Below are 60,948 nucleotides of genomic sequence, written 5' to 3'. Positions count from 1 at the left end.
TCGTTTGGCAACATCGGCAAATGAACGGATCTTTCCCCGATATGCCATTGAGCTTGAAACGTCGTTGCTGTTTGTTTGTCCTGAAATAAGCCCTTTTGGAATAAAGGGCTGCTGTTTGTTTGTCCTGAAATAAGCCCTTTTGGAATAAAGGCCTTTTAAGAATCTACTTCAAGTGTGGTGCTGTCTGTTCATCGAATTGGTTTACAGAACGGGTGGAAGTGGCCACCTCAGACCTGTACCTGCATCCAATATACCCTATGGGTGAGTGCTGACTTCTAATCTCCATTCCCGATATGCCATTAACAAGCATGGCTATATCGGGGGTAATCTGATTGTTCGGCCGTATGGCTGAAGGATCCAATTGCGATGTGCCATGGGCTCCGGCAGGATCGGTCAAACCTGACCAAACGACCGATCTCCGCCGGACGAAAGATGTCGGCACACGCCACACACAATCCGAAAATCGTACGAATCCTCTATTCGTACGATAGGATCTGTGTGTCTATGGCCACCTTAAGTACTGCTGATTCCTGGTCTGTCTCCATGCTTTTTAGGGTGGGTCACTATGATCAGCTTGAATCCAGGAAAATAACCTCCTACAACAGGCAATATACATGGAGATATATATATATATATATATATATATATATATATATATATATATATATATATATATATATATACACACACCCCCATTTCACAAACCAATTTTCCATTTTTATTGGGATTCCCTCAGAGAAAGGTTATGGCCGTATCAAGATATCCATGTAAAATACTAATTCAACATTCACATGACTTAGAACAGATTTATTTATTCAACAGACTTGTAAGAAATCATGTTTACACAGCATGCACTTTTTACAACGCTCATTTTTCGATTTTTCACGGCTCTGTAACCATTCTACCCATTACAACTACCGTCTGCGTCAGGGTTGCCAGGTTTACATTTCAAAACCAGCCAAAGCCTGTCAAAAAACTAGCCAAAAGCCATTTTCAGAATAACCCAAAACTAGCCCAATTCATACACTGCCAATTCTATTTCCCATACCACTTGTTGACTAAATTAGCAGCACTTCAATCTCCCCCCCCCCCCCCTCTCCCAGCTGCTTCTTGAGCTGAGCCTTTCCCTTATGCAAAGCAGATGGCCTTACCGACCCCAGCAGTGTGTGTGTACAGGCTACTTGCCTGAGACTGGCAACCTTCTTCCCTCTGTAGCTCACTCTGACAGCCAGAGAGAGAAGACAGTTATGGAGGAGTGTGCTGTGTGAGCTCAGAAGAAGAGAAGACGGCACAGCTGTCCTGACGTCCACACTCTTTCTCCCCACCCACCCAGTCTCTTCACAGGCCAACCAGAGAAGCGGGGGGCGGGGCGTGCTGGCACAGGAGCAGCAGCAGTCTCCTCTCCAGGAGCTGCACTGCAATTTGCATAAAAAAAAATTGGGCGGGTTTTAAAAGTCAAACCCAATTGATTGGTCAGGAAACCTACCCCCACTATACATTAGATCACGTGAGAAGCGAGGCTGTGCTCATGTGACATTTTCCAGGTCTCCATTATTGTTGTGACGTGAGCTTGTGCCACCGGGAGCTGCTGACATTCAGATGCCGAACAGTGCTGCCAACATGACTTCCTTCTCAGAGCTGTACTTCAACGTAGACAGCGGGTATCTGGAAGGACTGGTACGGGGATTCAAGGCCGGCATTTTGTCTCAAGGAGATTACCTTAATCTGGTGCAATGTGAAACCCTTGAGGGTGAGTAAGGGCCTAGAGCAGGGATTACACATCCCCCCCCTTATATCTGTCCAGCTGATATTGTGCACTTGCTTTGTGAACCTTCTTATCTCATCATATAGGAATGTTTGGGAAACGATACAAATGCAGGGACAGTCACAGGCCTGCCACAGCAGTTTCAGTCTTGACTCAGGCGACAGACGTTGGTCACTCAGACTGTTTAATGAAAGAATGGTCATTTGTGCTTATAGGAAGGGTTTTGGAGTTGGTAACCCCCCCCAGCTATTTTTGACGTACATTCCTTAGGCACCCAGTGACTACTGGGATTTGTAGTCCAACAAGTTTCGACTGCTTGACGTCTTCAGGTTACCACATATTGTAAAAATGTAGCCTCTAGGAATTCCAGCTTTAAGGGTTCCATTCTGCAGCCATGCTTTTCCATTGCTCTAGTAACCGTGTTATATTTTGATTTTTAGTAATGCCATTTCTGATAAGCAGACATGCAGTAACGCTCAGGGTGGCAGAGAACATAGCTATCCTAAACATTTGGACAGCCCTAACATCTACTGCAAGGCTAGGGGTCACAGGACAGCAGTGTGCTATAGTTTAGGGTAGGGATGCACCGAATCCAGGATTCGGCCTTTTTCAGCAGGATTCGGCCAAATCCTTTTGCCTGGCTGAACCCAATCCTAATTTGCATATGCAAATTAGGGGTGGGGATAGAAATCGTGTAATTTTTTTCACAAAACAAGGAAGTAAATGTTTTCCCCTTCCCACCCTTAATTTGCATATGCAAATTAGGATTTGGTTCGGTATTTGGCCAAATCTTTTGCGGAATATTCGGGGGTTCGGCCAAATCCAAAATAATGGATTCCGTACATCCTTAGTTTAGGGTAATGACATGTTCTAGATGTTGTTACATGGGTGCTTTTCAGCTCAATGGGCAGACCAACAACACAACATTTGTCATTGCGCCTCATACATTCAAGGCCGGATTTACATAGTGGCCACCCCTAGACCCTTTGCCGTTTGTCGCCCGCATTGTCGGCCTGGCAGGACACCGGGAAAAAACCCTGTGGGCCCCAACCCTTAATGGGCCTCCGCTGGGCCAGTCCCCTCTCCTGATCGGCAAAAATTTTTTTTGTTTTTTTTAAGGTGCTGCGCAGCGCCATCTGCGCATTCGCGCACCTATTCATTCAGGAGTGACAACTGGCGCGCTGAACGGCGCCTTAATGCATGGTTGCTCGGTGCATCCTTGTAGGGGGGCGGGGGTCGGAGGGGGCCCTGGACACTAGTCTCAGTGGGCCCAGGCCCCCAGTCCGACCCTGGTCGCCCGGTCCCCTCCCCTTAATTTGGGCAAATTTTCGTCATCTGGATCGGAGCAATGGGGATTGGTGCACGGGAAATTTAAAAAGATATTGTTTCTCCTGTGCATCCCCAGTGTTTCAGAACTAATATGGGTGTGGTTGGGCAGCATGCCGCCTCCGAACATTCTGCTGCCCTAGGCCCGGGCCTTATGACCTCTCCACAAATCCAGGCCTGCATACGTTTCTCTAATAATCCTACCAACAACCACAATCAGAATTTCACTTTGACTACTGCCTGACCCACGAGTCTAGACGATAGAAATTGAAATGAAGGGGAATGGCAAACCACCCAGTATTGCCCCCTGTGCCAGTCTCTGTATGTGCTCTTCTGTGCTGTGTTGCCAATCTGTCACAAGGCAAACTATCTGGTCAGTGCCTGTAACTGTTTCCCATTGATACTGGTTTGTGAAATACACTACCAGCATTGGGCACAGACCACACTGCTGCTGATTTCTCCACAATGCTTGTGTTGCAAGCAATTGATGCATATATACATATCTGTATATTATTATATATGAAAATGGTTTATTTACATGAAGCAGGATTTTACATATGAGCTGTTTTATGCAATATCTTTTTATAGAGATCTACATTGTTTGGGGGGTATAGTTTTCCTTTAATGGGGTGGTTCACCTTTAATTTTAGTATGTTATAAAATGGCTAATTCCAAACAACATTCCAATTGGCCTTCATTTTTTCTTTTTTATAGTTTTTGAATTGTTTGCCTTTTTCTGACTCTTTCAAGCTTGCAAATGGGGGTCACTGACCCCATCTAAAAACAAATGCTCTGTACAGCTACACATGTATTGTTATTGCTACTTTTAATTGCTCATCATTCTATTCAATGCCTCATCTATTCATATTCCAGTCTTATTCATATCATTACAATGTCGCTAGGGTAATTTGGGTCCTAGCAACCAGGTTGCTAAAATTGCAAACTGGACAGCTGTTGAATAAATGGCTAAATAACTCAAAAGCCACAAATAATGAAAAAAATTAAAAACAACTGCAAATTGTCTGTCAGCCCTCAGCCCTCAGTCCTCATTCTCAGGGCTGATGGCTGAGGGTGGAGTTTGCATGACTGATAGCTTAGAAGGGAGGGTAGAGGACGGAGGTGTGATTGCAGATTTGGATAATGAGTGACCGTAAAAGCACCCGATGCGCCATTCAGAAGGCATAGGACATCGCACAAAGGAAGGGTATTTCGCCACAGGATGTCCTAAAATGCGTTCCGTAATGTTATATGTACTACTTGCCTAAAGCTGGCCATAGATGCAAAGATGCAAAGGACTTTCCCATCTCCCGACCCGCCACTAACCATTCAGATCAAAGTCTTACCAGTCAGATTAGTTAAAGAACAGATCAGCAATGTTCTGCCCCTGACAGCAATCGTACGATAGTTATGTCTGACAAAGCTAGTGACAGTCTCCCACTGAAAATCGTACGATCGACAATACACGCAGAGATATTATCGGCAGCCAACAGAAATTTTCTAACCTGTCCGATCGGACAAAAAATGTCGGGACTCTCCACACACGTTTCGAAAATCGTACGAATCCTCGATTCGTACGATCAGATCTTTGCGTCTATGGCCAGCTTAAGGGTGTTGCTCCTCCAGCATGGACACCAAAACATCAGAAAATACTGATTGGTATTGGTGTTTTCTCTGCTGATAAAACATTGAAATCTTGTAAGTGCTGAAATTTGCCTTCTCCTGCATTTCCCAACTATTTTGTGATTGGAGCCTTTTACCACCAATGATTTACATTTCATTGTTGAACTAAGGTGTTTTCCAATGATACAGTACATTTTGTCACCTGTGCTGGAGGAGACGAAGAGCAGGCAGCAAACATACTGTGTGCTATTGCCTTTAAGCAGCAGAAGAAATTAGAATATTTTATTTTGGCTGCCCACATCAGCTCGGTCATGGAATTATATCGGTAAAATTTGTTTGTATAGAACGGGGAAAAAAAAAACACCAAGACATTTGTAATCTCAAAGTCTTTATTAAAAAAATAACTTACTGGAACTCCGCGTGCGCTCCTCTTCAGTTGACACGGCAACGATCCATCGTGCGGCGCTCCTCACTGCCTTCTATAGGAGATAGCCAGGGAGGAGAAATTGATGGAGACTTTTTTGGATACAGCTGAGAGACTGTGTGAGGATCAGCAGGAGAAAGTTAAAAGACAATTTTTTTTCCTCCAGGGGTCTCTTTTTTTTTTTTTTTTTTTTTTTTTCCTTGTCATTTTTTGTTTTATGTCTACCTAGGCCTAGGGTACTTTGTCATTTTGTCCAGTGGAAAACGGCAATGGTCAATTTTTACTGCCTTATGAGCAGACACATAAGTGAGCTTTTCTGAGTGACAATTGCCTGACACATAAGGGTCTAAACAATTACCATTCAAATCAATGGCCAGCAAATTCCGAGGGGCCACAAGCTTAAAATTGCTTGGGCGGCACATAACATTGCCTATGAGCCATTGCCTTTATTGCTAAATACAATTCATTCACATGCAATGAGCACAGACTTTACCTTTTCTGGTTGCTGTTGGAATTTATGCAATATGAATATTGTAAGGAGATTATTTATCAAAGGTCGAATGTTAGAGGTTTTTTTTTTATACCTCGATTGAATACAAAGGAACTCACAACTGTAATGATTTCTTATTTAACAAAAAACTAAAATGGTAAAGTTCAGCGAGTTGCGGGTTAACAACCCGAAAACTCAAATGAATTGAGTTCTCGGCGATAAAAACTTGGATTCTCAAATTAATTAGTTTTTTTTTTTTTTGGGCAAAACCCTCCGAAAAAAACCTTGAACATCATGAAGGCTATTAACATTTTCAGATGATTCAAGGGACCCCCTACATGACTTTGACAGTTTTTAGATGGTGTATTTTCGGATTCAAGCTATTTCCAGGGTCGGGGTATAATATTTTTTTTTTCTCGAAAAATTTATTGAAAACTTGATTTTTGGGGGGGGGGGAATTTTCAGTCCTTACGAAATCTCCCCCTAAGTGTTACTTTGCACCCTAAAATAAATGATCCTTATTCATAAAGCAGTTTTTTTGTCAGCTTTTCATTTAGTTTGCAAGATCCAGTCAAACAGACACTAACGGACTAATGCATCTCTTTGCGGTCATGTGGTTAGCATATGAACATGAAATTTTCATGTGACTTCTCAGATGCAATTTTCCATTACATTTTTTTTATGTTGTCCTCTGCTTTGTATATGGAGAGAATCGCAAATTAAAGAATCTAATAATAAATAAAAAACACACAAATTACCAAATGCATAAATAATTATATTTAAAGAACAAGGAGAGGCGGATTTCCTGGAGGTGCTAATATGTTAGGTGCCACCTAGTAATACCAATTGCAAGGCTTCTTCCTCGGGCAGGTGCAAACCAACCCAGGAAAAAAATAACATTGCCACGCCATCACTTTATTTAACTTTCCCAAGCTGTCCTAAAGAACAGTAGAGTGAAATCAGAGGTATTTACTTTACTCTGTGTGTGTGTGTGTGTGTGTGTGTGTGTGTGTGTTTTTGTCTTAAAAGGTGCACTGTCTCAATATTGTGAGGCTGCCTAATATATTTGCACCCCCCAATCAAAGGAACTCTCCCCAAATAAGATACATTCATTAGTATTCGTTATATCTGTCATTAAAAGTAGGGCCATCTAAATGTGGAGTTGTCACAAATAGCAGGATGTGTATTGGAGTGTTGAAATCCATTATCTTTAGAGGTTGTGCAAGCTTCTGGGAACAACTGTGTCTCTGTTGAAAAAAGACAGAGGACGGTCTGAAACGTTGCCAAGTGTTTGGGGTCAGAGCCCATGTCCCAATAAAGGCATTTTAAGAAAAGAAACTGCTGATTGGTGCAGTCAATAATTGATGTAGTCTGCTGAACTATCTGTCATGTGATTTGTCACCACTAGAGGTTGTTGAAATGTCAGGTTGAGGCTGCAGTGTTAGAGACCATTGGTTTTGTTCTTGTATTGTGCATTTTGTAGCTTAGTAAATAAAGTTGAAATACTGGTATGGGATATCTATAGAAATAAGTCAAATCAACTGGACTTGCTGTGTTTTTTTTCCTTGAAAATGTTTCACCAGTTATTCAACCCATTATCCAGAAAGCTCCAAATTACGGAAGGACCATCTCCCATTGACTTAATTTTATACAAATAATCCAAATTTTTAAAAATGACTTCCCTTTTCCTCTGTAATAATAAAACTTGGACCAAACTAAGATATAATAAATCCTTATTGGAGGCAAAACCAACCTATTGGGTGTTTAATGTTTACATTATTTTCAAGTAGACTTAAGGTATGAAGATCCAAATTACGGAAAGATCCTTTATCCAAAAAAACCCAGATCCCTAGCATGCTGGATAACAGGTCCCGTACCTATACAAACCATCTCTGGTTTGAAAATGCTTTGCACTAGATGCTAGTTCTATGATCACATGGGTGTGTAACTTTTTCACTTCCAGGTTCTGCTTATATTTATACGTTGTTTGGAAATTCTGGTTTCTACATTTTGCAATCTTTTGCCTTACAATCATGTCCTGGGGAGTTTTTTCATAATACATCTCCTATTAACTAAAATTGTAATTCTGCTTTTGTAAGTAAAATGAAACCGATAAATTAGCGAAGATTCACTGGAGAAATTTTGCCTGGAGAAAACCATGTGAATTTTCACCATAAATTTGCCAATACTTTATTAAATTGCCAATGAAATCGTGAATTTATATTTTTGTTGCTGAAATTTCAAGTTTTGCCCTTTAGTAAATATCCCCTATGGCATGATGGCTTTGTAACCCTTTCTAGACTGTATATTTCAATCTGCTCCATCTAATTACCAACTACATCTGCTCCTTCCAGACTGAATTGGCAGCTTATTGGTCCATGTTTGGTAGTAGCCAACTTGCCTGCCCAAAAAACTAAATTGGCCAGCTTTCAATGGGGAGGTTTGATTTTGCTATAGTGTCAAGGACCACATCTGCAGGTTAATGCAGTCCTCGTCTCGACTGCCTACATAGCGGTAATTATATAGTGAATAAAGTACCCCCTCTTGTAAAATATAAGGAATTATAAGTTACCGAGGAGTTTCATGACCATATAAAAACAGGAGGCCGAAGGCCGAGTCTTTTTATATAGGTCATGGAACTCCGAGGTAACTTCTAATATCCTCATATTTTAGAACTGGGGGTACTTTATTTATTATAATACACAAATTTCAGTGAGTCATGTGACAGAAATGACATCAGAACTCACCGTTTTATAAGGATATAATTTCTAGGATATGCATGGCTTTTGTGTATTACAATCAGATCATTGGCCTGAGGGCCAAACAATCGGCTCAGCTCATGATATTGTCCACCTCATGGTAAGATCTATTGTTGAAAGATCCACTTGTTAGGTGACTTTGCCAAACAAGCTTCTTTTTACAGGTATAGCTAGTGTTAGGCAAATACGAGTCCAAATATGTTTAATAGCTTTATTACTTAAATAAATGCAGTGATAACTGTTATGTGTTTCTTATTGCATTTTCTTTAAATATTAGGGTAAATATACAGTATTTTGTGTTCGATCTGATCTTGACATCCAACAGCACAAGATTTGTAGGATCCTAGGAAATCTGATCCTTTATAGTTAGAATGTAAAGTGTGATCAGATAATGTCGGTTGGTGTAATTTGTCTACATTCACAGTCAGTGTATTTCGATAGGAAAAAAAAATTGGTCAGACCCCATCAGATTTTATGTTGGCTGAGACCTGTTATCCAGAATGCTTCGGACTTGGGGTTTTCTGGGTAATGGATCTTTCTATAATTTGGATCTTCATAAGTTAGGGGGCAGACGTATCAAGGGTCGAATTTGAAAAACTTCAAAATTCAAAAAGACCAATCGAGAGATTTTTTTTCGGTGGAATAGGTCCATTTTCGATCATACGAATCGAAGTAATCGTGCATTCGATCAAATTTCGATTCAAAGTTTTTCCAAAAAAAAAAAACGGTTCTAGGAGGTCCCCCATAGGCTAAAACAGCAATTCGGCAGGTTTTAGATTGCCGAAGTCGAATTTTTAAAGAGACAGTACATTCGAATTTTCTAACTTTTTTTCAAATTCTAATCAAATTTGAACTATTCCCTAGTCAAGGTACACAAAAATTGGCTCGAAATTAGTATTTTTTAAATTCGAATTTTCACGTTGACCTTTGATAAATCTGCCCCTAAGTCTACTAGAAAATCATGCAATCATTAAATAAACACAATAATCTGTATTTGCTTACAATAAGGATTAATTATATCTTAGCTTGGATCAAGTACAACGTATTGCTTTATTATTACAGGTATGGGACCTGTTATCCAGAATGCTAGGATCCTGGTGTTTTCCGGATAACGGATCTTTCCGTAATTTAGGTCTTCATGCCTTAAATCTACTAGAGATTAATTTAAACATTAAATAAACTCAATAGGCTGGTTTTGCTTCCAATAAGCATTAATGATATCTTAGTTTGGATCAAGTACAAGCTACTGTTTTATTATTACGGAGAAAAGGGAAATCATTTTTAAAAATCTGGATTATTTGGATAAAAATCATAAAATGGAGTCTATGGGAGGCAGCCATTCCATAATTCGGAGATTTCTGGATATCGGTTTTCCGGATAAGGTATCCTATATCTGTACAGAGAAAAAGGAAATCATCTTTAAAATTTTGGATTATTTGGATAAAATGGAATCTATGGGAGATGGCATTTTCGTTCTGGATAAGGGGTTTCCGAATAACAGCTCCCGTACCTGTAGGATGTGTTTTGCAAATCCGACACCATCAGACAAAATCTCCCGTGTCTGTTAGTGTTGGAAATAACGGGACAAATGTTTTACATTACTGTATCTCTTTTTTTGTATAACATATGAAATAAAAATCAAGAAATTCAAATCACTGAAATAAATGTCACCAACCTGTAAGATGCACAAATACAGTGCTGCCTAATGTAAAGTAGTTCTATGTTTTGCTCTAAGCTATATACTGTACGTGAGACTGTGAAGTCTTAAAGGGGTGATTCACCTTTTAAGTTAAAGGAAAACTATACCCCCCAAACAATGTAGGTCTCTATAAAAAGATATTGCATAAAACAGCTCATATGTAAAATCCTGCTTCATGTAAATAAACCATTTTCATAATAATATACTTTTCTAGTAGTATGTGCCATTGGGTAATCATAAATAGAAAATTGCCATTTTAAAAAATAAGGGCCGCCCCCTGGGATCGTAGGATTCACTATACTCACAAACATTCCAACAAATCATACATGTTAGGTCACATGAGCCAATTAACAGACAGAGTTCTATCTTTTGCTTCCACACTTCTTCCTGTTACAGTTAGAGTTGTAGTATTTCTGGTCAGGTGATCTCTGAGACAGCACACAGACCATCACAAAATGGTGGCTCAAGGCAAGAGGTGTAAAAGGGCAATATTTACTTAAATATATATTCCAGTTTGGGAAGATTCTTTAATATGCCACTTAATATGATATGAGCTATCTGTTGCTTAAGTGTTCATTTTGGGGGTATAGTTTTCCTTTAACTTTTACTATGGTACAGTATGGACGATTCTAAGCAACTGTTCAATAGGTCACACATTATTTTTTATAGGGTTTTAATTATTTGCCTTTTACTTCTGACTGTTTCCAGGTTTCAAATAAGGGTCACTGACCCCATCTGAAACATAAGCTCTGTAAGGCTACACATTTATTGGTATTTCTAATTTTTATTGCTCATCTTTCTGTTCAGGCCCTCTCTGATCCATACTCCATTCTCTTCAAATCAGTGCATAGTTGTTATGGTATGCTGGACCCTAGCAACCAGGTTACTGAAATTGCAAGCTGGAGAGCTGCTGAAAAAAACTACAAATTACAAAAAAATTGCAAATTGTCTCAGAAAATCACTCCCTACATCATACTAAGTTAAGTCAAAGATGAACATCTCCTTTAAACCTTCTTTGCAGTGTTGCCAACTTTATATTAATGTGAGTCACAGTGTGTATGAAATTGCCGTTACAGCAGAAATCACGGGAAGTGTAGTGTGGCATACAGAATTGTAAAGTAATCAATGCAGTTGCCAGTTTTTTGTTGTGGATTTCTTGCAGATCCAAATCTCGGCACTTGATGGCAGTATGACACACAATATCACTTATTTCTTGCTAATTCATGCATTTTATTGTTCATTTTAAAATGAACAGAGTGTTCAGGACTTGATTATTTACACTGGAGTCGCAGGCAGTGTGAACTGCTTTTACCCTTTACCCGACTTATTTCAGTCTTACAGATTCTGCTTAAATTTATACTCCTGAACATGGGGCTCAGAACAGATTGGTTTATTTCTGTTGTTTGTGAGTGGGCATTCAGGGGGCATTATTATCAAGCTGGTATTGGTTCTTGGACTTTTTCCTATAAAAAAAATACAAACAAATATTTGTTGTCTTTTTTACCATAATCTTCTGGCAGAGTTCAGTAAATGTAAGAGACTGCATTAATGCCAATACATCTTCGACATTATGTTTATTGCACTCATGCAGTACGTTTATTGCAGTCTGGTTCAACAGCTCACATGGTAACTATAATGTACTCATTTTTTGCAACAAACTATATTTGCTTTGTGGTATCAGGTCACATAGTTTGGCTCAGCTTGGTGGCTGCCTTCTTGGAGCATAGTAGCAGTGTCGGGATCAGGTTTCTAGGGGTCGTTTACAATGCCCCACGCAGTGTGCAAAAAAAAAAAAAAAGACTGCAGCTTTCCACACAGTGTTCGGTATTGTAAGTAACCCCTTCTGACTTGATCCAGACACTATGCTCCAGGAGGACTAAGCCCTAATGTGTTTTACAATAAAGCATTTTGTCTGCTGATGCCATCATTCAGTAAAACAACTGAGGCCATGCCATGTGCTCCATGTGCATAAAAGAGTGCTCTTAATATTAGGAGGGGGGCCTTTTTCATTAGATGGCAGTGACAGACAAAATATCCCATGTGGCAATAGATAGAGATCCGGTTATACAGGTATGGGACCTGTTATCCAGAATGCTTGGGACTTGGTGGTTTCCGGATGACAGATCTTTCTGTAATTGGATCTTCATAAATTAAGCCTTCTAGAAAGTCATGTAAACGTTAAATAAACCCAATAGGCTGATTTTGCTTCTAATAAGGATTAAGTATATCTTAGTTTGGATCAAGGTCAAGTTATTATTCCAGATAACAGATCCCATACCTGTGTATGATTGAGGGCTAGATGAATATGTAAAACCTTGGTTTTTGGATTTCTGAGTTTGTGTTTTGATTTAATATTTAGATAAATCAGATATGATAAAACCGCCTAGATAATTGTTAGTTCCAATATGGACTCTTTCTTAAAAGGGTGGACAATTGTAAGCAACTTAGCCTTCATTATTTATTTTTTATAGTTTTATTAATGATTTGCCTTCTTCTGACTCTTTCCAGTTTTCAAATGGAGTTACTGACCCCATCTAAACAACAAATGCTCTCTAAAACTTAATGTCAGTGCTACTTTTTCTCTACCATCTCTCCTATCTCTCTACTATCTCTCTATTCATATTCCAGTCTCTTATTTAACGCACTGCATGGTTGCTAGGGTAAATTGGGTCCTAGCAACCAGATTGCTGAAAGCTGCTGCATAAAAAGCTAAATAACTCAAAAACCACAAATAATAAAACATTAAAACCAATTGCAAATTGTCTCAGAATATCACTTGCTACATCATAATAAAAGGTAATTTAAAGGTGAACAACCCCCTTTAACAGATTTTAATTTGTATATGCATGGAGGTGTAAGTTTTTCCTGTTACATTAGGAAATAGACTGACATAATCTATTAAAGGGGTTGTTCGCCTTTGAGACAACTTTTAGTATGATGTAGAGCGTGATATTCTGATATCATTTGCAATTTGTTTTCATTTTTTTATTGTTAAAGGTTTTTGAGTTATTTTAGCTTTTTATTCAGCATCTCTTCAATTTGCATTTTAAAGGAATAGTTCAGTGTGAAAATAAAAACTGGGTAAATAGATAGGCTGTGCAAAATAAAAAATGTTTCTAATATAGTTAGTTAGCCAAAAATGTAATGTATAAAGGCTGGAGTGACTTTATGTCTAATAAAACAGCCAGAATCCAACTTCCTGCTTTTCAGCTCTAAAACTCTGAGTTAGTCAGCGACTTGAAGGGGGGCCACATGGTACATTTCTGTTCAGTGAGTTTGTAATTGATCCTCAGCATTCAGCTCAGATTCAAAAGCAATAGATATGACCCATGTGGCCCCCCCTAAAGTCTCTGATTGGTTACTGCCTGGTAACCAGGGTAACCAGTCAGTGTAAACCAAGAGAGCTGAAAAGCAGGAAGTAGTGTTGTGACTGACCTGTTATACATCAAATCACTCCAGCCTTTATACATTACATTTTTGGCTAACTAACTATATTAGAAACATTTTTTATTTTGCACAGTCTATTTACCCAGTTTTTAATTTTACACTGAACAATTCCTTTAAGCAATCTGGTAACAAGGGCCCAAATTACCGTAGCAACCATGCACTGATTTGAATAAGAGATTGAATATGAATAGGTGAAAAGGGCTGAATCCCGAACCGAATCCTGGATTCGGTGCATCCCTACTTTTAAAGGTGAACAACTACTTAAACAGTAAAAGTAGTAGATGATGTGTAAAGGGGAATGGTGTTCAGCTATGTTTAGTAAATTTTAGATTTAAAAGATTGGCAGCATGCACAGAAAACCGATTACAAAATAAAATAAAAGCCGGAACATTTTTTTACTGACTGCAGAACTTTCATTTTAAATGTATTCTGGCATTATCCAGGCAGTGGCGTTTCACAGTGAAAGTTTGTGTAGCTCTCCATCATAGGCCAATTCATTGTACTGACTTTTTAGCCTTACTCAGGGGGAAAATGTTCTGTTTTTTGCTCTGAAAACTCTTTTTGCAACTCATCTAATATTAGACTCTACAGATGCATCTATTTCCCCGTTTTCTTTTTAAAAGAACATTATTTTGTACATTTTATGTACAGCTATGGAATCTGTTATCCGGAAACCCATTATCCAGAAAGGTCCGAATTACGGAAAGGCTGTCTTTTATATACTCCATTATAATCCAATCCAATATCCAAATTTTTACAAATTTCCTTTTTCTCTGTAATACTAAAACAGTAGCTTGTACTTGATCCCAACTAAGATGTACTGTAATTAATCCTTACTAGAAGCAAAATCAGCTTATTAGGTTTATTTAATGTTTACATTATGAAGATCCAAATTACAGAAAGATCTGTTATCTGGAAAAGCCCAGGTCCCGAGCGGTTTGGATAACAGGTCCATACCTCCCAACTGTCCCGTTTTTAGAGGGACAGTCCCTCTTTTGACAGCTCAACCTGAGGTCCCTCATTTGTACTGGAAAGTCCCATTTTTCTCTGCAATGAATAGCAAGAAAAAGAAACAAAGTTTCTAACTTAATTGGCTTTTGGCAGAGAGCCCAGAACAGCCACATAATCAGATAAAATATTTCAAGATAAGCAAATAAGTAATTGTAACCAGGAATGGGCGAATTTGACCCGTTTCGCCAAAAATTCGCCGCTGGCGAAATGTCGCAGACGCCCATTAAAGTCTATGGGCATCGAAAAAAAATTGTTGCGCGGCGAAATTATTTTGTCGCACGTCTTTTTTTTTTTTTTTTTTTTTGACGCACGTCTCCATACAAGTCTATGGGCGTAATTTTTTCGGCGAAACGAGGCGAAAAAATTCGCCCATCCCTAATTGTAACAATATAAGATAACAGGTCCCTTGGGAAACGTTAGACTCACAGCTTAAAGGGCAATTTACCTTCATTAGCAAAACTGTAATAACTGGAAAAAAAACACAGAAATATGTTCAAACTTTCAAAACCTGCCAAATTTAGTAAAATGAACATGGTAATTAGGGGGTGTCGCCAACTTTTTTGTCCCTCTTTTTATTTCCAAAGTGTTGGGAGGTATGCAGGTCCCATACCTGTACTGTGTTCGATCTTTGGTTGCCCAGAAACATTTTGCAAATTAATATTTGCATTGGCACTTTTCTGTGGAATTCATTCTTTGAAATCCTCTTTGCACAGTTTAAGATACATATTTTCTTAATAGTCCTTTACCTGTACACCTTACACCAAAGTTCTTGTGCATGGGTGGTGGGGGACCCAAAGCAGGAGACAGTAGACTCATCCCAAAAAGATATTGGTATAACATTTGGGGTGAATGCCAATTTGCTGTTCTGGATACTCTTGTAGCTCCACGTGACTGTTAAATCAGGATTTGAAATGTGTATCCTTAGGACAGAAAAAAATCAGCACAGCTGTAGTGAAAACTGAATCCGCAAATTGACCAGGAATCAGGAGATTTTCTGTAAAGAACCTGTTACATGTTTAAAGTGAAAGTGACATACTTTCTATAATACACATATGGACTATCTAAGAGCAAGTCATTTTCTCTTTTGGCAGTGCATACGTGCACCTAAGCTGTGCAACAATTTTGATAAAATGACTAGGTTCTACCTACCACAAGTTTTCTGCATCATGCGTGGCCATTTCCAAAGATACATACTCTCCTCACATCTGATTTTAGTTAAGTGTTCAATGCTTTACTGTGCATCACTTTCCCAAGAGGCTGAAAAATTAGAGTGAAGTGAGAACATTTTGTTCAAGGAACTTGTTTAGGTTGTTCCAGATGTTTATATTATGTATACAATAGGCACATAAAAATACGTTGCCTATGAAAAGATGGGGTCTGTGCAGTTTAAAATAAGTATTGCCACTTTTTACACACAGCTTACATTGGGACAAAGAATACAGAAGAATATGTAGACTAAATTGCTAAGACTCCCCAGTGTGAGAGCGAACACTTTCAGGGTTTGAGTCCAAAGCAGATGTGAGCCAGAGGAATACAGGACTAAAGAGATTCTGCTGATTTCTATCCTTTTAATTGCTTTAGATCAGTACAAAAGAATTTAAAATGTATTTGCCATGTCAGTACTGAGAACATCTGCAAGCTATTTTCTGCATTTATTACCCTTTCTGTAAAGTATTGTTGTTTTTTTTTGTATCCATGCTCTTGCTCTGTGCTGGGGCTTTCAGGCTGCCATGACAGATTCTTAAGATGGCTATATATAGTTGCCAAAATTAAGCAAAGCGCCTATTATCATTCAGTCCCCAAGTCCATGATAGGGTCAAATGAGGGTTAGTGCGACGTTCATCCACATCCTCATGTAGAGCTCAGCTAAGATTATTTTCTATTTGGCCTACTAACTTAGTCTAGATATTGATTGAGGAAGCTATTGTTCGAGCTCCTAAGCCGAGTATAGATGTAGCAATATGGGTATGGCATCTGTTAGTGGGATGCTCATGATGTAGTTTGAATCACCAAGGAAAGTCCTCAAGAATAATTTTAAAAAAAACTATGAAAAGCTGAGGGCTAAAAGAGAAATTACTTGTGCCAGGCAGGAACTTGGGGAGATTAATGTGTAGCTTGAGATTGGTATAGGATGGAGTGATTTGGGTTTTTGGAGATCTATTCTGATTTTGGGCTACAGGCTCTTTGCTATGGATGGGCTTGCACCTCAGTGATGATGGTGCAACTACTTTGAGGAAGAGGATGTCTAGAAGGGTAAAGGAGATTTTAAGCTGTGCAAGGGGGAATGATGCTGTGAGTATTTCTATGGAAAATAGGTTAAATTAGCTAGTGGGAATTGTATGGGAAACAGGGAATGGAGATTTGGTTAGGGATATCGATAATGGCAGGAATGGCGACATGCTGTTGTACTTGCACAATTTACATGTGGTATAGTACCCATGGATTGGATGAAAGCTGATGTAATTCCAGTATTTTAAATGGGATTACGGTCTGAGCCTGGCAATTATAGCTCAGTAAGCTTGACATCAGTGGTGGTCAAGTTCTATGAAGGCTTGTTCAGGGATCACATTCAAAATAATTTACTGTAGAATGGCATGAGCATGGCTTTATGAAGGATAGGCAAACCATTTCCTATTTCCCCCGATTCCTCTCCTATCTGCGAATGCCTTGTGCTGGCTGGAGGGGTCGGCGCCTCTCCCAACAATATAAGATTCAAGGATTTGCCAGACACAAAAGGCAGGTGAAATCCCCTGCACGTTTATTGAGTCAAAGATGTAACGTTTCGGAATACATTAAGGCTGTAAAATATAGTCTTGATTGTTGCAGTGTATTTATACTGTAATTTCTTAGTGCAAACTAATAGGGTAAAAAATGTGATAGTCTAAAGCAAAAGATACATTATACAGTTATGGGACCTTTTATCCAGAATGCTTGGGGCCTTAACAATTTTGTGTGTGCCTGTGCAACCACCTGAAAAACCTTTGCATTGGGAGCAGAGCCAAAAAACATGAGTAACCAGCAGAGCAGAGAAACCCAATATCCTACCCAATAAATTCACCTTTTCATTTTTGTAACAAGGAGTGCTATAGTGATTTTTACTATGTTCATTAAAACCTCAGGTAAGGGTTTCTCTGCTCTGCAAAGGTTTTTCAGGTGGGTTGCACAGGCACACACAAAATTGTTAAGGCCCCAAGCATTCTGGATAAAAGGTCCCATAACTGTATAATGCATCTTTTACTTTAGACTATAACATTGTTTTACCCTATTAGCTTGCACTCAGCAATTACTGTATAAATACACTGCAACAATCAAGACTATATTTTACAGATAGTAAATTTTATATGAGACCAATAATGTGATGATGGATGGTGAGTTCTAGCAATGTATCAGTCACATGGATGGATCAACCCACGTGCTGCAATATTTAGGAGTGATTTACAAAAATTCTGGATACAAGTGCTACAGCACAAAGGGGCACAAAATTGCATTATTTAGTGCTCATTTAGTAAGCATATAATGGGGCCTTGTTGACCTGCCTTATTTATCACTTCTGCTATCCTACTTCTTGATATTTGTATTTTGCTCTCTTACATTGCCAACATTTATGTTTCATTGTTTTCTGTTTTCTTCTTTTAGGGCAACGACGCATGAGGAGATATCTTCTGAAATCTGAAATCTCCTCTTCTGCGGTTGACTAATATCCTGCAAATGCTTTCCCATCAACAATAAAGTAAATAGCTGGTGGTAAAACATAAGTGAACTGAGTAAACTGAGTACTGCATATGTTTCACCACCAGCTATTTACTTTATCACCAGTGGGAAAGCATTTGGAGGAGAAGAGGAGAATTGCTACAGGTGACTAATCTCCTTGTGCCATTGCCCTTCTCTTGTGCCATTGCCTTATATTTATTTTTGTTTACACTGATTTATACAAGTAGAGAGGTCAGTATCAATTTTACATTCCAAGGTATATTTCCTCCCCAATAGTTTTCAAGTTAGATTTAAAAAAAACAGGTGAGGTCAATGACAAGCATCCGCCAATATATGGCATCTTCCACTAACCATTCCTGATCGATGAGTACACAGGCCAGCAGGCTGTATTAGTGTAGTCTTGGCATTCACTTGCGGTCCTCGAATTATGCATATATTTTTGCAGTAAGGATTTTTTTCTTATATTTACAACTGTTGTATCTGCCTGCCATGGGTCATCTTCTGTATGGAATGCTTCTTTGAGCTGTAAGTCTGGGGCATGCACACTCTGACTCCATGCTTCTACTGGTAAGCTTTAACTTTCTGGCCTTGACACTTGTATATACTTTATATGTTTTGCAAATATCGGTGGTCAGGTTCTCTGAAAATCATTCTCTTTGTACATATATAATATCACGGTCTTTTCCAGAGTTCACCTGCCAGCTTAACAATTTTTACCAAGGAACACAAGCAACTTGTTCATCTACTTCCTGCAGCCTTTTAAAACGCCAAATTGTATTACTGTTTGTCCATGTTTATATGATCCGTATGCAATGTTATCCAATGCTTTATAAATTTAGTAGTAATCCATTTTTTTTCATGTATGTGTTTTTGCAGATTTAAAGCTGCATTTGCAGAGCACAGATTATGGTACCTTTCTGGCCAATGAAGCTTCACCCCTTGCTGTCTCTGTAATTGATGATAAGTTAAAGGAGAAGATGGTAGTAGAATTTAGGCATATGAGGAACCAGTCATACGAACCACTGGCAAGTTTTATGGACTTTATCACGTGAGTATATTAAGGACTCGGCAGCACTTTTTTTTTCATGAAATGTTAGAAATTTATATAATTGTAATCTTTGCAGAAGCTTCAATGATGATTTTAGGAGGGATATTTTGAATGAATGAGGCCTGGTTGTTAATCATGATAAATATATGAGGCCTTGGTGAAAAAAACTAAGAACTCAAAAACTCTAAACTATGATGAACACCTCATTAAAATAGAATAAAAATTGAAAAGTGCAAAATTTCAAGATAAAGCAACCTTCTATAGTTTGCTAAAAAAAAACTGACACTTCGGCTAAAGTTGATCTTTTATTAGGACCAATAAACTCAAACACAAGGCCAAAGTTACACCGTGGTGGCTGAAGAACCAAAGAATGCGTCCTAAAATTTCCCACTAACCCAAGTCTTTTTTTTTTTTTTTTTTTTTTTTTAACCAAAATAAATATTTTGAATGTTCTAGACTTTTATGTTTCATTACAATGATAGATAGGGTTGGCGATTTCATACCACACAGCCTATTTTAAAAATAGCATCATTGGGTATTTTTGTCTGTTTTGAAGCAAGTTTCAATGGGGCAATTCACATTGACGTCTATTTATGTGAAATCTTCCACCTTGTCTTTATTTATACAGGTATGGGACCTTTTATGCAGAATGTGCGGGACCTGGGGGTTTCCAGATAACAGATCTTTTACATAATTTGGATTTCCATATCTTACGTTTACTAGAAAATCATCTAAACATTAAATAAACCCAATAGGCTGGTTTTGCTTCCAATAAGGATTAGTTATATCTTAGTTTAGATCAAGTACAAAGTTCTGTTTTATTAATACAGAGAAAAAGGAAATCATTTTAAAAAATTGGATTATTTCATTTTAATGGAGTCAGATAATGGAGCCCATACCTGTGTATTAAAGGGGCAGATGTACCAAGGGTCAAATTCATGGGTATTTGCAAAAACTCTCAAGCTCTAAATTCGAATAAAAAACAATCAGTCGAAATTTTACAAAATATTCGCAAACTTGAATCAAATTAGATTCGAAATTCTAAGGAAAAAAACTTGATTTTCAGGAAGCCTGCAAACAACTCCAAATTGATCCCAGGAAGTCCCCCATAGGCTTAAACAGCAATTCACCAGGTTTAAGGGGGCAAATAGTCAAATTCTAATTCTTAAAGGCCAGTACATGATACATTTTGAAAATCAAATTGGATTTTTTTTTTTTTACTTGAATCGAATTTTAACTTTTCCCTAGTCGAATTTCACTAAATATATAATTTGAAAATTCTAATTCGAAATTTACATTTTCACTTCAAGCCTTGATAAATCTGCCCCTTATTGTTGGAGTATAACTTTATTCAGAACCTTACCAATGCTAAATTTATGCCAGAGTGGAAGAGAAACAATAGCATTATTTTAAAATACCACCAACTTCACCAACAAGACTGTTTCATGTTATTTTATTAGAAAAGTTCTCTTGTATTTTCATGTTACTTAAAGGGCACCTATAATACAAAATACAGGAAACCCCACTCACAGCCAATAGGCTGCTGGCACTGGCACAAAATACTATTGTTCCCCCCAGCTGCAGTGTAGTTTGTATTAGCTTGCACCTCAATTGGGGGAGCAGGGCAAAGTGAATCATTTGCATTTATGTTTTTGAAGTGTGTAATTCGGGGGACTCATGCACACAGTGGGGAGAACATGCATGCTCCATTCAGTGTGCCCAGGTCATAATAAAAGTCAGGACAACGGTGTTGCAAGGCAGAAGTGCTAACCTCTGATTCACAAATTATTTGCTGTTAAATAAAACAATGTTTTCCTCACCCTTTCTAAACTTAACCTGTCATATTCAACACATAGCATTTGGTGTGCTGTAAAGAAATATGTAATTATGCCAAGAACATAAGCATTACACAACAGGCAAACAATTACAGGAGTGTTCATACTGTGAAGCAATAGACTGTGTGTGGTGTTGCCCTTAGCCCCTGCCCACATATAAGCTGAAGTTTTAATTCCTGAATATGGCCAGTGCCAAATGCTGTAGTAGAACATCTAGCACGTAAACTAGATTTCCCTAAACTTGGCAAGGCTGTTCCTGCTGGCAGAACTACAAGTTATTTGCTGACAAAAGATTTATTGCTGTAGTTCATAATTAGCCAGTTATACTGCCCCCTCACACTTTTCACTGGCTGGCTGAGAAAAGGTTCTTAATTTATGTACTCCATGCCAAGTGTGGTTTTCTATGTATTTCAACTACTCCTCGTTTTGCATGTTTAGATCTTCATCATGGAATATTTAAGGAGAGGTTACATGTGGAGACAACTATAATAAGAGGCTATGTTTTGAGAACACACTGTTCATTTAGAAGTAGGATCCTGAGATTTGAAACCAGTATAGTGACAGCCAAATGATGTCTTTATATGCAGCTGGTATACAAAAAATAGGTATTAATGTGTTGTCAACTTCCATGTATAAAACTCCTTCGCTACTGTTACTGCTGCCATCTAGAAATGTATTCAAATATGTTAAAAGGAGAGATCAATTAAGAAGCTAGACACAGACACTTTAAGTGGGCATTACACTAACCAGTTTAGGGATTTTACAAACTTTAGAATTGGAGATGCACCAAATCCACTATTTTGAATTCGGCCAAAGATCTCCTCTATGGTAGAGACCTTCTCAGCATAATATCATATTTTGCTTTATACGCTATATGGTTGGATACCCTAGATGAGTTCAAAACAATAAGCTTTCATGCCTTTACTGTAGTACAGGTATAGGATCCCTTATCTGGAAACCCGATATCCAGAAAGCTCTGAATTACGGAATGGCTGTCTCCCATAGACTCTATTTTATCCAAATAATTCAAATTTTTAAACATGATTTCCTTTTTCTCTGTAATAATAAAACAGTAGCTTGTACTTGATCCAAACTAAGATATCATTAATGCTTATTGGAAGCAAAACCAGCCTATTGGGTTTATTTAATGTTTAAATTAATTTCTAGTAGATTTAAGGCATGAAGACCCAAATTATGGAAAGATCCGTTATCCGGAAAACCCCAGGTCCCGAGCATTTTGGATAACCGGTCCCATACCTGTACTTACAAATGTGTTATTTTAAGGGCTTCTGCAAAACCTTATAAGTGGTTTATAATTCACATTTAATGATGGTGTGTGTAGGCAAATAGCTTCAACAAAGGGAGGGGTACACGGTAATTATGTATACACCAATTATTCTCAGACCAGCACTCCCTGTTATAAAAATCAATTATTTTATTGTTGCATCGTATCTATGCCCAAGTGTGTGTGTACTGTATGTGTATATATATATATATATATATATATATATATATATATATATATATATATATATATATATATATATATATATTTATATATTTGTCAAATCTTGATTTCTTATTCAGCTGTTACAGCTAAGAGAGAACACTGTGACTTTCTGCAAAGATCTTGTCATCTTGCTCTATAAAACTGTCAACACAAGAACTTAAAGTACTTAAGCTGCACAAAGCTACATTAAAAACTTAAACCTGTAATCCCTATTTTTAAGGGGTTTTTTTCCATCATGGAAACTGGTTTTTAAATATGTCAGTTTCCAAATTAAAGATGATTTTTTCTGATGACCCCTTAAAGGAGAGGTAACGCTTAAAACATTTTCATTGAAAAGGTCTAGTGTGCATTGAAAATTGTCCCACTTATCGTTTTGATGTTCCATTCAACATTTGGCTTGACACTTGCAGTTGAAGGCTTCCAGCACAGGAGAAGGCTGAATGACCTGAGGAAAATTTAGAACTCTATCTAGTGCAGACATAGGGTTGCCATCTTTCCTCCCAAATAACTCTGGGCAGGGAGGTGGGACCGTGACATAGTGGGAGGTGTGGCCATGACATGGTGATCAGCAACTGGCCGATCGCCACGTCAATCTCAGGGATTGAGATCTGGAAAACCGGACAGGCAGTTTTGAACTGGACAGCCCTTCAAAAAACCGGGCTGTCCGGGTCAAAACTAAACAGGTGGGAACCCTACACAGACATCAGTATTTAGTTCAAAAAGTGGTGTTTGGAGAAAATGTAGGGATTGGGTCTATTTAAATAGGAGTACTGCTTTTAACTTCCCTTGTCATTCAATAGAAATTGACAAAATGCTCCTATTTTTCCATACGTTTGATCATTTTGGGGCCAAAGTTGCCACCAACACCCTCTGCGTATTCAGTACTGTGCTTTTCATGTCTGGTGAAAGGCAGACGGGTTCAGTCAAAAGTACTTTGTACCTTTAACCAAAAGTTCTGCTTTAACTGGTTCACTTCTCCAAATCACAACATTTACACATTACAGTCTGAGAATAAAAGGCTCTGACTGCCACAGATCTTAAAGTTCATGATCTCTGAAAGTCGCAGCTTATGGAGCTGATGCATGGCTTAGCTCCTGTGTCATTCACCTGCCCCTAGACAGGTCTTTTTTTTTTTTTTTTTTATTGCCCAATGTGACTAGCATAGCCCTGTCATACTGTGTAATTACGTTTTATTTTTTTTCTTCTTTTTTTGGATTTTCAGTTCTGCCGTGATGTTGATTGCATCTCTGTGCTAAGAATTGTTAAATCCATAGACCACTTTAATTGGAATATATATATATTCCTTTGATTCGTACAATTCAAAGTCGGCTGAATACGGACATATTCGACCAAAAAAAAAAACCTTCTACTTCATTTCGGTTGGTCTTTTTCAATTCGAAATTCGACCCTTGATAATTATGCCCCTTAAGGTATGAAGATCCAAATTAAGGAAAGATCCTTTATCTGGAAAACCCCAGGTCCCGAGCATTCTGGATAACACACACACGTTGTGTTGTATCAACGCGTGACGGTGGTGACATTTGTGAGGGCAGACTGGCATCCATCTGTAGTATCGGCCAATGTTTCTTAACCGCAGTATTGATTCTTTGACTCACCGACATGTATTGGCTATGTGATATTATATATTGATTTAGCAATATTGGCTTGATATTGTTTCTATTTAGACATACAGATTCCTCCTCACATTGTTTTTAAAAATTTTTTATAGGGTTACATTTTATACACCTATTTGATACGCTATACACGTATTTATGTCTCCACCTTTTTATATACATTTTACTCCCTTTTCAACAAGAGAGGACATTTTTCTATACGTCTTACAATGGTTGTGCACATATATTGTTACATATCTACATACATTTTAGTATGCGCACACACGAAAATAGGGCATTGCTTTTCACTTTGTATATGTGATGTTTTAACCATTTGCATGTTGATTGGATATGGCGGCTATTTAATGATGCTTCTCACTTCTGGTCACTATCCTGACGACGGTTCCTTGTGAGCGGAAACGCGTTGATACAACATGCACGACTAAAAACTCTTTGATTTGTGCGTGATGGTCGTGGTTCATGGACTGCTGTCAATATTTTGGTTAGCACCCGGCAATTAATTAAGAGAATGGTGAGTGCCGATGAATTTTACATATATCTAAATTTTACATATATCTCTTATCAGCAGACCAGCACTCCCTTTTTAAAATGTAATACTTTTTATTGTCATGGTATCAACCAGGTTTGATACCATGACAATAAAAAGTATTACATTTTAAAAAGGGAGTGCTGGTCTGCTGATAATTGATATACATACAATTACCGTGCACCCCGCCATTAGCAACAGCCTTGGAGTGCGGATTCTCATTGGAAAGAGTATATATATCCTAGGCCTTCAGCTCAGGGGAGCGGGCAATCTGTATACAAAGCAAGATAGGTTCAGGGCACTCCAGGAAGCCACATATAGATCAGACCAGTACTCCATTCATTAAAAAGTAGAAAAAAATTTTTATTCAAACAATCATCTCCAGCCTTATGCATTTCATGTCGGTATGACACTTAATCATAGACAGTTAGGACCACCATACGGGGGATTACCTTGACGTGGTATGGTGGCTTATCAATTCTATGATCATAATTTTGTAACTAAAACCCCTGTTTTGAAAAAATACATGCATTAGCTTAGCTATGCAAATCTAATAAAACTGATCAAAGCATTCTTTGTTTTTTTTCTCCTAGTGAGATCAGTGGGGTCAAAGTAGGAACAAACAAGCAATCAGTGGCTATGAATAACAGAAAATGCAATAAAATCTCCAATAGAAAATACAATTTACACAGTTCAGTCACGCTAGTGATCATGTTATGTACAGTGATAATAAAAAACACAGTAAAGTAAAAGATAAATTAGTGTGCGTGCTTTGATTGTGCAGAACTTCCCATATTCCCCCCCAAAAATGTGTAAATGTATATAACAAACTGTTTTGTTAGTTTATAAGTGTTGACACTAACCTGCAGGCAAGCTGGAAAGTAGGCAGAAGATGCTGAAAGGATTTGGAGGAAGGCCTCCTGCTTCATCTCCACCCATGGTGCGCGGCTTTAGATGGCAGCTCCCGCCTGCTCCTCATTATTAGAGTCTGCAGAATGAAGGAGCGTTTTAAAACTGCCCCATCCTCCCCAAACAGAAGTGCAGTAGAAATTTGCATCTAAAAATGCTGGTCCAAGTAGAAAATGTACCATTGACAACCACCCTCTGTAAAGGATGCTTTTGTCCGTTTTCTGTCCTCATACAAACAACATTACCAAGACCAACAGACCTTATTTTAGACATCAGTTGTTTATGTGGCAATGTCAGCCATAATGCAAGGTGAGAACCATTCATTAAAAAGCACTTTACCAGGGGTGTGGAAAAAGGGGGTGAAAATAAAAATCAATCGGTTCATTATATATTTTATATATATATAATTTATTTTTGCCCCTTGATTGCTCATTGCTACAGTATTTATATGTCCCCACTCATATGTATTTTTTTTTTTTTTTTTTTTTTTTTTTTTTTTATAAAGGCTTTCTTCTTCATTGCTATTGACATTTTTACATTTGTGTTAATCCAAATAGGGTGCTTTCTTTCCTAAGGCAATACATTGGAACAGAAATGTAATATCATTTTAGAGAACATCAATTTATGTTCCATTTTTTTAGCTTGAAACCCCAATTTCTCAGTAGAAATAATGATCTCCAGATTTTAAATGAAAAGGAAAGGTACATTGCTTGGTGCACTTTCCAGGTCATGTTCTCCTTAACAACGATGGTTCTTTATATCAAAGCATTCGTATACCTCACTGATATGGGCTCAAGGTTTGCATTCTGAATAGATCAATGTTGCCATCCTTCCTTGCCTTTGTCATTTCCCCTACGGTGCTGGATTACAAATGCACTTGTATGAAGTTTGAATAATATGGCTCCTGGCCATAAGACACTTTAGAATATTCACATCAAATTAAATATGTATATCTAAGAATCAAGAGGTTATTCTGTGGCTTGTACCAGATGAATGTGGGGTCAGAGGTCTAATCGTATGCTACGTATATCACTCCATATTCTACTTGGGATATGTTGACCTATTACATATTCCCTTAGGGCAACAAAAAACATGGTTAATCTTTCCTAGTTAACCCTTTAAAGGAGAAGGAAAGGCTAAAACTAAGTTAGTTTTATCAGAATTGTCTATATAAATACACCAGTAAACCCTCAAAGTAATGCTGCTCTGAGTCCTCTGTCAAAGTAACACCACATTTCTGTCCTTCTATTGTGTATACTGTATCAGACTTCCTGTTTTCAGCATAAACCTCCAGGTTTTGGGATTAAGCATGTTCAGTTTGCTCCTCTGTCCCTCTCCCCCTCCCTGCTGCAATCTGAGCCAAGAGCTATGAGTGAGCAGGGAGAGACTCAGGCAGGAAGTGCTGTCACACCAATCTAATATGGCTGCTGCTATCCTAAACAAACAGAGCTTCTAGAGCTGTTTACTCAGGTATGGCAAAGCATTCTGCAGAATAAATATAGTGTTATAGCTTGCACTATTGTGGCTAATCTATGGGCAATAAACTGTTTTGTTATCTTTCCTTCTCCTTTAAGACAAATAAAGGAATCTTGATGTCTTTACTCATGACTAGAATGTGGTGTTTTTAATCCTGTTACTATTAGTGGCTCACTAAGGGTTTGTGTAGTGTAGTGATGTAGCGGTAATAGCAGCTAAATGTAACACTTTTTTGCACAGTGTTCTTTCAAGAAGACATAGAAGTTTATCCGTTAGCTTCTATGATAAATCATAAGCCATTTGTCGTTGATTTGGAAATCCTTGCTGGCAAATGTAACTCCTTTCCATCTGCATAGTGTTATGGATTTGGGCAGGCGCCAGCCTTGCTTTCTCTGTGATCTTCCATTTCTTGGACTATTTGGGTGAAGAGAATATTTATATAACTGGTGCACAGTAAAAACAGATTCCACTGGAAAGTGAAGCCAAAAACAATATTTGCCCTAGGCTGAAAAATTTATCTTCTTCTTGGAATTGTCTATTAATAGGTAGTAATTCTTCAGTATTTGGCAACGATTGATTTAAATTATATTGTTTGGTAACCGCATAAAGCAATAAATTATTGTTTGAAATTATTTGTTAAAGATGCCATTTACTTGAGGCTTTTTTTTTATTTAATTCCTGAAGAAGGCTTCTTGCATACTATACAAGAGGTGCAAGTATGTAGGTAAATCACATATAGCCATATATTCCACTGGATGCTTTTTAACATTTTATTTCCTTCTTTAACATCAAATGCACACTATTATTATCACACATTTTATAAAGGCAAACCAAAATAATAAGCCATGTTTGGTGTTTTTTGATTTCCAATTAACCGTAGTACTAATTAACCCACTAGCAGTGCAACTATGACTGGACTTGTATCAGTATTGTGTGCAGTCCTTTCTTTATAAGCCTGTCCTACAGGAATACATGCATCAGAATTCCACATTTAGGATCTTTGAAATGATATGTAATCATTGAAATAATAATTGCAATGCACACATTTTCAAATGCTTTGTTAAATGATTTTAGGATATGAATTCTTTCAAAAGAAAACAATGCATAGGAGTATGAACGGAGGCACTAAGATTACCAGCTACAGATGCTTTACCATGGTTTGCATCTCTTGGAATGTACTTAAAAGAATATCCAGGAAAGTATTCCTAGAATGACATTGCCTCTGAAGTTCAGTCACTAAACTTGGCTCATGGAGGTTAGCAGTTGAACTATGTGAGAAGGAATAACCACAGCAAGAATTGTTGCTAGTTTGATATGCTTGAACATCTTCTAACTTGACTTTGGAATAATTTATGGGGTATGGGACCTATTATCCAGAATGCTTGGGACCTTGCATGTAAACATTAAATAAACCCAATAGGCTGGTTTTACTTCCAGTAAGGATTAATTATATCTTAGTTTGGATCAAGTACTTTGTACTGTTTTATTATTATTACAGTGAAAAAGCAAATCATTTAAAAAAATGTTAATTATTTGATAAAAATGAGTCTATGGCAGATGGCCTTCCTGTAATTCAGGGCTTTCTGGATATCAGGTTTCCGGATAACTGATCCCTTACCTGTAATAAAACAACTCGGTTTTCTTTTGGATTGCAATTTTGGCAGTTTGGCCAGTTCAATTGATTGTGCAGTTGATTATAATAAATAATTGGTTTATGTTGCACAAGTATTAACTGCGTAGCTAAAAAGCCCAGTACAGGTATGGGACCTATTATCCAGAATGCTTTGGGCCTGGGGTTTTCCGGATAAGGTGTCTTTCCATTTGGATCTACATACTTGACTGTATTTGACTTCTGCATGACCGTGACAGGTTTTAGCTGGAGTATTTTCAGATTTGGGCTTTTAGCAGGTTTGTGGCATAAAAAATTTAAATGTTTGGTTTTCCCCCCAAAAAATTTATTTTTTTTAGTGAAACTACCCTCAAAAAACGAATTTTTCAAGAAAACACAACAATAAATAACCCCCTACATCTACCATAAAATCATTAATTATTTAATAAATAAAATAGGCAGGTTTTGCTTCCAATAAGGACTATTTATATCTTAGTTAGGATCAAATATAAGCTACTATTTTACTATTCTTGAGAAAAGGAAATAATTTCATTATAATGGAGTCTATGGGAAATGGCCTTTCTGTAATTTGGACCTTTTTTAATGGGCTTCCGGATGACGGATCCTAGAGAAATGGTTCTCTTTCCTCCAACTAACACCAGTAACATCCCAGAGGTATCCATCATAGTTAACAATTCCACTATCACCCCCATTCCCCAGGCCCGGTGCCTTGGGGTTATCCTAGATTCTGCCCTGTCATTCACTCCTCATATCCAGTCACTTATTAAATCAAGTAACTTCCACCTAAGGAACATATCCAAAATACGATCATTTATCACCCATGATGCTGCCAAAATTCTTATTCACTCTCTCTTCATATCTCATCTAGACTACTGTAACTCTCTTTTAATTGGCCTTCCCCTCCAGAGACTGTCACCTCTCCAGTCCATAATGAACACTGCTGCGAGGCTCATATACCTCAGCAACCGCTCCTCCTCTGCCTCGCCATTCTGTCAATCCCTGCACTGGCTTCCGTTACCTTTCAGAATCAAATTCAAATTAATGACACTGACTTTCAAAGCACTTCATAACTCTGCCCCACCCTACATCTCTGAACTCATCTCTATATACTCGCCCAGCCGCTTACTATGCTCATCTACTGACCTGCTACTCAACTCTTCTCTCATTACCTCCTCACATGCTCGCATTCAAGACTTTGCAAGGGTTGCACCTCTCCTCTGGAACTCTCTCCCACGGTCTGTCCGACTTTCTCCCAAGCTTTCAAGAAATCTCTTAAAACGCACTTCTTTCGAGAAGCCTACCCTCACTCGACTTAACTGCCAAACGCAACACCACATACAGTACCACATTTCTCACCCACTTAATTCGATCTTGCCCACTCCCACACCTTGTGTATTACTCCCTTCCCTTTAGAGTGTATGCCTATGCATAGGGCCTTCCTCTATGTTCTATGTATATAATTCATGTGATTTAGTTGTATAATCACATTTACTTCACAGTGCTACGCAATATGTTGGCGCTATATAAATGCATGTTAATAATAATAATAATACCTGTATGGTTACAATAATGTGTAATGTTTGTAAATTCTGCATAATATGTGAATAACAATACAATGTAATTAGCACACTTAAAAACATGCTATGTCAGAAAGGCTGTTGCTTTTATTTAAGGAATCTGTTTAGAAAATTGAACCCCCAACCAGTGGCTTACAAGAAACCTGTTGCTCACTAACTCATGTGATGTTGCTCCCAGTGGCCTCAAAGCAGGAGCTTATTTTTGAATTCCTGGCTTGGTTGCATAAAAAACAGGTGTACTGCCAAACAGAGGCTCATATAGGGGTTACCAATAGCCAATCACAGGTTATATTTGGCACCCCAGAAACTTTTTGCATGCTAATGCAACTTCTTTCATATTGGAATGTGGTTTACGGGTAAAAAAAGGTTGGGTACCCCTGGTTTAGAAACATATACCATGTATTTCATTTTAACCATTTTGCAACCAATCAATCCTTGTCATTTTTTAATATATTTATAACACCAGCATTCACCATATTTGGTCGACACTTTCCCCCTGGAATAAAAGCAACACTAAAGGTTAACAAGCCTAATATATTAAAAAATGGGAGACCGGATAGTAGGATCTCCCAACCCTCTTCTCAGAAAAGGATCAGACCTACTCAGTCTCTCTGGACATCCTTCTGAGTGGCCAAAAAGGTATCCGCTTTGATAAATGGGGCAGTTCATTAAAACTGCCCCATTTATCAGGAAAGTTTTGGTAAATGTACTAGAATTTATTAAAACTGCTAGGAATCCTGTATCCATTCTAAATCTTTCTGTTATCTAAAGCTTAGAGGTAACAATAGCTGTGTGTGGGCAAGGCATTCAGAAAAACAATGTTCATTAATTCAAATGCACAATTTCACATTTACCCATTACTTGTCCTTCTGTATAACAGCCTTTTTTCTTAAATTATTGTTAATCAGGTACAGCTATATGATTGACAATGTGATCTTACTAATAACTGGAACACTGCACCAGCGATCCATTTCCGAATTGGTGCCCAAATGCCATCCTTTGGGAAGCTTTGAACAAATGGAAGCAGTGAACATTGCTCAGACACCAGCAGAACTCTACAATGCTATCCTCGTTGATACGCCACTAGGTAATGAAATAATTTGATTCAGACTGGGGCTGTAATTATAGGATAGTTTTTAAAATACATATACCAACCCTAAGCAGTATACATGAAGTGTTCCATTTATTTATTGTCCTGGAGAGAGAGCTAGATACAGCCACTTAGACAGACTGACTTGTGCCAGATTTATCAAAATTCAAGCTTGTGAAAAAAAAAAAACACTGACATGGGGAAAAAAAGTTGGCAAAACTTATGAGGCTTTTTTCTTAAAGGGCAAGTCAACCCCAAAATAACATTTTGCCTATTAAAAGAAAATCTAATTCTAAATGACTTTCCAATACACATTTATTAAAACTTTCAGTGCTTTTAAAGTTATTTGAAAAAAACAACCGCTCTTGAAAGCAGCATTTGCATTGCTCTTGGTTATTACTTTTTAAACAATGTCACAAAAGTCTTAGTTCCCCAGCAAAGACAGGTCTGTTAATCAGCTGCCTTGTCTTACATTGTATCAACAGTCTGACCCACCAGTGCAGATAATATAAAGGGACAGACAAACACTGCTTTCAATAGCAATGCATTTTACAAATAACGTGAAAACCATAGAAAATGTGTAATGAATATATATTGCAAAGTTGCTTAGAATTACGTTGACTTTTATTTGGCAAAACATTATTTGCTGGGTTGACATTCCCTTTAAAAACTGACTTATTTAAGAAGAAACTATGACAAATTATTCCTGTGCACTTTTTTAGCTGGAGAAAATGACACACATTCTTATTGTATTGAATAAGCTATATGAGCCAAAGAATCTCAAAACCTATCAATTTTAATTAGCTTTTCTTTTTCAGTATAAGAAAAGCATGTGCCCAGGCTGATTCTAGTTCCCAAGTAGATCTAAGGTTAAAGGCAGCCAATGTGTATGGTCATCTTCTCTACCTATGCATTTTGTATGCAGGCAGAGAGAAGCAGGTCGGCTCCTATTCGCCATGTGTAGCTCCACTGACATGCACAATTTGCTGAATTTTTGAATTTGAATTCCTGTTGTTTTCATTTTTCTCATTTGTACCATATTTTTTTGTGCCTAGCTGCATTTTTCCAGGACTGTATTTCTGAACAGGATCTTGATGAAATGAATATTGAAATCATAAGAAATACTCTTTACAAGGTATGCATAATGTTTGCGTTGAAAAAAGTACTTTAACAATGTAATGTACTTTAGCAATACAAGGTTTAGTATTAAGATGACTTTGTATAGATATAAAAAGTCATATTAATACTAAACCTTGCATTGCTAGCTAGATTTACTTGCACATGGCACAATTCTGGGTATTTTATTCCCTGGGAGAATGCTCAGAATCCCTACTTGTTGATTTCAGTGGCAATTTCTTTTGCCCACATGTGTACTCATGGGTCGGGCATTTGTCATTCTGATTTGGCACATTTAGCTATTGTATCTTAGGTTCAAGTAATTGCTGATACTTAGGTATCAAATCACTCAGAATTGTGCCATTCTCATTTTTTAAAGGTTACTTATGAATGGAATTACTTGTTAGTAAAACTGACACACACACAACTTTTTAAATGGCTTTTTGTAACAGAACTAGAAATGTGATTTCTAGTAATTTTACCGTTTTAGTGAACATTAATGTACAGAAATAATTATTTCTTCTTGAGATGCAATATTTGAAATGGGGACAGTGCCGGATTTATATCGGGCGCCCTAAGGCGGGACCACTTGTCCCCCCCCCCTTCCACCTCTCCCCCTTCATATACCGGTGCAAGGTCTTATCTCGTTGGGTCAAGAGCATAGGGATTGGTGCACAGGAGATTTGAAGATCTATGTCCGCATGTCCCCAGTGCTTCTGAACCTATTGCAATGTGACTGGGTGATGTGCTGCCCCTAAAATACTGCTGCCCTAGGCCCAGGCTTTTGTAACCTATTGTAGCTCCTAAAGTGTTCCAAAATGGAAGCAGTAGAGCTGCGCATACTTCTAAAAACAGGGAACCTTCTGTTGAAGGGGCCCAAATTTACCTGAAGTTGTGCAGATTGCCTGTGACAATTGACTGCTCTCGTGTAGCTCCTAAGGCTTCTCATTTTATACCTGTTTATCAGCTGCCATTTCACCAGTGGGTTGGAGGTCAGAGAAATCTGAAAAACTGCTTTCTTCATCAGCCCACCATTGCCTCATTTAAAGGGTGATCAATTAGCAATTGGTTTTCAGTTTTTATTGTGCTTTTTGGGTTATTTAAATTTTTTGTTCAGCAGCTCTCCAGCTTGCAGTTTCAGCAGTTTGGTTTCTAGGATCCAAATAACCCTAGCAGCCATGCATTGGTTTGAATGAGAGACTGGAATGTGAATAGAAGAGGGCCTAAATAGAAGGACAAGTAATAAAAGTATCAATAACAATACCAAGTTATAATACAAGTATATTCATGGACTAGTAAACAATATTTCCACACTAGGGGTGCATGGGCTAAACTGAAACTGGTGATATGGCAGGAATTTTAGGAATTTTAATCTGAATTCTGAAAACACAAATGCAGATTTGTTTTAAATGTGCAAAGTTTAATCTTCTGTTTTGGTTGTTTCTTGTTTAATCGTGTCTACAGTATTCATGGATGGAAGTTATTTGTGTCACTTGACTTTTTTTTTTTTTTTTTTTTTTTTATAGGCTTACCTAGAATCCTTTTACAAATTTTGCAAGTCACTAGGAGGCACAACTGGAGATGCCATGTGTCCAATCTTAGAGGTACAGTTTAATAATGGTTGCAAATCCTAGATTTCTGATATCTGATGTCCCCTTGTGTTTACATGATTAACTTAGTGATCATGTTCATGTATATATTGAAATTGTTGAAATGTATATGACTTATCTATAGGAATCAATTGTAAAAGCCCATTTTCAGTGGTTTATACATTTTTATTAGTGCTCACTTAATGACGTTTTTCAAGATGGTTTCTGGAACCTTCTGGACAGTTTTAAATTAGAAGGTTATTGTTAAGGTCCCCATAGAAGCAAAGATCTTTCATTGGTGAACAATCTATTTCAGTGCAATCCGACCAATTCTTCAAATCATCGTGAGGTTAGTGGGAATCAAACAATTGTGCATCTTACAATTTTTTCGTCTGTCGCTAAATTGATCGGCCAGGTTAAAAAAACATTTTATCGGTCCCACTGCAATCTATCTATGTTTGCAGGGCCAAGCAGGCAGCTACCCTCAGTTTTCCTGCAATATCGCTTGAAATGGTCTTTTCAGTTGATGGACAAATCGTACATTTAAACGATCGTTTCGAGATAATCGTGGTCTCACAAAAACGAAAAGATCTTTTAGAAATCTTTACATCTATGGCCAGCTTTAGAGTAGGTCTTTCTCTCTGACTCGTGAGTCAACACACACACCAATAACACAATAGCCAGTGAATAGTGAGAGCTATGTCATTTGCTCCTACAATTCTTCCTGTTACAGTGACAGAACCTGCATTTTTACTTTCAGGTACTTGACACAGAAAGGTGGCTCAAAGTAAAATATGTAAAAGGGCAGAAATTCCTGAAATGTATATTCCAATTTTATAAGATTCTTTAACAGGTCACTATTAGCAGATCAATAAGCACATGTTTCAAAATGGCAGGGCTTTCCCTTTTGAACCACTTTTATATTCAAAATATGTCACCACAAAGCCAAAGTAGGGCAGCACGTTATTCTTGTTAATGTGTCCAGTAAACAGGGTTTATGTTAATAATTGATTCTACCTGTTGTATGACTCAAAAACAGCTATTGTTTTTCTTATCTGCTGAAGAAAATAATACAAAACACTGAAAAATAAAGAGCGTCCTTGTGTCTGTGAAGGTTCTCATTCATCCAGGTCATGGTACATCTATAGTAATAAGTCAAATCAATAAGTCTTGAAGACCTTTTGCTAGTCAACCAACTGGCTTTCTCAATTCAGAATTCTGGATTGAAAAAGCTAGTCAGATGACAAGAGAAACGTCATAAAAGGAAAAAAAAATACAGCAAGTCCAGTTGATTTGACTTTTTACTATAGATAAAGAGCATTAAAAGGAAGATAAAGCTGTATCAGACCGGGACACAGGCAGCAATTAGAGAAAGATGTGGCTCCTTTATGAACAGTTTGTTCTCTCTCTAAATTCATTACTCTGATTCCTGAGGGTTGTAAGGGAAGCTAGTAAGGATAAAACTATAACCGTGGCCCATTAATATGGAACAAAGAAAATGTTTTAATTAAAAGAACGTACTGTATTTTATTTACATGCCTTATTTATTAGGTGTTTATTGGCCCTTTTAGAGAACATTCATCAGGATTACAGAATAGAGAGGCTCATGTTTATGTGACTTAATAAGCTTTTTAAACTTGAACCTGGTGCTGTTCTGCTCTATCTGCTGGGAATGCTAAGAGCACATCATCCAAGAGAGTTTATCGGTCCTCAAAAAGTCAATGCACTCAAAGCCACACAGTGTAGTAAATAAACCAATATACTCACTGAATTATATGCATTCAATCTGCCAAGAAGAGTTTAATGTTTAGTGATTAACTGCACAACATAAACTAGAAAGCTGGTGCCACTATATTGCTATTTGGTATATCAAATGCCTTCTTGCTTGATTAACTCTTAAATTGATTCACGTGAATGTGAGATTTATAAAGCACCAGCATATACCACAATGTCCTACTATAGAAGGATGTAAACATCAATTCTACATACTCTACACTAGGGGTCCCCAACTTTTTTTTACCCACATTCAATTCTAAAAATAGTTGGGGATTATTTTCCAGATGCTTTCACATGATTGGTTTTTGGGCAGTTGTCTTTGTGTGCCTTCAAACTAACTTTATTCTTAAAGCAGAAGTTAATCACCTACAGCTAAAAGCCCCCATTCTCCACTCACCCCCTCCCTGCGTCCTCCTCGCATAGTGTTATACTAGAATAAGTGTCCCGTCCAGCAACACTGCCCTATATATGCAGAGTAGTGCAGTGAAGCTCATGGGCGCCATGTTCGGTATCTTCCGGATCCTCGTATTCCTTTTTGGTTATTTACAGAGTTTTCCGGCTCCAACTGTGCATGCACCAAAAGCGTGTCGGCACTCACTTCAGGAAGATACCAAAGCTACCAAACATGGTGCCCCTGAGCTTCACTGTGCTACTCTGCATATATAGGTCAGTGTTGCTGGATGGGACACTTATACTAGTAGAATACTATGCAGGGTATAAGGGCTTTTTGCTGTGGGGGGGGGGGTTTACTTACTTAGAATGTGATCAACCAGGATGAGGAATCATTACTGGATGCCCTAACCTCCTCTCACATTTTTCACTAGTTTGAAGCTGACAGAAGAGCATTTATAATCACAATAAATTCATTTGGCACTGAACTTTCAAAAGAAGACCGCGCCAAATTGTTTCCACACTGTGGAAAGCTTTATCCTGAGGGATTGGCCCAACTAGCACGTGCTGATGACTATGAACAGGTCAAAACAGTAGCTGACTATTATCCAGTAAGTAAATTATATTTATTACTAAATACTTTTGGTTAAGTCATTTGAAAAAACATTTTAATTATTTTGTCACATTTCCCTTAGTGTTTATAATTTTCTTATTGTAGCAGTTTCTCTGTTGCCTCCTTGCTAGTAAAGTTTATGAAAAGGAAGTTTTTTATTGGAGGAGATATACGTCTTTCATTTCTTATCAGTTATTACAGGAGTTCTTCAGGCTGCAGCCCTTCAGTGGAAGTGCTACAACTTGGACATACATGTATAATACCCTTAATAATAATTATAATAATAACTTGAGTTGAACTTGAATAGATTTATAACTATAGCTATATTTCTGGATCTGCTTCTACATATATATAACAAACATGTCTTATAAATAGGAATGCACCAATTCCAGGATTCAGTTCAGGATTCTGCCTTTTTTATCAGAATTCGGATTCAGCAGAATCCTTCTGCCCAGCTGAACCAAATCCGAATTTGCATATGCAAATTAGGAACGGGGATGAAAATCGCAAAATGTTTGCCTTCCCACCCCTAATTTGCACATGTAAATTGGGATTCGGTTCGGTGTTCGGCTGAATCTTTAGCGAAGGATTTGGGGGTTCGGCCGAATCCAAAATAGTGGATTCGGTGCATCCCTACATATAATTAACCTATGTGCAGACACAGGCATTTTTTCTTTAATGGGTTCAAAGTGTTTTGGCCTCAGTTTGTTGCTAAGATATTACAGCAGATACAAACATTCCATAAATCTTTATTAGGTTAGAAATACAAAGATAATTAAAAAGCACTTTTATAATCTGTATATGGTTCCTTCACCTATCATCTAAAATGTTTCCCCCAGAGGTGTGAGTTTACACTGTAATGACAATACAATAGTAGTACTAAAAATAGTTGTTTTTGCAGAAAAATCCCTCTGGCCCCTGCCTTTGGGTGTGGCGTCTTGTGTGGGTGGACATTTTGGAGCAGGAAAACGCATAATTAGCAATTGTCTAGCCTGTGCATTACGCAAATGCAACTGACTTTGCATCGGTCAACTCGTTCCTCGTGCCTGACCAGTATCTGCCAGTGTCTATACTGCGTCTACATATACCGTTATGATCTAGTCGATGGCTAATTGCTCAAGTGACTAAATAATTTTAACTTTGAGCAGAACATTGGGGTCTAAATAGGGCAAATAAGTGGACACCAAAGTAGCAGAATATGTTGTGTACTGTATGTCTCTCTTTATACATTGAACCATCATCTCCTGTGCTTCTAAAAAAGGCTTTTAAAAAACAATTAGCATTTGTTCACTCTGTTAAATATCTGTGCATCGAACATTTTGTTATTTATTATTGTGTGAAACCTCAATCTCCATTAATCTTTTATTTCTTTCTAGGAGTACAAACTGCTATTTGAAGGTGCAGGTAATAACCCAGGTGATAAAACCCTTGAAGATAGATTCTTTGAGCATGAGGTAAGAATTCTATAGCTAAATTAGAAAACGGGTCACTTTAATGTACCCTGTACAAGATGGCAGTATTATACCTAGTTGGCCAAACCCAAGAGATTTGTATTTCTCAAAATCTTCTCTTGAACAATTATAGAAATGGAGGGAGAATGATGACGTTTTTTTGTCTTCTCCATCCTTTGTGTGTTTGACTTGCAAACGTAAATTGATTCTCAACTTTATACAGCTGCGAGTGCCATAAAGAGAACCCTTCATTTTTATATTTCTCAGAGGACCATAGTATACTTGGAAAGGATAAACTAATTAGAGTTGCTAGAATTATGTGAAAACATGATATATAAAGGCTCACTGGTACACCATGTCCCATTTTTCAAGAGTAATGCGAGGAGACCGTTGTGACCACAAATAACAAGTAAGGAGAGCTGAAACCATTAAAAGTAGAAAATAAATGTAAATTGTAAAAAGTTATCAGAGTAGCAGTCTGAGAAAAGTTACATACATTTTGGGTTTAGATCCTCTTGAATAAATTAATAAGCTATTGCTGCTGCAGTAGTCACATTTTTACATCAGTGCTTCAGCATCACTGCTTCATCGACCATGAATTAATAAGTGTAACTGGCACAGATTAGTGATGGAGGGCTGGCATAAATCATAGGAAAAGTTGGAAACATTAGCAGATTCCGTTAAAACTGTAAACTAGGTTTTCTACCAAACTGCTTCAATTCATCTGAAAAAGGTCTTGAAATTCCACATAAAGCAAAAATTGTGTCAACAGACTCCATGGTAGAGCAACCATCTTCAAGCAAAATTGAAAACCTTAGATTATGGTTCGAAATGTATTGAGGCTCAGTGTGCAAGATAGTCTTAAAGGGGGGCTGTCATCCTAATAAATAATACCAATTTTTTTTTGATCATGTTAGTCAAACAAAATCCACTTTATTTACACTATTTCAATTTTTAAATTTTATTTCCTTCAGTCTTGGAATTCACAATCACAGCAAGCAGGCAGGCACCATTTTGTTTTGTTAAAGAAAGGGTTTTTCTTTTCTTTTTTTTATCACTCCAAAATGTTGTGAATGCACCAGAATGGGGGGCCCAATGCCTAAGCCCACACATGCTATACAATTATGCATGGCATAGAAGTGCAGTGATGTTTATGAAGTGTTGAATGGAAAGTGCCCCACCCACCTCATTATATGATGACAGCTGGGATTTTTAAATACATTTATAAGAGATATAAATATTTCAATAAAAAAAGAATTTGGCTTTCATGTTTAATTTGAAAATGGCCTTCGTTATTACAGCATTTTATGTGTGGGAGACAGGTCTCCTTTAATTGTTTCATCAATTGTATAAAGTGTATGTACCAAGAGTTGACAAAGCCCTTGAGTACACGCTGCCTATTGTGACCTCAGTATTCCAAGTTAATTGCTTCAGTCTCCAGCAGGAATTCCACGCCAACCACTTTCTTTAAGAATTAATGTAGGGCCTTAGCTTTTTTTTATTATCCAGGGTAACATTTGTATATAGACATTCTAAGTAGATCTTGTATGTAAAACTGCACAGCTGCCAATAGTCATAACTGCTGGCCTCCACACACTATATAAATAAAGGAAAAAAACAGGTCCATTCAGTCTAGCCAATTTCCCATTTATTAAATGTACTGTATTAAGAGCATGTGTGAACAATCCTTGTAATCCTACATTCACTAGCAAAGGGAGTAGTGAAAATTGAAGCAGTGAGTAATATATTGTATAGGAAGAGCACTGGTTTTTCAGTTAATCAGTTTTAAAGGGCAACAAATTTGGTCACTGGCAAGGTTTAGCCCAGAGACGGTTCATCATTTGCTGGGTTGGTTTTCAGTAGAAAAGTGAGGTTCTGCATTGATAGTTTACCAGTGCTCTACATATCCCATTCAGCCATCAGGAGAAATTAAATGCTTCCCTTTAAAGGAACAGTAAGGCCAAAAATATTAGTGTTTTAATGGAATGTTAATATAATGTACTGATGCCCTGCACTGGTAAAACTATAGTTTTTTTTTATAAACAAGCTGCTGTGTAACCATGATAACAGATAAGTTCTTAAGAATCCCATTGTATACTACAGAGCTTATCTGTTATCTGCTGTGTAACCTGTGGCTTTTCTCCTTTTTAAGCTTTGAATGGCTGCCCCATGGTTACACAGCAGCTTGTTTATATAAACTATAGTAGAGTTTCTTATGCAAACACAAAGATTTTATTTGTGTAGAGCAACAGTACATTATATTTTCATGATTTTGAAACACTTTCATTTTTTGGTGTTACTGTTCCTTTACGCAACCTGATTGCTTCGGTGAATGTCTGGTATCTTTGTACTCTAATAAAATATCAGTCCTTAAGCCAAAGGGCATGTCATCTTGCCAAGATTTTAGTGGTTTGGAACTGGCTTTAGCCAGTATACTGATACTGTGGGATTCAGCTAATTAAGAACTTGAGCAAACCCAGCATTGTTGAATAAAACATTTACAGGTTGTTATAATCCTGGAACATGTGACACACTGGTTAATCTAAATTGTTGTATATTACGTGACAAAAGTCAAGATACAGAAGTAAATTGTGCGATGCATAAAACATAAAATGCTGAGGAATACATATTTAGCCTTTTGCCTAGAAAATGTTTGGTCTGAGAGATTGAAAGGCCTAATTTGTGTATCCTGATCTGACCCCTGGGTAGTGGCAGTCTTGGCTTTGAGATTGGTTTGTACTAAATCAGACTGGCTGCTACTGCTTTACGTGTGCGTGAGGACCATTAAGTACATTATGGATTTGTAGTCTTTTAAAATGGTCAGTTTCCCTGATTGCCCTGAGAGGTAGTGAAACAAATTAGAGATACCATATCATGAAGTTTGTGGTCTTTATTAAAATATCAGTCTATAAAAGACTGCTGATGCGATAGATGCAACAAGAGGCGACTGCAAGTCACTGCAACGCTGTTCTAATGTGAACAAAGCTCTTCTAACTTGTCAAGGGATGTGCAGGCTTCACCCATGTCAGATCTGATAGACTTCAAACTAGGGATGCCCCGAATCTTGGATTCAGTTCGGGATTCGGCCAGGATTCCGCTGAACCGAATCCTAATTTGCACATGCAAATTAGGGGCAGAAAGGGAAACCACATGACTTCGTCACAAAGCAAAAGTTAAAAAAGTTCCCACTTTTTTCCTTTCCTGCCCTAATTTGCAAATGCAAATTAGGATTTGGTTTGGTATTCGGCTGAATCTTTCATGAAGGATTCGGGGTTTCGGCCGAATCCAAAAAAGTGGATTTGATGCATCCCTACTTCAAACAGTCAGGAAATTAAACATTCTACAGTAGACAACTGCTTATGTTTATTTTTTTTTCTTTTAATAATGTACTGCCACATCCTCCATAGACTTATACACCTGTAGGGAGGTGCAATCTTTAATTGTATAATGGCGGGTACAGAGTATAGTATGTATGGCGGGTACAGAGTATAGTATGTATGGATTATGTTACAGAAAACTATAGTAGTTACCCCCAGTTTATGTTTTTCAGGGGACCAGGAAAAATAGTGTAAAATCAGGAACTTGAATATAAATAAAACTAAAGCAACTTATTCTTCAATACAGAAAGCACAAGAGTAAATACAATATTTACTGTGTTAATGACAAGGGTTAAGCATTGCAGCATTTATACTACACTATGGGAAGGCACGTGCAATGCCTCTCTGCCACAGTCAGGGCCGCCATCAGAAATCGCAGGGCCCCATAAGAAAAAAATTTCCTGGGCCCCCTGGGCTGCGCCCACCACAAGCCCCACCTACAGGTCCGCCCACCCCACAGGTCCACCCCCCACCACACACTAAAAAAAAAAAACATAGGTGGCTATGGTTCCCACATGTTAATAAAAAAAATATTGGTAGTCAGGCCCCCCCATTGAAAAAAACATTTGTGGTCAGGGCCCCCCCATTAAAAAACACATTTGTGGTCAGAGCCCCTCTTTAAAAAGTATTGGTGGCTAGGATCCACATGGGGAAAAAAATTGGTGGCCAGGCCCCCCCCCCCACATTATAAGAAAATTGGTGGCCAGGGCCCCCCTTAAATGTCCATGTAAAAAAACTTGCCCCCCCCCCAGAAGTTTAAAAAAAATTTGGTGCCCAGGGCCCCACCACACAACAGGGACCACAAAGGGTTACCTTTAAGGGGGCCCTGCCATGTTACACTTACTTCATTAGTGTGGCCCACCTGCTGTCAGTGAGCTGCCAACTACAGAAGGGAGGAGGGGAGCACAGGTGGCTGCATTTTCTTCCCTTATTGGTCACAGAATTACAAGTCCTGGTAAAGCTGCATGGTGATTGGATGAGCTGGAGAAGTTCATACCTCAGCTATCCAATCCCTGAGCAGCTCAACCGGGACTTAAACTCAGTGACCAATAAGGGGAAGTAATGGACAGAAGATACCTCCCCTTGTGCTCCCGCCCTGCCTTCCCGAAGTCAGCAGCTCTCAGAAAGCAGGGGGGCCGGGCTAATCAAGTAAGTGCGGTGTAGCCGGGCCCCCCTTACCCTCGGGGCCCCCTACAACTCTCCCCCCTGTCCCCCCCTGATGGCTGCCCTGGCCACAGTAATAAGTGATTTGTGTATGACTGTATGATGTGCAGACTAACTGGAACTGACTATTTACAGACAGAACCATGGCAATATGTGCATCTGGTTAGTATTTTAAACCTATTTATTTTACTAATAACATTAATGGAAGAGAACCAGCAATTTTTGGGAATATTTATGTCAAATCCAGGAAAACATTAAAATGTAAAATGAGGAAAAAACACCCATTGAAATGTATTGTAAAAAAAAAAAAAACAGTTACTGTTACACTGTTACAAAAAAAAAACAGTGTAAAATGCGGGGGGAAGTAAAATTGAGATTTCAGTGTAATGAGTTTCTGCGCTTGTGTTTCAAGGGTGATCATTATTACTCCTGTGTAAATCTGCAACATTTATTCACTGTAGGGCAGGTAGCAAAAATTTTGGCTTGGTAGGTTGTTAGAGCGGGAGGGAAGGAAAGAGGGAATTTGAGACAGTCGGCATTTTTCATGGACAGCTGTGGCAGTCAAAACCCCAGTGTGTTTTAAGCTGGCCATACATGCAAAGATCCGATCGTTTGAATCCTCGAACGATCGGACTTCCCCATCTCCCGACCTGCCATTAACCATTCTGATCAAATAAAGTAGAAAAGAACAGATCAGCCGATGTTCTACCCCTGACAGCAATTGTACCAAAGTTATGTCCGACAAAGCTAGTGACAGTCTCCCACTGAAAATCGTACGATCCGCAATACATGCAGAGATATTATCGGCAGCCGACAGAAATCTTTTAACCTGTCTGAACGACCGATCTCCGCCGGACGAAAAAATATCGGTCCAAAACTCGTACGAATCCTCAGATCTATGGCCAGCTTTAGCCTTTTAAAGTATATGGGAAGCAACTTGGACAGTTTTGGCCGTTTCTCAGGAAAATACAGATGTTCTCTCCAGTGGCAGAACAGTGACAGGGAGAGATTGTCTTGTTAGCTGTCCATTATTGTGAATAGACTTAGGGTGGTGGCACACGGGGAGATTTAGTCGCCTGAGATAAATCTTCACTACTGCGGGGGCGATTAATCTCCCCAAAATGCCTTCCCACCGGCAAGAACGCAAATCGCGGGGGGATGGGAGGGTGGCATAAGTGTTTGGTTTTCTGAAGTCGCCCGAAGTTTCCTTTTGAGGCATCTTCAGGTGACTTCGGAAAACTGAATTGCCGGCGGGATGGCAAAAGCATAACTTCACATTCTTGCTGGTGGAACGGCATTTTGGGGAGATTAGTCACCCGCAGTAGCGAAGACTTATTGTAGGTGACTAAATCTTCCTGTGTGCCACCACCCTTAGGGTGAAGACACACAGCTATTTGTAGCAGCTACCTGTTATTGCTACAAAATAGACAATGGTGATCATTGGCTTTACCAAGACACTACGTGTGTTTTAGCAGAGGCAATTCTCAGTGTCGTCTATGGCAGGGTATTTTGTAGCCACAAAAATTAGATGCTATTAGCAGCTACAAAATGCCAAAAAATACCCTGCCATTGACAATACTGAGAATTGCCTCTGCTAAAACACACGTAGTGTCTTAGTAAAGCGCTTTGTGTGTCTTCACCCTTAAGGAGAGAGGGCACGGGGATTACTGTAAAAAAAAATAACAAAAAAAAAAATAACAAAAAAGCTGTAGTATATCAAAGCCAGGTGGCTGAAGTAATAGGTTGTCTGATGTTGATTTTAATGTTAAGTATTAAAAAAGATTGAATAGAGGCTTCTTCCTGAGATGTGTTTTGAGCCCAGCATGTATCCCCATGATAGTATCCATTTACTAACTGCAGCTATCTGTGGCTATAAAAGCAGTAGGCACATCTTCCTAACTACTCGGTGGATAATTTTTTGCAGCATTTTAGTACATGTAGTTAATCCTATCAATACACAAAAAAAAGTCATGCCTGACGACAAACCGTTGTACAATTTTCTATTAGACATTGAGTTGTAACATATGATGATGTTGATGATGATCAGATGTTGGTGTTATTATGTGTGCGATCCTGTGCAGAGGCCAGGCAAGGAAGGACATGAAGGAGGAAGGGAAGAATGAGAGGATAGTCTCTTGACTTTTGTTGTAGTTTATCTCCAAAATGTGCAAAATGCAGTGCTTGGTTTTTTGTTTTTACAAATACTGATGTGATGCTTGTTTTCATTTCAGGTAAAGTTAAATAAATTGGCTTTTCTGAACCAGTTCCACTTTGGAGTGTTCTACGCTTTTGTGAAACTGAAGGAACAAGAATGCAGGAACGTTGTGTGGATTGCAGAATGCATCGCTCAGAGGCATCGAGCCAAGATTGACAACTACATCCCTATCTTCTAAAGTCACATTCCCACCTTTTCTCCTGTATGTGTCCCACAGGCGCTGCAGATACCTCCTTCACTTTACTTTCCATATCATTCTAAATGTGCAGTGAAATTAAATTGTCCCTTTCTGTAGTAACCCCCAAAGAACCACATGAGATTTAATATGTGCAATGCCAGTGGTCCTTCTTTCTTTCCTGTGGTAAATAAGTTAAACCATTTTAGATCACACAAACAAGTGAAAGTACACACTCCCTTTATGCATACATGTTTAATGACTAATATGATATAGTTTTGCTGGAATCAGAATCTTTAGTGTGTGGGGCATCAGGAAATTGAGATTTATCTGTCTGGGCTGATACACACAGGCGAGTTTCTCTTTACTGTCTGTTTATTTTCCCTATGATTATTTCTAATACAGGGAACATTAGGATACAGGTAATAAATACAGACAGTTGTTGTCATGTATTCTTGCCATGCTGCTGCTTTTGTCACAGGTTGCCAGGATTTAATGTGCAGGCTGGCTCTCCTGATTACTCTAGGCCTTACAAGGTACAGGTATGGGACCTGTTCTACAAAATACTCGGGATCTGGGGTTTTCCAAATCTTTCCATAATTTGGATCTTCATATCTTAAGTCTACTAGAAAATCATGTAAACATGAAATAAACCCAATAGGTTGGTTTTGCTTCCTATAAGGATTAATTATACCTTAGTTGGGATCAAGTACAAGGTAACATAGTTACTGTTTTATTATTACAGAGAAAAAGGAAATCGGTTTTAAATATTCGATTATTTGGATAAAATGGAGTCTATGGGAGACAGCCTTTCCGTAATTTGGAGCTTTCTGGATAACGGGTTTCCGGGTATAACGGATCCCATACCTGTAAACCATTTGAGACTGACCCTTTAACTGAATTAATCCGCAGCAGAATTAATAATGAAACTCTCTAGATTAAGCTTATCTCTATGCCATGACTTATTATACCCATGAAAGGGTAGGGTTTACCCTAGTAGGTTTGACTTTGTGAACCTCCTAAAAAGTAGGTATAGTGTGGATGTGTTGTCTTTGGTATCTTTGTCACTGTATGAATTGAATTGTTTGCATGAATAACTATCGCTTCCCCCCCAATATTTTCAGATGGCTAGTTATTCCTTGGTTGGCAGAAGGTGTAATCTTTTCCATTTGGAAGCATCAGAATCTTCACCAAGTTCATGATCCGATGATCCAAGAACTCCGCTCCATAGAAACCATTTCAGCTTTAACGAGTGTCTGTCCTCTGGTTCCCCATAGTGATTCAACTTTGTTTTTTGTTTTATATTTATGGGGCAGATTATTATTCATAAATAATATTTTTGTTACAATTCAAACTGGCCAATCCGTATGGATTCCCATCAGTTCAAAATGTATCATCGTTATTAAAAAGGGATGCACCAAATTCATTATTTGATTCAGATGAAGTAAATACAAACATGTCGTGATTTTAAATCTTTGGACCAATTTTCTTTGTCATATTTAAATATGTAAATTAACATTCAGGTTTGCTATTTGGAAAAATCCAAAGATTTGGGATACAGTGCAGCCCCAGGTTATTAACACTTTATTAAATGTCGTGAAAATGACAGCAATGAAAAATCTGAATAGTTTGCTGTTAACCTGAGATTTTGTCAGGGAATCCCTGTTCTTTCAAGGGCTGCCTTAGTTATACATCAATGCTCCTAAGCACTACTATATACACCCATGGCTTCTCAGTTTACTGTTTACGTTTATGGTGCAACAACTCGGTTAGAGATTGTGCCCTAATCTAACACAAGTTGCGCTCCCAAGTTGCATCATTTATCTTTACCACATGGCAGTATGGCCCTAAACCTTTAATCTCTATACCTGAATCCTAGCATCTGTGCTATTTAGAGGGGGAAGTGTAACCAGATGGCATGGTTACATTTCCCCCCTAATGAATCTAATCACAAGTTTTAGCCCTGGGCTGTTGCTCCATTTAGGAAAAAAGTGCTGGCCCAGAAAAAGTAACTTAACATCTGTTTTTAATATCTTTAAAGGGGTGGTTCGCCTTTAAGTTAACTTTTAGTATGTTATAGAATGGCCAACTGGCCAATTCAAAGCAAGATCCGACAATAGAATAACTTATCTTATTGCCGTTGAATCAAATGTGACGCCTGTGTTTTTGTGCAGCGTGTCGGATTGCACCGGAATCGTCTGTGGAGTCCTGCCCTTACTCATCTTTCTATTCAGGCTCTCTTATTCTTTTCCTTTTCATATTCCAATTTCTTATTCGATGCATGTTTGCTAGGGTAATTTGTACCCTAGCAAATAGTGCTGAAATTGCAAGTTACCGAATAAAAAGTTAAGTCAAAAACCACAAATAATAAAAAATGAAAACCAATTGCAAATTGTCTCCGAATATCACTCTACATCATATTTACAGTTAATTTAAAGACGAACAACCCATTTTACGCAGACCTGGACACGTGTAAAATCAGAAAAACTTTACTGCAAACTTACTAGTCTGCCAATGAATTACTGGGAATTACTGGCAGCACAGCGCTTTTTTACTAAATGATGCCCCCAGGGTCATTATACAGACACCATGTTTGTACATACATATTGTTTGGGTGCATTTATGGTGTATAAGCCCATTTTTGCGTAAATTATTTGTTTTAAAAAGGAACTTTAATCAAATGTTTACATTTTTTATTATTTACATTATAACTATTTTTGCAGCTTTACATACTGGCTTTGCTTAGTGACACGATATACAGTAGATTCCTTCTGAATCCTGATTAATCACATGAAAGTGTCAGGCTTTCCTCTGGTGTCTGGTGTGAAGAAAAGATTTGTTTGTAGTGGAAATCCATTTTACAAGTGAAGTTGATTGGCCTTCTTGTCATTTTGGTTAGTTTCCATGATTGTGGCATTGTTATATTTTTTTACTTTTCAGTGTTTAAGAATATACTGTCATGCTGGAAAAGAAAATCCCCATATTATCCTTATACGTGCAATGTTAAAAAAAAAAAATCTATAAATATTTAAAGATAAATCCTATTTCACTGTATGCATTCTTTCAAATCTTCTATGTAAAAATGTGGTAATATAATAAAATGTTTTACAGCGTGCTTTGACATTGTGAACTATATTACTTGTGCTGTATTGTAAACAGTCTCTCTACCCTCTCATGGTCTGGCCCTATATCACATGTCACATGTAGAGTGCAGGAGACAAATCACCTGACTATACCTGGCCATCTGGTTCCATTAGAATTGCTCATGGAAAACTCCCACTAATTGTGGGAAAATCTGATTAGCAGCTGCTCTTCAGTGTGGAATTTCAGTAGCTGGTTGCTAGGCTCCAGTATACCCTAGAAACAAGGCAGTGGTTTGAATGAGAGACTGTGATGTTAATAGGTAATAATAACAGAAAAGCCTCACAAGACCAATAGTTTTTTGACTGCCAATGTCTATGACCCCCCCCCTGCTGAAAATTGGGAAGAGGCACAAAAAGAATTTGAAAAACTATTAAAAAATAAACACCAATTGAAACTTGTGCTATAAATTGGACATAAAATAGGACATTCGATAACATACTAAGGGGCCGATTCACTAAAGGTCTTTAAAGTGAGTGTTATTTATAGCATGCCATAAAAATTTTATCACTTCTTATATCGAGTAAGAGTTATCTTGTCTGACTTAAGAAGCAATATATTTTTCTTATTTATCAGTGATCTGTGTGCGGTATTTTATAGCATACGGTATTAAAAATTGAAAATGTAGGCTGCGACACTCCACAATATATCCCTCTGACTTAATGAAACTACCATTTGTGAAAAATGAAGGGCGCACAGAAGTTTCACTATGCCAGAGACAGCATGGCTTCTATTTGTTAGTGGTTGTAGGTAAGGCTCCAGCTCCTCATAAAGGTCTTCACTTGCTGCCTTACTCAATTGGTAGCAACTCACTGCTTCTTCCTCTGTTAATCACTCTAGGATGCTCACAGACTTAATTCTCATCAGATTCAAGCAAAAAACCCAACTACAAACTCCACATCTTGTCACCACAGACAATAACCACACCAAACAGGAACTGCAGTAGATAAGTAACGCCTACTCCTGGGAGGTGTTAAATTTCACAGACATTATCACACCATTTTATACTTTTATCACTTACAAGATGTTTGTGAATTATGCGTTCAAATTAATTCTATTCTATGAGTATTGCATTGCGATGAGAATACCGCTATGCATTAATGTATAATTCACGCTTGCAATATGTCTATTAGCGTGTGCAAAAATACTTGATGAATCTTTCCTTAAATAAACATTATTTAACTCCGGAAAAAGTGCGTTAAGGAATAATGACCTTTAGTGAATTGGCCCCCAAAAGTGAATGGCTGACAACAGGATATGGTGAGTCCAAGTTTATGTAGCAGTGTACCAAGACCTGATGGATTTATTAAGGTTCCAATGGTAAATTTGAATTCACATTTTTTTTTTATGTCAACTCCCAAATTCAAATTTAAAATCACCAACCTTAAATGAATATTTGAACACACCTCAACCATGGAAACTGTCCTAATTTGAATGTTCGCCACCTAAAACCTGCCAAATTCTTTTACAAGTCAATGCCAGAGGTCTGTTGAACCATTTCAATATGTTCATTGCCTTCCTGACATTCGATTTTTCTTTTTGGTGAAAAACTTGACTTGAATTAGATTAGAATTTCGAGTTGGAACCATTTGATTGAATATTACATGTTCTAGTTTTTTCCTAAATAACCATTGTCGAGTTGTGAGTACATTAGAATTTATTAGAGTCAAAAATAAATTTGAAATTCGACTTTTGATAACTCCCTTAGAGTAAACTAGTTTTCAACTGGTGTATGCATGGATTCAAATGTTATTATTTATACTGTGCTGAGGTATTATGCAGTGCTTAGTGGAGAATATGCATCATTCCCCCCCCCCATTGGAGTTTACGATCTAAGGTCCCTATCATATTTACAAACACTAGGGCCTATTTTATGAGGAGCCAATTAACCCTGTTTTTGGAGCGTTGGCAGAAACCAGATTACCTGGTGGAAACTTATGCAGAACTCCTTGAAGATGCCCAAGCCAGAATCTAACTCCGGAAACTATACAGCTCAATTTATTCCATCCAGGCTGCAGCATCCTTACAACAAAGATTGCACAAATTAGCAATCTAGGCAGCTAAGTGGCAGTTGAGATTCAATTTTGATGTAACATCATGCACCTGGGATGTAACAATATGCAAACCACTTAAACCCTGTGACTTAGGGCTCTTACACATGAGCGTTTTTACCTGCGCTCCCCTGCGTTCCGTTTTTCGGTGTTCAGCCACAGGGGAGTGCAGGAATAGACGCATTTCATTATTTCAAATGGGACTGTACTCACACAGGTGCGTGTAGGCGCCGAACGCAGGTTGAGACGCAACATGCTGCATTTTTCCTGCGTTCGGCGCCTACATGCGCCTGTGTGCGTACAGCCCCATTTGAAATAATGAAATGTGTCTATTCCTGCGCTCCCCTGTGGCTGAACGCCGAAAAACGGAACGCAGGGGAGCGCAGGTAAAAACGCTCATGTGTAAGAGCCCTAAGGCAAATCCATAATGAAAAAGGACCTTGAAATCCTTGTAGATGATAAACTTGGCTGTAGCAAGCAATGCCAGTCAGCAGCATCAAGGGCAAATAAGGTCTTGAGCTGTATTAAAAGGGGCATAGATTCACTGGAGGAGGGAGTTATTCCTGCACTACAAAGTACTAGTAAGGTCCCATCTAAAATAAGACGTGCAGTTTTGGTCTGTAGTGCCCAAATGGGATATTGTCGAATTTTGTTATGTTTATGGTGTTTGGGCCAGCCAAGCGCACTGATTTATTAAATTTGGCTTTTATTTACTTCAATGGTGCAATTTTGCTTTTCTGCAGTATCCCATAAAAAAAACAGCCACAAACTCTTTTGCGTAGAATTAGAGGCCAATTTATAAAGAGTAGAGACGGTGGTTTATCTCCAATTAAACCTGAATATTTTCTGAACCCTTGAATAATTGTGGTTTTACCAATGCAAAAAGAAAAATTGCCAGAAAAAACTCTGCAAGTAAAAGCTGTCAAGTTTGTATAGAAGTCAATGGTAATTGTCTCTAACAACTTCCCAGTTTATTAAAGCAGTCTAGATTTCCAGCCTCCTTGAAAATGAATGGAACAATGTGAGTTTGAGTTTTTGACTGAAGATATTCTCAGTTTTTTCTTAAAGAGATACTGACACCTGAAATTAAACTTTTTTTACATCTATTATAATATTGGCTTTGCAAGCTACTTCTAACTTTGCCATAAAGTATTTGCATGATGCTTTTACATTACCTGTCTGATCCCCCATGTTCCTGTATGAGGGGGCTGCCATATTTGTGCAGCAGGAGTCCGTTAGCATTAGAAACTGTAACTTACAGGCTGAGATGGGACAGTCAGAGATTCAGGCTTAGGAACTTCAACTAACAATTATATACAAAAACAAACCTCTCAGCAAAAAATGATCAACATGACCTATAGGTAACATTTAAGGTACATTCATATGCTAAAATAAATTTTTTAGTGTCAGTAATACTTTAAGTAAGCTAGTGCTGGAGTTTAAAAAAAAATATGATTGCAAAAAAAAAAAAAAGTGTAGAAAAGAAAGAAACTACAGTTTGGTTGCTGTGTGTCACTGTGGTGGAGCAGATCTGTAAATTTTTTTAAGGTATAGTCCAGCACATTATCTATGCTATTGTCATATACATTAGAAATAGAATCAATTTGTTATTTCCCAGGAAACACTTCAGACTTCAAAGCTCTGGACAACTCAACAATATTTCTTTCACGTATGATGTTGTTTGTATTGTTTTAAATTTGAATATGCAAATTATCATTCTGCCTGGGTTTTATATTCAGTGGAGTAAAATAACCATAAACCAGAAGGACTAATTAACAGACTAACCGATTCATTGGGATGAGGGTTTCTGTATTTATTGTGTTTAAACTGTATGTGTTTTTATTATGTACACAGATGTGTGTGTGTACGGTGTATATCTCTGGGTACAAATATATCTAGTGATGGGCGAATTTATTCGCCAGGCACAAATTCACGGCGAATTTGCGCGATTCGCCACCAGTGAATAAATTTGTGAAATGCCTGCGAAAATTCGCCGGCGTTGACAAAGACGGACGCCGGCATCAAAAATGGCCGCCGGCGCCGTTTCGCTAATTTTTCGAACGGCGCAAATTCGCCCATCACTAATAATATCGTAATGACTTTCTTACATTAAAGGAGAACTGAAGGTTTAATCACTGGATGGTGCTAAAATGTTAGACAACCCCCAGTGATTATTATTGCTTACCTGATGCCCTGGCCTGCTGCTCCTGTTATCAGAAAACTGCACCGTCCCTGGGGCATTTCTGTAGAAGCCTCTCTTCACCACCATTCCAGTCCAGGACTATTTGCAGTAGTGGGAACTTAGACCCAAAAAGAAGGCTTTTCTACTCTACTTTGCCTGCCTGGCCTAGGGTTTCCACCTGTCCGCATTTCATCCGGACAGCCAGGATTGTCCTGTCCCGAGTTTTTTCAAATTGAGAAATCCAGACAGGACATTGAAGTTACTGACATGGTGATCAGCCAATCGCTGATCGCCAGGTGATCAGAGCCCCTGATGTCATCAGCCCCGCCCCTGCCCGTTTTCCCTGTCCTGAAAAGGTGGCAACCCTAGCCTGAGCCCAGAAAGAAGAGTACAAAAGAGGAAGAAGATCACTGCAAATGAGCTCATGCAGAAGTTCCCCAGGTCAGGGCAGTTTTCTGGTAATAAAAGGACCAGTGCAGGGTATCGGGCAAGTGATTATAATCATTGGGAGGTGCCTAACATTTTGGCAACCTCCAGTAATTATACTTCTAGCTCTCCCTTAAGAACAAAGAAGAAATCCTAGTTTGTGGTTGGCTTTGTATTTCTGTCCATCCCTGTAATAACAAACAAGTATCATAGCAACTCCCCACAAATCTGCCCCATGCACTCAAAGTTATAACCAAATCGATAAAAACACAGGAATGGCAGAATAGGGTGACAGGGTAAATCCATAGTTAACAGGATATTGTTAGGGATATCATTCACATATTACCATGATAAGATACGTTTATGGCCAAGTGCCAACATCACTGAGAATTGTGTCACTATCTTTAAAGCAGGATCATGTGCAACTGTTTTACATGAAGTTGGAGATTATTTGCCTGTTTTGGAGGCAAAGCTTATATGAAAATGATCACATCATACAAGGAACCCAATAGAGCCTTCGAGCAGACTGGGGCCATAAGAATACTTTGGAGGGCCACATCTGGCCTGTTGGCGTCTAATTAGCTAGCCCTTTTTATTTTTTTAAAACAACTTTTTGGACGGCTGACCAATTTGAATATTTGTTTTCCAGTCTGTACTCCAGGTGCTCATGGCTTCGCTCTAACATTATTGTACAACAGCTTGCATTTTTTCAGTCAAAACACGCTGGGTTTTGACATGTGATTCTAATAAAGTGTTCGTTTTTTTTTTTACTCGAGTGCCCTGCTACAGGTATAGGATCCCGTATCCGGAAACCCGATATCCAGAAAGCTCTGAATTACGTAGACTCCATTTTATCCAAATAATCCAAATTTAAATGATTTCCTTTTTCTCTGTAATAATAAAACAGTAGCTTGTACTTGATCCCAACTAAGATATAATTAATCTTTATTGGAAGCAAACCAGCCTATTGGGTTTATTTAATGTTTAAATTCATTTCTAGTAGACTTAAGGCATGAAGACCCAAATTACGGAAAGATCCGTTATCCGGAATACCCCAGGTCCCGAGTATTCTGGATAACCGGTCCCATACCTGTATTACATTATTTTATGATATTTGGGGATCTTACAGGTGACCCCAGAAGTGAGCACATCATCAGATATTAATGGTATATGGGAGTGCACCACCAAATACTTTTTCTCACAGCTCTAAAAAGTTGTCAGTGGCTGACATGAGATATGGTACAGGTATGGGATGTGTTATCTGGAAACCCATTAATCCAGAAAGCTCCCAATTACGGAAAGGCCATCTCCCATAGATTCCATTTTATCCAAATAATCTAAATTTAAAAAAAATATATTCCCCTTATTTCTTTAATAATAAAACAGTACCTTGTACTTGATCCAAACTAACATATAATTAATCCTTACTGCAAGCAAAACCAGCCTATTGGGTTTATTTAAATTTTACATAATTTTTTTATCAGACTAGTATGAAGATCCAAATTATGGAAAGATCCGTTATCAGGAAAACCCCAGGTCTAGAGTATTCTGGATAACAGGCCCCATACCTATACTTAAATGTTTAAGCAAAATAAATGTGAACAAGGATATGAGTTTTATTTAGGTCACTTTTTCTGGCTTTCTCAGACTCTCTTTTATCTGGCATGGTACATATGTGGAATACCTGGGCCATATTGTGATGGCAGATTTTATAAAAGCCTCAATAAAGGGGTTGGATCACTCCTTAGGAAGAATATCCAGGGATAAATTAATGTTCAGGGCTACAGTTAGTTTTGTGTATGTAAATGAATGCATACTGTAAGTTTTTATATGTGTGCATGTATTGAAAGGGGAGAATTAAACTTTAAATGATAGTCTTAATAGTTTGAATTTTATACTGACTGGTAGAGGAAACCAGGGAAGGGATTGGCAGAGAACCGTTGGCCAATCAGTTAAGATTGCAGTGAGAAACCCATGACATGGAGAGAGCGTGAATTTGAATATTGGATGTATTTTTGTGACGAGTAATTGCATTTCATACACTTTTAAGAACTAAAATTGCACTTCATGAATCCATAGTTTACCACATTGCACCCAGCATATTGGATTGGTTACAGCCAAAATCAGGCTTGTTTCTAAATGTATTTAGAAATTGCTAGCCAGTATAAAGCAGAGGAGGTTAAAGCAACCTATAAAAGATGCAGGCAGTACAATAATAAAGTGTGAGAAGGATTTATGGGCAGTGATCTGTGTTTTTACAGCTGTTGTAAAAGTGGAACAAGGGCCATAATGTATATAAAATGCTTTTGCAGGAAGGCTGGTTCAGTGCGACAGTTCAAGGTTAAAGTTCAATATACTTTCTGTTTCCATAAATAAAAGGATTTACAAGATTTGGCTTTTCAGGATTTTATTATGAATGCTTAAGGGTCCATAACTAGGCTGATTTGTCCAGAATGAAAAGATTAATTTCCCAGGAAATCCACATCCTCCCAGAAATAACTTTTAATCCCAAAGAAAATGTATATTACAAGAATGATCCTCTGTACAGCTCTATTTTAGTCTGTGAGAATTGTTTCACTTCTTATTGTCTTAATCCATATCAGCAGTCAGGGAATGCCAAGGATATGTACTGAATAACAGGCACAAATGAAGTCTACGGGGGCCCTAATCTGGGAGACCCTGACACAGCAATGGAACAGAGTTATCTTTTAGCTTCAACCTTGTACTTGTTCTAAAAAAAGAACAACAAAATTATAAATCTTGTTTCTGTCTTGTTCTGATATACCAGCTGCCCCCCCCCATGTATAGAATAACATTTGGTTCATTCTCTCTTGTGTATTTTTATTAAACCAGTAATTTTCTTTCTGCAAAGTCTCCTAAATCCCCTGCATGTTCTTACTGCTCTTTCCCTGTAGATGCAATTGCATCTTCTGTTAAAGGCTACAGTTATGAGACCTATTATCTGGAATGCTTGGGACCTGGGGTTTTCCCAGGTAACAGATCTTTCTGTAATTTGGATCTCCATACCTTAAGTCTACTAGAAAATCATCCAAACATTAAATAAACCCACTAGGCTGGTTGTGTTCGAATATCGAAGTCGAAGGATTTCGTGCTATTCGCTAAGGATTTTAATCCATCGATCGAACGAAATTCTTTCGATCAGAAATTGGCTAGAAAGCCTATGGAGACCTTCCCCATAGGCTAACATTGATGCTCGGTAGGTTTTAGGTAGCGAAGTAGGAGGTCAAAGTTTTTTTTAAAGAGACAGTACTTCGACTATCGAATAGTCTAACGATTTTTAGTTCGAATCATTTGATTCAAAGTCGAAGGTCGAAGTAGCCAAAAAAATACTTAAAAATTCGAAGTATTTTTATTCTATTCCTTCACTCAAGCTAAGTAAATGTGCTCCGTAATATATAAAGGCTGGAGTGACTGGATGTCTAACATAATAGCTGGAACACTACTTCCTACTTTTCAGCTCTATAACTCTGAGTTAGTCAGCGACTTGAAGGGGGGCCACATGGTACATATCTGTTCACTGAGTTTGTAATTGATCTTCAGCATTCAGCTCAGATTCAAAAGCAACAGATATAACCCATGTGGCCCCCCTTCAAGTCTCTGATTGGCTAACCAGTCAGTGGAAACAAGAGAGCTGAAAAGCAGGAAGTTGGGCTATGTTCTGTTATGTTAGACATCCAGTCACTCCAGCCTTTATACATTACATATTTGGCTAACTAACTATATTAGAACCATTTTTTATTTTGCACAGCCTATCTACTGTATTTACACAGTTTTTATTTTCACACTGAACAATTCCTTTAAAAGAAGAAAAAAAACAAAGCTATAAAAAATCCATATTTATAATAGAGATAAAAGCACACAATATATTTTAAACTTTTATTGCATTTTGAGAGGCCACACGTATACATGTATTGTGTACTAATAAAATATGAACATTTTAATCAAACATATCTTCAGAATATAAATAAAAGGAGCAAAATCATTATACAAGAGTTAGAGGCATTCTCTAAACTCCCAAGTTTAAGGACTGCATACATATTAAAGTGTAACAATCTATAATCCCAATAATTGCCATCATATATCTTGTCAAAAGAATTTTTATCAGAATCGGGCAGCTTTATATGAATTGAGCCTAGTCTACCTTCCTTTTAAAGGTGATATTGAAGTGTGCTCCGGTAAATTTATGTTGATGTTCACCTTTAAATGAACTTTTAAAATGACGGAGAGAGTAATATTATTTTTAGATGGGGTCAGTGACCTCTATTTGAAAGCTGGAAAGAGTCAGATGTAGGTAAATAATTAAAAAACTATAAATAATGAAGACCAATTAAAAAGTTGCTTAGACTCAGCCATTCTAAAACATACTAAATATTAACTTAAAGGTGAACCACTCCTTTTACCTCTGTGTTAGGACCCCAAAATGGCTCTATAATGTTTATAGGGAGTCCCAGTGATCTCCTTTAATATTGTTAGCGAACACATTATATAAAGGTGAATGACTCTTTTTTTGGGTCATGAATTGGGTATTGTTGATGTAATTTGTGTCCCCTGACAAAAAAGATTAAGAATCAGTGCTTCAGCTGAAGGCCACAATGAGAGACATTGGATGAGCAGCTCACTGTGCTCCTATGAAATTGCCAGATAGTAGCTAGAACCTCTATCTGAACTAGTTGTAGTCTGTACGGATTTTATTAGTGCCAACCCTCCTGCTTTACTTGCCCTAACTATTCTAGCTTTAAAGCAGTGGAAGATCAAAAGGGCAAAGCATGGTCATATATCCAAGTAGTGTTTTACAAATTAAGATCTGAAATCTGTTTTTCAAATGAGCAAACCGAATTTTTCATATTTAATTTTGAAATCTGACATGGGGCTAGAGATATTGTCCTTTTACCAGGTGCCCTAGTCATTTGACTTGTGCTCTGGTAAACTTTAGTCTCTCTTTACTGCTGTACTGCAAGTTGGAGTGATATCACCCCCTCCCCCCAGAAGCCTATCAACAGAACAATGGGAAGGTAACCAAAGAACAACTCCCTAACACAAGATAACACCAATTTGGTACATATTAGAATAGCACTCAGTAGTAAAAAATCTAAGTCCCACTGTGACTTCAGTGCAATTGAGGAGCAGAAAAATAGCTTATCTGAAAGCAGTTCCATCATGAAGTTCTTGTTCTTTCTGAAAGCACAGGATCAGGCAAAATGACCAGAAATGGCTGCCTACACACCACTATTACACTAAAGAAATACAATTGTTGGTTCAGGAATACAATTTTATATGGTAGAGTGAATTATTTGCAGTATAAACAGTGTAATTTTGAAATAAAAACTACACCATAAAAATCATGACAGAATCCATTTAAATTGTATGACCCACCAGGGAAAGTGTCACTTTGTTCCTGGTAGGTATCACTGCTCAGGATTAGCACAGAGAGAAAGGCCAGCTAGAGATTCCATGTAACAGAGAGAAGCAAAGAGAATGAGAAGAGTGGCTGTGTCAGTGTCCCTTGGGTTAAATAACTATGCAGACACAGTCGGTGAACAAGCTCTTGGCTAAGCAGCTCTCTTTCAGAGCTCATGTGTTAGTGACCGTGGGGTTAACTGACTGCGTCTGCCTATTTATTTGACCCTAGGATCACTAGCACAGTTACTCTGAAAGAGCCTCTCCATTGAAAGCCTGGCAGTGTAAAACTGCTAATATATCAGATACTACTAAAATTTAAAGTGTGTGTAAACTGCAGAGTCATTTCATATTTGGTTTAAGATCCCCCAAACATTTTAGTAACTATCCCAAATTAAAGTGTTTCTGAATTTAACAGGATTATTTTTCTATAGTCATTGTTACTTTAAAGGGGTGGTTCACCTTTCAGATAACTTTTAGTATGATGTAGAGAGTGATATTCTGAGACAATATGCAATTGTTTTTTTTTTATTATTAAAGGTTTTTGAGTTATTTGGCTTTTTATTCAGCAGCTCTCCAGTTTGCATTTTAAGTAATCTGGTAGCTAGGGCCAAATTACCCTAGCAACCATGCACTGATTTGAATAATTGATGTGTAGCCTTAGAGAACATTTGCTTTTTGGTAGGGGTCAGCGACGCCCATTTGAAAGCTGCAAAGAATCAGAAGAAAAAGGCAAATAACTATAAAAAATAATGAAAACCAATTGAAAAGTTGCTCTGAATTGGCCATTCTATAGCATACTAAAAGTTACCTTAAAGGTGAACCACCCCTTTCGAATGAAGTTTTCTTATTTAAGAAAAAACTCGAATGGAAAAAACTTGATTCTGCGATTCTGAGTTGTCAAGCAATACCCTCCAAAAAACAAAACAAAACTCAAACATCATGAAGGCTATTAATTAACTTCAAATGTTTCAAGGGACCTCTGCTATTGACTCCTACTTGACCTTGACAGGTTTTAGATGGTGTACTTTCGGATTCGAGCTATTTCTAAAGTCAGGGTATAATAAATCTCAAAAAACTAGTTTTTTTTCAAAAATCTCAAAAATATTCTAGCTTTTATACCCGAAAATGTGAGTTTTGACTAGTGATGATAAAAATGTATTGCCGCGTTTTGCTGTGAAAAGAATACCCATAGACTCCAATTTGTTCCGCAAATTGATGCACGTAAAAAAATTGTCGCCCAAAGACTTCCAATGCATTTCGCTGTTTCGCGAAGCAAAACAGGTCAGATTCGCCCGTCACTAGTTTTAACCAAAAACAATCAACTTGAAAACTCAAATTGTCGTGAAAAACACAACTCGAACCTTAATAAAATAACCCCCTAAATCTAGAATAAGATATTAATAAGGACTTTTACACTGAACTTTGCTGATAACTTTATAAATGCAGCAACATTTCTCAAAAGGCACTCTGGGCCAATATTTCAAGGAACAGGATAAAAAAAAACCCAGAAACTAAAGAGTTTCTTATATAGAGTTATTTTTTATAAATAAGGCAACAGCATGTACCCAGTTTTTTTCCATTTTTATTAGAAAAATAAATGCAGTTTAAACAGATGAAGGGTAATGCAAGATGGTGTTTAAAAAAGAATTAAAAAAGACAAAACCCTGATTTTCTTTTCCTCTGAATATACCTTTGGAATTATATACAGTATATGTGTCACAGCCATGGCACTTAGTTGTTACAATATTTGTTCATTGTAGACATAGGTATGTTTATTCAAGTTGTTGGAAACCTGACACATTTGTAGCTCACATTAATTCAAATGGTTGGAACACTCGGCTTGCTGATTGTTTTAACACCCATTCCCCCGATCAATAAGCTATATCCTGGGTAAAATAGCTGAAGATCCTTCTGAACTTGATCCTCTGCCCAGTATAAGTGATAGTGCCTATGTGCCACTGTATCCGTCACAATCACCTGAGCCAATAGCCAGTGACATCCAGTGATCACAGATATGGCAGGACAGGTCATGGGAGTGTGCTCACAAATAGTTAGCAATTAGAAATGGGGCAATAAGAGTGAGAGCTTTGGTACTGCTTTATTATTATTATACAGAAAAAGTATATCTATATATATAATTGTTATTTTGTATACCATTTTGATTTCTCAGACAGACATGGTCATGCTCACTCAAAAACACTTTTTTGCATAATAAAAGAAAATGTAATTCTAAGAAACTTCCCAATATACATGCATTGAAACATCTCTTGCTTGCTGTAGAATGCAGTTTCAATGATTCTGTATTTGTTATATGCCAGGGGTCAGCAACCTTTACTATCAAAAGAGCCATTTTGTCCCCTCTTCCACTAAAGAA

At 37.9% G+C, this 60,948-nt stretch overlaps 1 protein-coding gene across 2 annotated transcripts; it reads left to right on the top strand.

Moving 5' to 3' along the window:
- Window positions 1–1,497: 1,497 nt before the first annotated feature.
- Window positions 1,498–48,468, top strand: atp6v0d1.L (ATPase, H+ transporting, lysosomal 38kDa, V0 subunit d1 L homeolog). 2 transcript variants are annotated; one of them, NM_001086731.2, is given in 9 exon segments: window positions 1,595–1,750; window positions 19,129–19,300; window positions 31,306–31,484; window positions 32,543–32,622; window positions 34,130–34,207; window positions 36,793–36,969; window positions 38,348–38,425; window positions 45,195–45,380; window positions 46,478–47,728. In NM_001086731.2, coding segments are annotated over 8 exon segments (1,056 nt in total). In that variant the 5' UTR covers window positions 1,595–1,620; the 3' UTR covers window positions 45,357–45,380; window positions 46,478–47,728.
- Window positions 48,469–60,948: the final 12,480 nt, after the last annotated feature.

The sequence above is a fragment of the Xenopus laevis genome, chromosome 4L, assembly GCF_017654675.1.
Source record: "Xenopus laevis strain J_2021 chromosome 4L, Xenopus_laevis_v10.1, whole genome shotgun sequence".
Taxonomy (NCBI): domain Eukaryota; kingdom Metazoa; phylum Chordata; class Amphibia; order Anura; family Pipidae; genus Xenopus; species Xenopus laevis.
The sequence above is the reverse complement of the archived record's forward strand: the minus strand, read 5'-3'. Positions and strand labels throughout refer to the sequence as shown.

Coding starts and splice junctions, on each gene's coding strand:
- atp6v0d1.L (XM_041589155.1), top strand. CDS start 1,600: ATGCCGAACAGTGCTGCCAACATGACTTCCTTCTCAGAGCTGTACTTC. Junction 36,970..38,347: donor CAGTAGCTGACTATTATCCA/GTAAGTAAATTA, acceptor ATTTCTTTCTAG/GAGTACAAACTGCTATTTGA. Junction 38,426..45,194: donor ATAGATTCTTTGAGCATGAG/GTAAGAATTCTA, acceptor TTTTCATTTCAG/GTAAAGTTAAATAAATTGGC.